Consider the following 68458-nt stretch of genomic DNA (forward strand, 5'->3'; position numbering starts at 1 on the left):
GATCTGGTACGGCCTGTGAAGGCAGGGAAGGGTGTCAAGGATGATCCCAGAAGCCCTGGGCCCAGGGCCAGAGGGCGAGCTTTTGGCTCATGTCCACCACAGGAAACACCCAGCAGGGCCCTCAGGCCCCACAGCCAGTTACCTTCTGGGTCTGGAGGGGAGGCTGTCGGGGAGGCTGCCGGGGCTCGCTGAGGAGGTGGCAGCGGGGTGCGGATAGCCCAGGGAGGCCAGAGGGAACTCCGTCACATTTATTAGAGAAAGAACTACACAACATAATGTAACAACAACAACGACAACACAAACAGCACGGCTGTGGGAGCCTGGGCTCAGTAGGTCACATACTGGGACAATTCAATGACATCGTCCAAGAAACTGCGGTAGAATCTGCGGCTCGTGGAGTCCCGGTCCTGCTTGAGCAACTCGAAGTCTGCAGCAGAGACCCAGAGGGAGTGATTGCAGGCCACTCCAGGCCAGGCCAGGCCAGGCCAGGGCCAGACAGGGGCGGGGCGGGGCGGGGCGGGTCAGGGGTGGGGTGAAGCAGGGGCGGGGCGAGGCGAGTGGGGCGGGGCAGGGGCAGGGCAGGCAGCGGGGCGGGGCTGGGTGGGGCTCAGGGCCAGGCCCAGCTGCCTGTTCTGGGTGCTGAGCAATGTCCAGATGGAGGAGACCAGACCCTGCCTCAGGGAGCCCTGGTCTGGGGAGACACGGCCCTTCCCGGGACTTCCATGTGAGGAGTGCACTTAGGGGCAGGGGTCACGGCCCTGTCCCAGGAGCCCATGTGGGGGGGGGGGGGGTGTGTGGGGGGGGTCACAAGCCTGTTGTGGAACCGAGTCTCAAGGAGAAGAGGGGAGTCCCCCAGGCCAGAGGGACGCTGTCAGGTGTCAGGGGAGAGAGACCCCGTCCCTGGTGGCCTGGCGGGGGCTGAGGGCAGAGGCCCCGCTCACGTGTCAGGAGGGTCTGCACGTCGTTCTTTGTCAAGCAGACGCAGAGGTCGGCAAAGTAGTCCTGTAGTAGTCCTCCTGGGGCAGTGAGGGAAGTGGAGGGCGCGTGTGTCCCTGCGGCCACTGAGGGTGGCCGGCGAGTCGGCGTGGACAGGAGACCAGAGCCTGGCTGATGGGGCCCGTCCTGTCCGCCCTGTGGGGCCAGCGCCACTGCCCCTTCTGGAGTGGCCCCCGGGTCGTGGAGCTGAGCTGTCTAAGGTGGCAGCTCGGGGCGAGGGTTAGTTAGGCTGGTGGGCGCCGGGGATGGGAGCGCAAGGCCACGGGGCCGACGCTTACCGATGAACCTCATGGCCGCCAGCTTCATGCTGTGGTGGGGGCTGCTCAGGTGCATGAGGGCCTGCATGAGGAAGTGGTGGTAGCTGCCAAAGTTGCTCTCTACCTGGTGGGGGGAAGAGACAGCAGCCCATGGCCGGGCTGCAGCCCAGGTGGCTCCCTGGCCTCTGTGACCCGGCTCTGCCAGCCCAGCAGTTCCGAGGCCTGAAGGGAGGAGGCCCAGGACCCCCGTCTGGGTCCAGGGCCAGGAGGCTGGGCCCCAGCAGGGGTGAGGCAGGGAGGGGCTGGCAGAGCCGAGGCTCCACAAGGTCAACCCCTTTTTTCGACCCCATCTCAGGTGGGAGCCTGTGTCACGGGATCCAGGACCTTCCGTGTGTGCCACCCTCCCTCACTGTCCTGAATGTCCTCCAGGACGTCGCCTCTGCCCCTCCCACCCGTGCCTGGTTCCCATCCCATCCCCAGCTTCAGCAATGCACGCAGGGCCCGTCAGAGCCAACGGTGTGCGGGGAAGGGCCAGTGGGCCCCTCTGCACCGGGATCGGGGCCTCCTCGGCTGCGTGTTCTCCAGGGTGTGTGCTGCGAGCAGGAGGGGCCTGCAGCTGCCACTTCTCAGAGGGGAAGACAGGGAAAGCCTCAGGACCCGAGGATAAAGCCAAACTAAGGAGGCGGGACAGGGGACACATCAGGTGGCTTCATTCCAACTGCTGGGTCAAGCTTTCCTGGGGCTGCGTCCTCTGAGCCTCTTCAGGCTTATAAACCAGCTCATTTGACTCCCGAAGCCCGCTTGAATTGGTTCTTCTGTCACCTGCACTAGAATGCTGACGAGTGCCATGCCACTCCCCACACTTCACAGAGAGACCCTTGGGCTCGCTGCGTGTTTACACCCAGGCCACGGTCTACCGGGATGGGGGTGCTTCCACAGTGGGGGCACTGTTGCCAGGCCACCCCTGCCCAGCGTGGGGTCCTCCCATGGGCCGTCCTCCCTCTGGCTCCCCACTCGCCGGGCTGACCCTCAGAGCCGCCTTTCCACCCACCTGCCTTCTTCCCTCTTTCCTCCCGCAGTTCCAGCCACGGCAGCTTGGCAGCCACGGAAGTCCTCCCTCCAGACCCTCGATCGGAGTCACCTTCTTGTCACAAACACACAGGCTAGGAATTTGGTCATCAACTTGTGACCTTAAACAGACAACCCCTCTCTGCTCTGTGCCCGCGCTGGGTGGCTGACCAGAGACACTGGCCACCGCCAGTCCTCTGAGCCCTCCCAGAGCCGACCCCAGGGCTTGCAGCCGGTTTCCACTCAGACACCAGGCCTCCCAGGAGGCTGGCCGATCCCACGTCTTGGAGAAGGAAACAACTAGGAAGGGTCTGGAACATTCTAACATGGCCAGAAGGAAGGACGTTTAAAGAAGAAAAGCAGAGGGACAGCGCTCACAGGAAAGACACTGCAAGCGGAGGGCAGCCACGGGGCGGGCTGGAGCACCCTGCCCTGCGCATAACGGCGAGGGTGGCCGTGGAAGTAACAGCTCTGTGCAGCAAGCGGACTCCATCGCAGGCCAGTGACGGACTGAGATGTGTCCCCCGAAAATGATCCATTGGAGTCCTGACCCCCAGGACCTCAGAACGGGGCCTTATCTGGAGACAGAGCCTTTCCAGAGGTGACCCAGGTGAGTGATGTCATGTGGGTGGGCCCTGATCCACTCTGACTGGTGTCCTCGTCCAGAGGGGAAGTGTGGGCCCAGAGACAGACACGCACGGGGAGAGCGCGGCGTGCAGGTCCGGGTGACGCTGCCACAGCCGGGGGACCCCCCGGCAGCTGGAATGGATGAACGCGACAGGTCCTCCCTAGCGCCTTGGGAGGCAGCATGGCCCTGCCGACACCTTGATCCTGGACTTCTAGGTCCCAGAACTGAGACAAGGAGCGCCTGCGGTTCAGGTCCCTGGGCTTGCGGCGCTCCGTTAGGGCTGCCCCGGAAACCAACACAGGCCGGGAGTTAATTCCTAACGCTGCTCAAAAGAGAGGCGTGGACAGAAACAAAACAGAAAGGAGGTTGTGACACAAAAGAAGGGACACTGTAACCCAGAGTATTTGATATCTTACTGGCGTTTAAAAGTGGGAATGTGTTTAAATATGGACATTTTGTTTCTTGTATTCATGATTTTTGAAAATAAGGTATTGACGTGAACCTGCTCCCATCTGCGGGGCTGGGAAGAGGGGACCGTGCAATGCAGGCAGCAGGGAGAAGCCAGCCGTTCGCAGGTCAGCCCTGCGGCCCCCTGCGGCCCCCAGGCCGGGACAGGGTCCGACAGTGCCCCACAGGGGGCCGGCGGCCTGCGAGTGGAGAGCTGTGAATGACCTATTTTCAAATACTAGTGAAAAATACATAGTCCACGTCTCGATTATGATAAAACACCAGATGAAAGGCGCTTTTAATAAGGCTTGCAGGTTGGGTCCACGTGTCAGACGGGAGTGCGGCAGGAGCGCTGGCTCCTGAAGAGGGAGGGGTCTGGGAAAGACGCTGGCCTGGTGGCGGGAGCTGCTTCATGGTGGCAGCTGTGCAAGTGACATATCCCCGCGGACAGGGCCCCACTGTCAGCAACACCTGGCCGAGTCCTGGCCACAGGCGTCAGTGGAGAACCAGGCCCTGAAACCGGGGCCAGCCCGAGACAGCAACTATTTTCTTTTGAGTAAAACTACAGAAATCCTGGGAAGGTGCAAAATGGGAAAATCTCTGCAAACCCAGGGAAGTCTAGACGGGGAGGAGGGGAGCCTAAGAACAAGAGGGTGAAGCGAGGACGGGGCAGGGAAGACATGCGGCCCGGCCTCCAGCTCCAGCCCTCGCCGTCTGCATCTTGTCTGCCGCACTCAAAACAGTCAGGAGAAGCTGATGGCTAAACTCAGGCCTTGAGTTAAGCGATCAGCGGCATTTCAGTAAGTTTGTAAGCAATATGTAAACAGATGTTCAGGGAAATGCACTCTGTGAAATGCACGAGTTGCCTTAGTAATGGGCAAATGTAACGTCGTAATGTTGACTGTTTGGTGTTTTCACAGGTGCACTGTTTAGATATAAATTAATAAGATTGATAAGTTGGGTACTAAATAAAATACAAATGACAGTGCATACACCTTCCCATGCCCAGAAATAGTTCCGAGATGAATCTATTAACAATCTGTTAACATTCTAACATAAATTTCTTTCAGAGTCCTTAGCTGGACTAGCTAAGGGAAACCCCAAGGGCAGAAGTGGCGGGACGAACCCAGAACCATGGGCGAGTGAGCTGGGGCCCTGCCGGCTCCCCGGTTGAGGTGGCATCGACTCGGGCTGCCTGAGGCACCCCTGTGGGCAGACCCATCAGGGCACACGTGGACTCTGGCATAAACGAGCCACCTCCAGAATCCAGAATGGACAGACTCCAAGGGTAGGCAGAGAGCCCAAAAGGAAGTCGTCTCCATCTTGGCCTGGTTTAGGAGCAAGAGATAAGAAACGCTTCTTGAGGACGGTAACCGCGGCCAGGAGCCACGTGAGGATCTGGAGCTGGGTTTACACCGCCTGCATCCTCTGGGACCTCGGCGACGAGAAGTCAGTTAGATGCCGGCAGTGGGACGCCCGGCGGGAGCAGACACGAGACTCTGCAATGGGTCCTCTCGTCCCAGTGCTGTGGGACACACACAGAGCAAGGCCCGTGATTCAAAATGCCAAGATAGATGAGGAGAAAACCCAGCACGAGCGAGAGCCAGAAAATACCACCAGTGGCAAGACTGGACCCTCAGGTGTGTCAGATAAGGATTTGTAATGACTACATTTGGGGAAAACGGGAGCTCATGAGAAGAGCACGCAAGGCTGTGCAGGAAGAACCGGCAGGCTTGTCAGAGACACAGAAGAGAAACCGAATAAAAACTACAGCCATCGATAGGAAAAAGTCAGCAACCGTTTTAAGAGAAAGTCACACATGGATGAAGACAGAATTAGTGAGCTGGGAGATAAATCTGAAAAACTAACCCAAAATGCAGCATCCAGAGGTAAAAGATGGAAAGTAGGAAGGTGAGGTTAAGACACATGGATGATAGAATGAGAAGTTCAGACACACATGGAATGTGGAAGATTTCCGTGCCCATCACTGATTTTTTTTGGCCTCTCAGCTCCAAATTCCCCCATGTTGCCTGCTCTGGGAGAGTGGATCTGGGCCCTGTGAACAACTTCCTCTGCCCATGGCCCACGGTGCCGCCGGTGGACAGCCACAGAGGGCTACCGCAGGAGGCAGGGGCTCTCCTCCCGCGCCGACGCTCGCTTTGCAGGCTTGTGCCGCATCAGGCCCCTGCGGCACGGGGCGGCTTCCTTAGCGCCGGGGCCCTGCACGCATCCGGCTGCTCCAGCACTCAGCCCCGCAGGGCACAGCGACCAGCACCATGAAGTGGGAGCGGCTCTTCCCCGGCCTCCCCTGGGGCAGTTTTGCAGCAGGGTCTCCTGTGCCATCTCCCTATGGGTGTCACTTGTCCTGGCATCTCAGAGAGCTTATTTCCAGCAATTTCTCCTCCACACAGACTTCTCTGCTCCTGAGCGAGTCGCGGCTCAGCTCTAAGGAGGCCTGGCCCTCACCTGGGCAAGAGGGGCCCTCACCCGGACACTTAGCTCAGCTGAGTAGGCGTGGCTATTCCATGTCACGTCACAGTACACTGTGTCACTTGTGCTACCGCCCTGTGCCCACCTGTTGTTCCTGCTCTTGCTACATCCTCTAGAGTTCTTTCTACTATCGGCCAACCCCTTCTAGCTCCAATCTTCTGCTGAGGTTAATAATCCTTTATACTGACCCTTCCCTGCTCACATGACCCTGGGCTGTCTGTCCCCTGCATGGATCCTGATGGATACAGGACAGTGACAGTCACCACCACGGCCATGAGGGGTTGAGTGCAGCAGCCCCTTGGGCCCCCAGGGTCTGTGCTTCGGCTGGCACATCACCGTAATCCACCACGGGGGACAGCTTGAGTACATGTGGTGCCACTATGTGCGCTGGGTCACCAGCGTCCCATTTCCCATGGGCAAGGAGCTCGGCTCTGCACCAGAGTCGAAAGGCACAGCCAAACTCACCCCCAATCAGTCTTTGCAGGCCGGTCTCGGGGACCACTCCCGGCAAGAGTGCGATTGCACCGAGCGGGGGCGAATTTCCTATCAGACCCAAAAGCACGAACCGCGGAGAAGCCGTTCATTTGGCTACTTTAAAGTCTGAACGTTCTGCACACCAGAGCGACCATCAGCAAAGTAAAAGGACAAGTCACAAACTGGACAAAAACAGCTGCAGGACAAATAACTGGCCAAGGACCCAGACCCGGGTCGCAGGGAGATTTCACGGCTCATACACGTTTCTAAGCAAAAGACAAAGAACCCAACACAGAGCGGCTGAAGGACCGAAACAGGCGACTCAGAGCCGAGGCACCCCGGCTGTCTCCCAACCCCACCCAGGAAGGCGGCGCCCATGTGGGACGCTGTGCTCACAACTGCCCTGAGAGGGCTGCCCTCTCCCCTGGGACCTTCACTCCAACAGAAGGCAGCCCTCCCCCACCTTTGGGCAGCACCCCCAGGAAACGTTCGCCATCTCCCAGCCTGGGCAAGGAGCCCCCCGCCCTCGAACCTCGACAAGACCCGGTGGGGCCCAGGGGTGCTGGGCCCGCCCACGCCCTCGGTCAAGCTGAGGGAGAATCTGGGACTTGGGTCGCAGTCGCTGGAGGCATCCTAGCTCGGGGACCGCAGGCCTGCTCCACTCTTTGGCAGAGTGAGCGACGGGAGTCAGAAATAAATTGGCTGCTAGAAAACAGAGCTGTGGGGTTTCTTGCTCACACCACCCCGTTCCACACCCACCTCCGTCCACATCTCCTTGGTGGGGGACATGGGCCCAGGGGTGTCTGCGGGTTGAAGTTTGGCCCATTCCTGGTTCTGGTAACTAAAGGACCGTCCCCCTGTCTGCACCGGGACATGCATGGGTGCAGGCACACGGTAGGGGTGGTCTCCCGCATGGCCCACCTTGGAGGCCCTGCGCTCCATTGCTGAGGGAGGATGCCTCCCTCCCAGAGGCTGAAGTCGCCAGCCCCGCGCAGAGCGGGCACTTAAACACCCGCAGGACCAAGTCAGATACCACTTAGGGGGTTCCAGCGTCTCCCCCTCCCCATCCAGGGGCGCCTGAGAGGGTGCTGGGGGGAGCCAGCATCTCACCATGTAGATAAAGATGTCGTTCTCAGCGCCCAGGCCGCTGCCCCAGGCCAACCTGCCAAACAGCTCCTTCCGAAACTCCCACTTCAGCAAGATGGCGCAGCGCAGGAAGGTGAACTTGGTCTTCTGCGAGGCCAAGAGGCATGGGTCACCACCCTCCCTGTCATCAGGCCCTCCTGGGCAGACCCCCGGGAACAGTGGCTCCTGCAGCCTGCTGTCCCAGGGCCATCGAGCGGCCCAGCCCAGCAAGGACCCCACTCCCAGCTGTGTCCGGGCCGTGCAGCCAGCATGTGCCCTGGAGGGGAGCTGTACCCCCAAACAGCGACTTCACCCTCAAGCCTGTGGCTGTCCTGCTCCAACTCACACAAAGGCTCCAGAGAGGCCAGTGTCACCAGGGCCTCCCTCCCAACCCCAAGGCACTAGTCCCTCGCTCACAGCACCCCCATGCCCCTGGTCTGGGACACCTTTAGAGAGGCTCTGTGTCCCCGTGACGGGCAGCACTGCGTCTCTCCAGGATGCGTGTGCTGAGTCCTAACCCCCAGCACCTCAGGACGTGACTCTGTGGAGGCAGGGTCTTCACAGAGGTGATGAAAGTAAGTGAGGTCACAGGGCGGCCCTGACCCAGGCTGACTGGTGTCCTTATAAGAGGAGGAGATCAGGACCCAGACACACACAGAGGGACGATCATGTGAGGAGACGCCGTCTACACACCAGGGAGAGAGGCCCCACCGGGACCCAGCCTTGCCCGCCACCTTGGCCTCTGTGACCGTGTCTGCGGCATGTTGCTGCAGCGGCCGAGCTGATAAAGACAGCCCCATCCCAAGCCTGGCCTCTCCCTCCCTTGCTGAATCAGAACTGGCCCGCTCGGTTTTCACTCTCCCAAACGTCAGCCTCCTGAGTCCGCCCTTCCAGGGTGCTCTGGGCTCAAGCCTCTGTCCCCTGGGAGACTGTGCTCCTTCTCTCCAGCACCTATGACAAGGCTTGATCAGGAGGACCTTCTGTCCCCCCGCCCCCCGCCGCCTCAAGCCATGCCCACCCTCACCTTCCTGCCCATCCCTCAGCTCAGAGGACACCCCACCCTCCCTCGCTAGGAGGCCCTTGGCCTCTGGGCAGCTTACCCCAAGACTGCAGCTTCTGAGGCCTGGTTAGAGGCCCGCCTCCCCCAGACAGCCTCCCCTTATTACCTCAGCCCTCTTTTCCTTCTGAATTTATTGGCCGTATCTGTCAGTCTCCCTCCTGGAGGCACCCCTGCCTCATCCTGGTCTCCCATCCACCCTTCCATCTATCCGTTCATTCAGCCACACATTCACTCAGCAGCTGCCTCATGGCAGGCTCGGGGCTAAGGGCTGGCCTTGCAGACCTGGCCCTGAGGCAGACCCCCTCCCTGGCATGGGGGTTCCCAGCCAAGTGGGGCCACCAGAGATGGGTCAGCAGGCTCTTGGGTCTGATGAATCTGGGGCACAAGCAGAAAGGAGGCAGGGGACCAGAGGACAGTGGGGAGGGGACAGGCCCTTGAGGCCATGGAGGAGGAGCAGTCTGAACAGAGAGTGGGTGCCCAGGACCAACGGGACATCACGCTGGCCTGTGGGTGGGGGTGGAAGCCTGGAAGGCTTCCCTGAGGAGGAGGCACCTGCAGGGGATCTCAAGTGAGAAGCAGGTGCTCCCTGTGCAGAGATGAGAAGGGGCACTCCAGGAGATGGGAGGTGTGACCTAGGAAACCCAGGCCTGGGAAACGGCTGGTAGTACAGGGCTGCCCCTGGGAATCCCTGGTGGGAATTAACCTGTGCCTCTCCCGGGTGGTGGGGGCCCTTCAGCAGGGCGTGGTCTGCACCACCGCTGGGAAAGGGGGAGCAGGAAGGGCCTGAGCGCCAGGCTCCAGAGGCTGACTCTGTGTGTGTGTGTGTGTGTGTGTGTGTGTGTGCACGTGCTGGGGGAGGCCTCTGAACCCAGGGTCCTGGACAGCGGGAGAGCCTGGGGCGGTGTGGCCTCTCCTGGGCTCTGTCTGCAGCCTACCTGCAAGGCCAGGTCTGGCCCTCCCCACGTGGCCACCTGGCGCTGGTCTCCTCACTGGGCTGGGTGCTCCAGAGCCGCCTCCGCCCGGCCACCTGCCCCCCGGCTGTGCCCACCGTCCAGACTGCTGCACACTCACCGTGACCACCTGGGGGCAGGAGTCGCCCAGGTGCAGCAGCAGGGGCACCAGGGCGTGCCAGGCGTGGGTCCGGAGCGCCGGCCGGAGCTTCCTGCCACCGCTGTAGATGACACTTCCATACAGGAAGATGGCCCCCGCACGCACGTCCCCCTGGGCCTGTGGACGGACGTGCCGGCCACCCCTCAGCTGGGCGACACTTGCCCATTGGAGCTGCCTCCCGCGCTGCCCACCACCACCGCATCTGGCCCCTTCCTCCTGCCCACTTGGCCTCACATCCGCCCCTTTCAGCTCAGAGCCGGCCACCTCACCCACCACTCCACTGACCCTGCTGCCCGGGTCGCCCCCAGCACCTGCCGCATCAGCCTCTCACACGGGCCACTGCCTTCTCTCCTGGTTGTCCCTGCCCCTCTGCCACCCCCTCCGCATGTGCAGGCTTCTCCTGGGCCGACCGCTTCTCCCCGGTCTCCTCCCCTCTGCCACTCCCAGCAGACTCTGTGCCAGATCTGTCACTTCCCAGCTCTGCAGCCCTGGGCAGTCTCCTTTAGTGCGTGACTCAGTTTCACCTTTTGTGAAAAGGGTCAACAAGTGTGCCTATGTCCCTGGGCTGTCCTTCTACTCCTCCGGCCCCAAGTAGCCTTTCCCTGACAGCTCTGGCAGGCCGCACCGCAGGTCTGGGACACCCGGGCAAACGGAAGCTGTCTGCTTCCCCGAGGGCCTCACCCTCTGCTCTCCCTCACCTCCAGGGGTGCAGCCTCCCTCTCCCACCTCCAACACCCCAACTACAGCTCAGCCCGCCCCCCGCCAGTGGCCCAGCCACCCCCGAGGTCCACCCCAGCCTGTCTGCCCCACCACCCTCACCTCGCCTGGTTTACCCACAGCCCCTCAAGCCGTTTACCCGGCCCCAGGCTTGCCTTCCATTTTCCACATGGCTGCTGACATGGCAGGACCACCTGCATCTTTCTAAACATAAACTGTCCCCCTGCCCTCTCCCCAACCCTAGCCGCCACCCCCGACCCCAGGCCCTCTGAGTGTCCCCATGTGGCTTGGGGATGCTTATTTCTGAGGCAGCCCATGGGCCTCACGCAACCTTCCTTCCTAGGGCACGGTTCCCCCTGGGCGCCACCTGTGGACTTGTCCCACAAACCCCCAGGTGGTGGTGATGGGGGGGGGCAGGTTGCAGCTTTAGCTGCTCTGATTGCCAGGCTTGGGCGGGGAGCTGTGCAGGCGTGGGGCCTGGGGCGCCCTGTGGCTCACGTGCTCGAACAGTGACAGCAGGCGCTGGGCGATCTTGAGGCTGAGTGTGCCAACACCCTGCCCGCCCAGGCAGTGCACGATGTCGCCCAGGATCTCCATTAGGCCAATGAGGTCCCTGGGCTCAGGCTTCAGGAAGCTGTCCAGCAGCCCGACCAGCCAGTTCTGAAGCAGGACCACCTGTGGGGAGACGCCGCGGCCCCCTGCTTGCCCTGCGCCCTCGGAAATGCTCTCCCCGGTTCTCCACCAGCACCACCTCCTCCGCTGAGCCCGACTGAGGCTGCCTCTCCTTCCCTTTCCTGCCTCCCTCTGATGCTCAGCAGGGGTCTCAGACCCAGCCCTTGGGGCGCCATGGAGCACAGATGTGTTCTAGGAGACCCAAAGGGCAGGAGGAGGAAGGACGGCCCTGTCCAGCCCAGTGTGAGTCCTCCGATGCCAGGTGGAGCACGAACAGGACCACCTGGCAGGCACGCTGTTGGGTAAGGGAGTCCTACCTGGAAAGGAGGCCAAAGTGGCTGACCTCAGAGCTTCCTCCAGCTCAGAAATTGTAGGACCCTCAGTCATATGCAAGGAGCAGGGTCTCCCAAACACTCCTTCCCTCACCTGCCCCGGGCCTGACTTGCCTTCTCTGTCCAATTCAACCCGCTGTGGAGGCTCTTTTCAAATGCCGCCTCCTCCCTGAAGTCTTCCTGGGATAGGAGTGGGCATCTCCTCCTCTCACCTTCTTAGGGTGCATCAGGATACTGCTCAGGCCCTTCAGGCTCATGGCCCGCACCAGCTGGTTGGGGTTGTTCAGGCCCAGGTTCAGGAAATTGTCCATGGTTTTCCGAGACGTGTACTGGGTGAGCTCTTGGCTATTGAGAAACTGAACAGGGTCAGCACAGTCAGCCCACCAGTTAATGACGGCTGCCAGGGAGAATTGGCCTACAGCACAGCGTGAGATGGTGAGGTTAGACGTAAGAAAGCACTTTCAGACGGTGAGTGGGTCCGGTGTGGAAGGCAGAAGCTAGGATGCTTTTATATGGGAGGGGGGGCAATGGAGGTCCAGTTCTCTGACCTCCTTCCTAAGTGCCAGAGGGCACTGGTGAGGGGCAGGGGTGGGGTCGAGGAGGGGCTGACCTCTGTGATGATGAGGATGGCCACGATATTGTCCCGTTCCTCAGAGCTCTTCAGGGAGATGACCGCCTGCCCCAAGACAGCCTTGACCTCACAGTCGTAGTGGGCCATGGCCCTGTCAGATGGAAGAGGCAGGCGTGGGGGCCCTGAGGGCTCTGTCTTGGCCAGGGTAACCCCCTCCCCCTACAGGCCTTGCTTACTCAGGGCCATGGTCCAGGCAACTGAATCTGGAGTGCAGGGTCCCAGTGTGGGGTGCAGGAAAGGTCCCATCAGGGCTGCAGTTTGGCGCTTGGTGCTTACCTGGCCAAGAGGGTCACCCCCTCTGTGTAGGTTTCCAGGTGCTCAAAGAGCTCCCAGCCCCTCAGCAGCTTGAGCTCGGCGAACACCTCCCAGTAGTTGGTGGTCCAGAAGAGACCCTTCAGGGCCTCCAGGCAAGTCCTGGGACAAGTGGGGGTGTTTAGAGGAGGTGAGTTGGGGTAAGGGGCCCAGTTCCCCATCTGCAGCACGAGGTCGGTGTCTGCACGCCAACCTGCTCTCTACCACGTGGGCCGGGTGAGCGGAGCCTTCTGGCTTCCTTCTCTCTCAGGGTCCACTCCCGGAAACTCTTGGCTGCTCCTCCCCCTGTGCTGCACTCTGGACTGCAAGCCCCCCGGATGGGCCAGAGTTCAGTCCTTTCTGGGTCCCCAGCTCTCAGCCCACCAGGGGTTCCATGGATATGTGGGAAGAACCAGAAAGAGGGGGAGTTGGGGTCCCCTGAGGGGGCTGGGCCCCCAGGCCTGGTCACGCGTCTCACCTGCAGGGGCTGAGGGTCCTCGCCTCCAGGATGTCCTCCTGGTAGTCGGAGAGGCCCTCCACCGCGTCCAGCTCAAACAGATAGTGGAGCTGTGTGAGCAGGCCCAGGAGGATGCCGGCAAAGGCCCAGCGTACTGTGGCCTTGTACTCCCGGACGTAGAGGAGTTCGTAAATGGTGCCCAGGGCCTGCAGCAGGTGCCAGAGCAGGGCCAGACGGGGCACCATGTTGGTCCCTGCACAGGGCCTGGCTCTACTGAGCAGAGGAGCTGAGAGCAGCAGCTGCAGGGCTGCCCTGCCCCCAGGCTCCACTGCCTGTCACCTGGCTGGGGCCAGGAGAATCCCAGTGGCTCTGGCCCCACCCTGGGGCTCAGCACCCGGAGCCCTTGGCTTTTGCTGAGAACCTCCACCATGTCACCCTGGCACCCCATGGGACCCTTGAATGACGACGCCATTGCCGAGGGGGACCTGGGTGGGGACACAGGGGTGTGGGGCTGCTCACCAGCTGGGAAATGAGCTGTGCCTGCTCGGGGAGCCTGACAAGCTCTTTAGGGGGTCGCAGCTTCAGCTTCATGTAGAGCAGGGTGATGACCTTGCGGGCCAGCCGGTTGTTGGTGGCCAGGGCTGTCCACAGGGGTATGACCTTCCTGGGAGGCAGGGAGTCCGGTCCCACCAGCTGGCTGACCACAAGGGGTGGAGGGGCCAGCAGGACATGACCCCCAGGACAGCAGGATGGCCTGCCACACACGTTAAAGTAGAAGTGGCCAGGCCCCCTAGGAATGTGAACCCCTCCATCTGGGGGGGTCCAGGAGGCTGTATCCTGATGACCAGCAGGGCTGAGGACTCTGCTCCAAGCTCTGCGAGTGGGCTGGCTTTCCCTGACCTTGGCACTCGCTCCCTCTTCACACCTCCTCGCCATGTGACCCCGAGCAAACCCTGTCCTTCCCTAGCCTGTCTCTTCACTCATAAAGTGGGGCTCCAACCCCAGCAGAGCTCACTCCTCCGCGACCCAAGGACCGAATGAGCCCCGCAGAGCCAGAAGTGTGGAGGGTGTGTCTCCCTGGGGTAGGAGGGGTGCTTGTGGATCTGTGTCCCTGAGAAGTCCCTGCTCCCTGTCAAAGGCCTGGGGCCCCGTGCTGGGCCGATGCTCCCTGAGATGCTCCGGGAGACGCCGTGGTCCTCCAGCCCCACTGACTTCAGAGCCCACGCTCACCGCTTGGGCCTGGTGAGAACGCGGCTTCGGACTCAGCCACCGGGAGCTGAGACTGCATTATAAGGAGCTCCCGGGAGACACTGCTGGTCCTCAGTTTGCAGTCCACAAAACACAGCTGGGAAACCCCACCCAGAGGGGCAGCTGGGACTGTGCGTGCCTGGGACCCTGGGGTGCTGGTCGGAGCTGTTTTGGGGCAGTGTAGTATTGTCAGGTCACCCAGTTGCCCTCTGGCCCCCTGCAGGTTGGCCTCCAGGGGCTCTCTGAGTCTGAGGGCCCTTCCATGCTGAAAGCTCCTCCTTCCTGCTGGAACTGCTGGACCCTCCACTAACCCCCTCAGCCTGGGACGTCCTTGGGGACGCCACTGGCCCTGGCTTTGGAGTCTAGCAAGGAGGAGGGAGTTAGGCCGAAGCTCAAGCACACTTCTGCCCTTCCAGGAACGGAGTCCATCCAGGAAGTGTCTGTGGCCTGGGAGGACTGACCACGGATGATGGACAGGTGTTCACGTTTGGGTCATGGATGACCTACCTCTCTGAAGGGTGGCACAGGGACAGCAGCACCTCGACTGTCTCCTGGGTGTGCTGGGTGCCCAGCATGGTCACGGCCTTCATCATGGTCTGCAGGATGTTCTTGAAGATGATACACGGCAGCTTCAGGAACAGGCCCTGCAGGATCTCGGCCACCTGTGCAGGGATGGGTGGGCGGGAGAGGGCCTCAGGGCAGCCCCTCCAGCTCCTGCTCGCATCCCCTGCTGGGGTGGCCATCCACCTCCTCCGTGAGGGCATCTGGTCTCCTCTGCCCACAGCCTGACCCCTGTGTGATCCCTGCGGCAAGACGAGGTATCTGGACACATGTAGGACACATTGGGGACAGCGCGGGGGAGAGGCCTCTCGGCTCAGGCTGGTGCTGCCCCTGCCATTGCCACGGCCTCGCTCCACCTCTCTTTGTCCATGTGAACATGGGAATCAACCCCGTGGGGCCAGGGCAGTTGACCAGGCCTGGCAGCCCCTGTGGAACGTGAGTGTCCATGTGGGTCGTGGACTGGGTTGTTCGAGCCAGACTGAGGGCAGTCAGATCCTGGACGAGGGGAGCGATTTCTCTCTCTCCCGCTGAACCCAGCTGTGAATGAGGCAGAGTGTCACCCCGATTGCCCACGGCAGGGCCCTGGGACCTCGAGGGGAGCCAGTCGGACAGGAGGGGTGAACCAGGGACGCTGGGGCACCGCCGAGGCTCATCCTTGCTGACAGGGCGGTGCTGTTTCGGGCAGCTGGAGGCAGGGCTGTCCAGGGCTGAAGGCCAGGAGCATCCTCAGGACCCACTGCCTCCGGGCGGGCTCCGTAAAGAGGTGTGGCGCACACGCACACGGGCAGCTTTTGACGCGTGGCCATCCTGCTTCCCCTCAACCCCCTCCCTGCCCAGCAGGTCCTCCCAGTGCCTGCAGGGAGGCACTCGGCACACCGAGGAGAGGGCTGCACCCGCAGGCCTCAGGCGCAGGGCCCACCTGCTCCGGCTTGATGCTGTGGTCCTCGAAGATGAGGAGGAGCAGCTGTGCGGCCAGGTCGCAGCGCAGGCGGTTGCGGCTGCAGAGCTCGTGCAGGAGCGTGAGGATGAGCTGCGTGTGCTGGGCCACCGTCAGGTTCTCGTCCAAGGCCTGTGCCAACGGGGCTGGACTGAGGGGCCGAGGGGACCTCCCTGGTCAGCAGCCTTCCAGGCTTTCCCCAGTGCGGGCTTGGGGGGCTGAGAGGCACTGCTCTGACCCAGAGACAGAACAAATACCAGGTGCACAGACGTACAGGAACCCCAGAAGGGCCAGCTTGATCCCCCTGCCCCCAACAGGCTGTTGGTGCCCTGCAGAGCTTGCCTCCACAGGCCATGGGTCATGGCCCAGTGGCTGAAAGTGTGGCCGCCGTAGGCTCACAGCTGCCCCTTCTCTGGAGAATTGCTCTGGGGACAATGGGAGCAAGCAGCCTTGCCCAGGAGGTCAGGCGCCCCCCACCCGTAGCCTGCAGCCAGTGCCTGCCTCGAGGGACAGGAGCCCTGCCCCGCCCCAAGGGGGGAGCAGCTCCGCGCTGCAGGCCTCGTGGTGGGTCAGGCTGAGCGCACACTCCCCGCCTCTTGCTTCCCTACGCCCTCCTCCTGGAACAGGTCCCCGGCCTCAGCAAACTGCACAGGAATTCCCGTCCCAGGCTCTGTTTCTGGGGGACCTGGGGCCCCCTGGAGGGATTCCCAGGGGAAGACCATCTGTGCAGAGGTGTCTCTGCTTTTATCACAGCCTGTCCCCAGAGCAGGCTGGACATCAGGCTCAGCGACTTTCACTTGGCAGGGGGGGAAACTGAGGCACAGAAAAGTTGAATGGCCTACCCAAGCCACCCAGCCAGTTAGGGGCAGAGCTTGGAGTCAAACCCAAACCCTTGACTCCCAGTCCTGCACGAGGGGAGGGCTGAACCTGAGAAGACCACGTGCGAGGGAGGGTGGGCGGAGGACAAGGGAGACAGCCGGCCTGCTTGCCTGGGACTGAGGCGAAGTCCCAGCAAACCTAGGTTGTCACCCTAGTGAGGAGTCACAAAGGAGAGGCCAGAAGGAGTGAGGGGGCTGAGAAAGGAGGTTCTGAAGATGTCAGCATGAACCCTAGACTCGCCGTTCCAGGGGGGCCCAGGCACCCTCCGAATCAGAGGTGGCAGGGTGCGGGGTGGGACTTGAAGGGGAAGAGAGACAGGGCGCTTTCCCAGGGAAGAACTTCGGGGTCCTGGCTCTACCTGGTCTGCCCCCGCCCTGCAGGTCCCATGGGGTCTCGGTCAGCCCCATCCGTAGAGTGGGCAGAGGAGCGGGTGGACCAGCTGGGTCCCATGATCTTGGGCACTTTGGGGCTCTGTGCGCCTGTCGACCCCCCCGGCCCAGCTCGCATGGGCCCCACCTTCACCAGATTGAAGAACCTCGTCTCCGACTCTCTGTGGGCCCTGACTTCAAAGCTCCTCATTTTGTTCAGATACGTGAACTCCGCTGTGCTCCCTGTTGCGGGACACTCGGTCGGGGGCCTGCCGCAGCCTCGGGCGCGACCCCTCCTCTCCAGACCTCCAGGGAGGCCCAGAGAAGCCGCGGGGCCGGGCCAGTCCCCAGGGAAGAGTGGGCCCACCCTGCGCCTCCGCCCTGCCCACAGCTCACCCTTCTGCTGGATCAGGAGCTGGAGGAGGAGGCAGACACACTGGCGGGAGCGGCTCTGGGTGGCCTTGTCCTTGTCCCGCCACAGCAATGTCAGCAGGCCTATCTGGTGGCCCAGCATGGAGGGCATGGCCTCTTCCTGGGGAGAGCGGGCAGTGAGCAGGCCCGGCCTGGCTCCCTCCCACCACGTCCAGGCCTCCTCCCAACTCGCTAACTCTCTGTCTGTTCCCCGGGGGGGGGGCGAGGCGGCTTGTGGGCGAGGCGCCAGGTCGGCGTCTGCACAGGGCCCTGGCCCTGGCTCTAGGAAAGCCCTCTGCCTCGGACCCCGGCTGTGTCGTCTGTGGAAGGTGGCGTGGTATCGCCTCTGAGGAGGAGGCGGTGGTGTTCCTGCGGGTGTTTCCCTGGGTCACGTGTACACGCGTGTGTACGTACGTGTTTATTTCTTCTGGCTGCTTTAAGCTTTTCCTGTCTCTCCTTGTTCTTCAGCAGTTTTTGCTGTGAGATGCCTTGATGTGGTTCTCTTTGCGTCTGTCCTGCTTGGGGTTCACTGATATTCTTGGAGCGATGGGTTTATATTTTTCATCAAACTGGAAAATTTCCAGCTGTTGTGTCTTCAGCTCTCTCTCCCTGGCCCTCTCCTCTCACCACTTTCTCTGGGACTCCAGGTGTATTTGATTGTGCCCCAGAAGTCACTGAGGTTTTGATTATTCCGCCCCTAGTCTTACTTTTTCCTCTCTATGCTTCACTTTCTATCATCCTGTTTCCAGGTTCACTGATATTTTCTTCTGCAATGTTTGGTCTTCTGTTAAACCAACGCATTGAATTTTTCATTTCAGATATTGTATTTTACAATTTTTAGAATTTCCGTTGGTCTCTTTTTTCCAGTTACCATTAATCTATTGGTATTTCATATCTATTTTTTATTGTGTTCATATTTTCCTTTAAATTCTGGACATGTTTATAATAGCTGTCTTAAAGTTTTGTCTCCTCATTGCATCACCTCTGGCATTTCTGTGTCTACTTCTGTTGGCTGGTTTTTCTCCTAATCAAAGGTGAATGTTGCTCCTTCTTCACTACGTCGAATAATCTTTTATTGGACACTGAACACTGTCAGTGTTCTATGGCATTTGTTCTGGTGGGCAGCTAACTGATGCTTTGGAGGTTTGGGTGTAGGGTTTTCGTTAGGGCACATTGAAAGCAGCCTTGACACTGGGCCTGGAGGAACCCTGCTCCTGAGGGATGGCTCTTATGGGATGTTTGTGGGGTGGGGACATTTGATTCTGGAATAGTCGGAAATCTAGCATCTCCTGGCTTTCTGTGAACTCCAGTTGTCCTTTGACAGCTTCACAAAGTCTCGCCCTGCATATGTGCTACTCAGTCTTCAGTTGAAGACCCAGGAGTACCCTGTGCAGGTTCTGGAGCTCCTCCTCTCTACTGCCGCCCCCTCTCCAGGACTCGCCCCCCAGACCCCAGCTGCCGCTGTGTTCCTGGATTCCCGTCTCTGCCTCCTCAGCTCAGCAGCCTTGGAGCCTCCTCCCAGGGCTTTAGCCCAGAAAACGCCTTCAGGCAGAGAGCTGGCACAATCGTGGGCCCCCGTCCGTTCTCCATATTCCAGGGCTCGCAGTCCTGCGCTGCGTCTTGGCACCATCCGAAGTCAGGTGTTTTGTGTGTTCTGCCCCCGTTAGAGCTGTTTATAGTGGGAGAGTAAGACTGATGCCAGTTATTGGCTGCACGGGAGGCGGTGGGTAGTGACATGAGAGAGGCACAAACAAGGGAATTTTCTGAGATGCTGGAAATGTAAATCTCGATACATTTATTTTTAAAAAGTCACTGGTCTGTCCACGGAAGATTTTTGCACTTTATCATATGCCAATTTTACTTCAATAAAGCAGTGTAAAAAACTTGTACGTCCCCTTGCAATCTTCACAACCCAAGGGTTGGGGGGAGTTGGGGGGGCTTCTGCAGTGTTTCCTCTGAGCGTCTGGCCTCAGAGGCCCAGGGAGTGTGTGAGACGGGCTGGACTTAGGCAGGAACTGCTGCATGTGGAGGTCAGATTGGGACCTCTGCAGCAAGCGGCCCTGAGGCTGGGCCCACGCAGGCTGAAATGAGTGTCATGGGACTGGGCTTAGTCTCGTGAGGGCCACAGGGGAGTGGGGACAGAGGAGGGCCCTGCTCCGGGGAGGGAGGGCGCAACCTTCCCGCCTGGCCTGTGTGCACCTGGGATCGGTCTCCCCACGAGGGAGGGAGTGCGGCAGGCCTGTCCTTGCCACTGTGTGGGTCCTGCTCCCTCCAGCTTCCGGGAACAAAGCTAAAGCCCCAGGACACCTCATCCAGTTAGGGGTGCCTTCAAGTCTTTCACTTCACTCGTGAATTCTTTCATTCGATAAATACATTATTGGGTGCCTTTTTGAAAAGTTAAACTAGGCTCACAGGCAAAGTCATATCTCCAACCTGAACCTCTCCGCTCACCTCCAGACTGGCGTATCCACCCGCCTGCTCAGCACCCCCACTTGCGTGCCTGTCAGACATCTCATCCCAGCAAGCCCAACAGTGAACTGGTCTGCACCCCGGCCCCCATTAAGGACGTGTCCCAGTGGCAGATATCACCCTAACAGCTGGTGGCAGCTCCATGTTTCCAGTTACTTAGGGTGAAATCCTTGGGGTTATCCTTTTCCAACATTTCATATCCACCCATCGGAATTTCCTGTTGGCTCTACCGTCAAACTATACGGAGAATCTGACCACCAACGCCACGAGCACTGATGGCGTCCCGTCGGCGTCTCCTCGCCTGACTCCCTCAGCAGCCTCCTGCCCGGGGTCTCCTGGCTTCTGCTCTCACCCCCCTCAGTCCGTTCTTGACTCAGCAGCCAGAGGGAGCCTCTGGAAGTGTTGCAGTGGCTCCCCATTTCTCTCTGTCCAAAAAGCTGAGGTCTTTAGGAGAGCCTGCAAGGTGCGACGGGAGGGCTGGCAGTGCCGACCTCTGGGCCGGCCTCTCCCGTCCAGCCCCACGGGCGCCGCCTTGCAGCCTTGGCTGCCGACCTCGTCTCTGCTCAGACACCACCTTCTCAACGCGGACTGTCCCAGTCCGCTATCTCTACTTTTAGATTTTTTATTTTATTATAATTTCAAACTTCCAGAAAGTTGCAAGAACAGCTCAGAGAATTCCCTGTGCCCCTTCTGTGGGTTTTCCCATTGCTTACACTTTGCCTCACTTGCGTTTTCCTTCTGCGCCCTCCCTCCCTCCCTCCCTGTCTCTCCCGGACAGGAGACATCGGGGAGTTTTACCCCAAATACTTCAGCGTGCATTTACTTACATAATCACAGTGCAGTTATCCAAATCAGAAAAGTTAACGCCGATCATTGACACGGTACCAGTGTCAACGCTTAGTCCACATGTAAATGTCATCAGCTGCCCCAGTACGATCCTACACACACCCGCACGTGTCTTTTTTTTCTTGGTTCTGGATCCTGCATCGCTCTTAGTTGTCTTAGCTCTTTAATCTCCTTTAATCTGAAATAGTTCAGCTTTTCTTTGTCTTTCTCGACACTGACATTTTGGAAAAGTACAGACAGGTCATTTGGGTTTGTCCGCCGTTTCCTCCCGACAAGATTCGGGCCGTCTCTGGCGGGAGCGCCACGGACGTGGCGCTGTGTCTGTGCTCCCCAGAGCACCGGGTCAGGGGGCACGAGGCGTCCCAGCACTGATGGCGGCGGCCTCGATCGCTTGGTCACAACAGTGTCTTCCGAGGGTCTCCGCTGTGAAGTTACTGTTTCCCCCTTTGTAATTAAATCGAGGTTTGTGGGGAGATTCTCCGAGTCAACTAGTATCTTGTTTCTCCTCAAACTGTCACCTGCTGGTTTTAGCACCACTGCCGACCTTGTATGTCCACACTCCCGTACTGTAAGCGAGCGTCCGGCTGTGCGGCAGAGGTGTCCCCGCCCTGCGTGTGTAGTTGTTTGTTCGCGCCTTTCTCGGTGGCGGCAGGAGGGACCGGTGGATTTGTGTTTTGTCCAGTTGGTTGTGTCTATTAACAGCACGGTTTCTCTGATGCCCTACCTGTCTTAGGTTTGACCAGCCGGGGCCCCTTCAGCCCGGCTCTTGTGTCCTCTCTCTGTGTCCTCGTCATTCTTGGGGAGCCTCCTTGCTTTCTGGAATAATAAGGTGCCCTGGGCTCGTCTTGTGCTTTCCCTGACCCACCTCTAGAATGAGCTTTTTCCCCAAATAGCCCTCATTACTTTTAGTGGGGAACGGTGTTTAGAACCAGAATCTAAGCACTAGGTTCTCATTGTTCCTGTCATGTATGATTCTAAGTCTTCTCCAGGGATGCACACGCCCGCTGACACACACACACACACACACACACAGAGCCATAGCTGTCCTTACATCTGTAGGTATATATCTGCATCTACCTATATTTTAAGAGTTATGAGTTCAAACTTATGCCTCAGACTCCCCTCCAAAACCACAGCTACTTCCAAATCCTAACTCATTTCTGCATTTGCAACGGGAAGACACCTGGCTCCCATTATCCTTGGCGTAGTTCCTCATTTTTGCAGTTTAGAATACAAATTTCAGAATTTCAAACCAATATCACTGTGAAACCTAAACTACTGAATTTGTTTAAAATGTGCTTACAGTTTTTGTTATTTAAGGTAAAATTTACCTGCAATGGAGCAATCAGATGTCAGGCGTGCAGTGGGTTTGCACACGACCACGCCGTCCCCACCTCCACGGGTCTGCAGTTGTTCCATCGCCCCAGGAGGCTCGAGTGAGTTCTCTTGTGACTGGACCTCATGTGGCTGGACGCACGCCGTGGGGCCTCCCGCCTCTGCTTCCGTGCTCTGCGCCTCTGCACCGTCAGGTGGTTCCTTCCTTTGGTGCTGACTGGTAGTTCACTGTGTGGCTATCCGTTCTCCTGTTGGGACCTTCGGGTTGCTTCCAGTGGCGCTATTATGAATGAAACCACCATCAATATCCCTGTGTAAGTTTTGTATGGATTTATGTGTTCATTTCTTTTGAGTAAGTACTAGGAGCGGAACTGCACGGGCACAGGGTGGGCCGGGCTAACTTGATAAGAACGGCTGGAAGTTTGCACCATGCGACATTTCTGGTGGCTCCACATCCCTGTCAACACTTGGTATAGTCAGTACTTTTCCTCTTAGCCTTCCAGTGGGTGAGCAGTGATGTCCCGCCGTGTTTTGTTTTGTTGTGTTTTTTTGAGGAAGATTAGCCCTGAGCTAACATCTACCTCCAATCCTCCTCTTTTTGCTCAGGAAGACTGGCCCTGAGGTAACATCCATGCCCATCTTCCTCCACTTTATATGTGGGATGCCTGCCACAGCATGGCTTGCCAAGTGGTGCCATGTCCGCACCCGGGATCTGAACCGGTGAACCCTGGGCCGCCCAAGCAGAATGTGCCCACTTGTGAACTTAACCACTGTGCCACCGGGCCGGCCCCCCACCGTGGTTTTAATTTGCATTTCCTTAGGACACATTATGTTGAGCACATTTGCTGTCATGTGTTTTGTAAGAGGCCTGTTTAACTTTTGCCTGTCTTGAAAGCTGAGTTATTTTGCATTGCATGGTGGAAATTCATTCGTCTTCTGGACACACATCTTTTGTTAGATGCGTGCACTGCACATACTCTCTCCAGCCTGTGTCTTGACTCGATTCCCTCGATAGTGTCTGTTGATGGACGGAGATTCTAATGTTGCTGAAGTCCAATTACCAGTATTTTATTGACAGTTCCTGCCTTCCACATTCTGTCTAGGAAATTTTTGCCTATCCCAAATTTGTAGAGGGATTCTATGTTTCCTTCTGGAAGCTTTGTGGTTTTGGCTTTTGCATTTGGTCCTGTGGTCCATCTTGGACGGTTCTTGTTTGCAGTGTGAGGCAGGGCGAGGGTCATTCTCTCCCCGCTCAGGCCTACTTGATCTGGCACGTCTGTGGGAAGCACTTCCCTTTCCCCAGCCAAGAGCTGCGGTGCCTTTGTGGAAAGTCGATTGACTGTGCAAGTGGGGTCCTGTTTCTTGACACCCCCCCCCCCACGATTCTTTCCTGTTGATCTGTTTGTCTGTCTTTACTCCACTCTCACATGCCCAGCAGTGGCAGTCCCCAAGCTGGCTCCTTTTCCGGGCCGGCCTGGCTGATCTGGGGCCTCTGCACGCAGCCCTCACCTCGAGCTGCTCCCTCAGCCTGAGTACTTTTCTTCCCTCTAGCCGCCTGGCTTCCTGCCCTTTCTTCCTTCAGTCTTTGCTTTCTGGCCTCCTTGCCCTTGAGATCTCACAGACCACCCTATTTGATTGTGACCCCTGCCCCAGGACTTAGCGTGCTCCCAGGGCGGGGCCTTTGCTCAGTGAATACTGACTGCAAGAATCAAGGGGGAGGCTGGGAGGAGAGTCCAGCGCAGAGGCGGGAGCGTCCTGGGGATGGGGGGCCTGCTTCTCCCTTCCCTAGAGGCCCCGCCCGCCTGGCTGCCCTTCCAAGGGTGGCGGGGTGGCAGACAACTCACGGTGAGCTTCACGTGGTCCACCACATACTTCAGGAGCAGGAAGACGGACTGCACCACCCGCTTGCGCTCATGGATCTTGTCTGACTTCAGCCAGGGCTCTGTGTGCTGGGACAGAGAGAGGAGATCCCAAGGCACCGCTCAGCCAGGGGGACCCACCCTCGCCTCCTGGCTCAGACCAGGCCCTGGGCACAGCCGCTTGGTCATGGGTGATGAGAAGTGTGGCTGTAGCCGCTCTTGCCCCACCAGAAGCTGCACCTCTCTCTGTCCGTCCATGAGCCAGCAACCTCGAGTGAGGCTGGGTCTGGGGCCACGTGACAGCCTCAAGTGATCGAGAAAGCCCTGGGCTCACGGGAGCTCTGGAGGCAGAACAGTGCCCCACAGAGCCCTGAGTTTGCCTCAGTGGCCTCGGGCTGTGATGGCTGGGGGGCAGGTGGGGCATTTGAAGGAGGGCATGTGGAGAGCCCGCAGGCCACTCCTGAGACTGCTCCTCCTTGACAAGACGGTGCCGGAAGGTAAGGTCAGTGGGTCACCCTGCTCCTGGCAGGGTCCTTAGCTCTTCTGAAACACCCAGCACAGCCCTCACAAGAGGAGAAGGCCCCTGGGGCACTTGGGGCAGTGGTATAGGGCGAACCTCCCAGGCGGGCCCTCTTGGCAGCTCCTTTATGTGAGGGTCCTACCCTGAGTGGACCCTGGAGAGTCCAAGGCCAGGATTGGAGTGGGCACTGGGAGCCCCTGACTCCGCGCCCCACGCCATCCGCCAGCCTCACCTGCAGAAGGAAGCAGATCTCGTCCATGCTCTTGTTCTCAGAGACGAAGTTCTGGAGGAGTAGGTCGAGTGCCTGCACGGACTTCTGGTACAGCATCTAACGGGACAGATGGCCGCCTTCTGTCACACGGCCTGGGGGTCCTGCCAGCCCCGTGGCCCTCCCTGGCCAACGCCCTTGTTCATCCCTTACAAGGCACCTCGGGGAACTGCCATGGGTGAGAGTTCAGCTCCTGTCCCTGTGGGGAACCTGTGGGGATGGTGATCACGTCCGCCCACCTGGTGGTGAGGACACACAGCGCCCGTGTGGCTGCCGGACTCTTCAGACCATGACTGCTGGGGCTGTTGTATCCGTCTCTAAGACCCCAGAAGGGAGCGGAGCACGGGGAGCTCCAGCGTCACTGGTGCACACACCCTCCCTGGGGGCTCCTGGGCCGGCACCCCTTGGTGTTCCTCCCGCCGCTCCAGCATCCCACAGGTCTCTGCTGCTGCTCATCTGCTTTGTTTGCTTTAAACACCGCTGTCTCTCAAGGGCTAGTCCTGCTCTCTTTCCTTCACCCCTGCCCTCTTGGTTCTCCCTGGGAACATTTTTCAGTGGATGTCCCCAGATGTTCAGATTGCAGGCAGCCCATACTGTGCACAGACCAGCTCTCCCCAACAACGGAAGGCAGACCACCCAGCACTTGGCTCTAGGAGTCGCTCAATTGTTAGATGAATAAGTAAATACATGAATATTATATGGCGCTGCATAAATGTTTGCCGAGTGTGGAAGTGACTATAGCGTACACTCCGTAAGAACCGGTTAAGTGAATGAGTCTGGGTTGTTCCTCTGCATAATAGTGTTAGAACCTGCCCCTTGGGCCAGCCCAAGGATCAGAGATTTCTCGAGCTCGGGGGAGGCAGTATATGCTGTAAATGCAAATAAGAACCATAAATACAATGGGCATCCTTTATAAGGACGATTCTCTAGCCACAGATTCCTTCCACGGGTATTTGTAGAGCACACGCTGTACGCACCCCACCGGGGGGAGGGGCGAAATAGTTGGAACCAGGCCTGGCTCCTGACCATGAGAATCTCCCAGTCCAGTTGGAGAGAGGCAAGAAGAACAAGTTGTAAAAATCTAAGAAGAACAACAATAAACATCTAAACCAGTTGGAGGTTGTGCGTTGCCATTTAAGTGCTATGGAGAATGAGAGTCATCAAAGAGACGGTGGAGAGCCACTTCTCTCAGAGGCAAAGGTGACCCGGGCTCATCACTGGCACGTGGACCTCGCCCCCTCCCCTCGCTCCTTCCCGTTTGTGGAATGGTGTTGAAGGCCACGGCAGCTCGAGTCTGCAGGACAGAGGAGGGGAGAGGAGAGAGACACAGAGGGAGAGCTCTGAGACCCACACAGGGGCCCCTGAGTGTTCAGCCGAGTGCTGGTCGGTACACGTGCGTGGAAGCCACTCAAGGCTGGAGGAAGAGCCACCCAGAGGACTAGAGGGAAGAAGCCCCAGGAGTCAGCGCGGGACTAGTTCCTATTCACACCAGTCCTTGCAGAAGACCTCCGAATTCAGGGGGCATGGAGTACTCAGGAGGCTCTTGCCCCAGTAGGGGGCAAATTTAGCTCCAGAATCCATCCCACTTACAAATTCTAAAAGCAAAGTCTGAAAAGGATCAAAGTGTTTACAAGCAACTTAACCGTGTACCAGAACAAAGCCCAAGAGTAATATAATATAATTATACAGAAATAGCCAGCACCTGAAAAATTCTCATGTACAGTGCTTGGCATTCATTCACAAGATATGCAAAGAAACAGGAAAATGTGACCCCTATTGAAAGAGAGATATCGATCAATCTAAAGCCAGAAATGACACAGATAATACAGTTAGTAGACAAAGACGTTGAAACAGGTATTATAACCGTATTCTATGTGTTAATAAGCTGAGAGGAAGATTGCATATGTAAGACAGACAAGGAAGGTACAGAAAAATGATCTAAATAGAACTTTCAGAGATGAAACCACAATGTGTGAGATAAAAAAATACATGAAGGCACAAATGGCCGATTAGACGTCTACGAAGAAAGATTTGTAAGGTTGAAGACACGCAAAAAGAAAAAATACATATATATACATCTCTCCGAAATGAAACCCAGAAAGAAAAAGGAATGAAAAAAATGAACAGAACGTTAGTGATCTGTGGAACAACTTTAAGCGGCCTAATAATGCATACTTGGAGCGACAAAAATACGTAAAGAAATTATGGCCAAATTATTTTGAAGTTTGATGAGAAGTACAGACCCACAGTTCCAAGAAGGTCAACAAACCCGAAACACAAGGCATATGAAGAAAATCACGCCCAGGCGTATCATAATTGAATTGCTTAAAACCGGTCTCAAAGAGAAAATGTGAAAAATCGGCCAAAAAGGGCTGTTCCTAGAGGAACGAGGATGAGGACGACAGCAGCGCTTGGATGGAACTCTGCAGACGAGGAGGTGGGGAGCACGTGTTCAAAGTATGAAAACAAAGAAGAGAATGTTGATTTAGAATTCTATACCCAGTGAAAATACCTTTTATAAACAACAGCTAAACAAAGCCTTTTTCAGACCCGTGAGCTCCAGAGTGCCAGAACCAGAGTCAGAGCCATTCCAGGACGCCCTCTCTGCAAAGGACAGCCATGAGGGCTGGAAACACACATCCACACAGAGGAAGGAAGAGCCCCGGGGATGGTAACTGGGCTGGAGAACATCGTATACTTTTTTCCATATTATTTAAATGTTATCAAAAGCTAACTGGCTGTTTAAAGCAAAACTAATAACACTGTGTTGGTACCATCTGTAGAAATCGAGTGATGACAGCAGCCCAGCGTCAGGGAGAAATGTGGGTGTGCCATCAGAAAGTTCTAGTAGCACTTGACAGTGGACTGTGATGGTTAAGGTGTCCACTATCAGCCCTCAAGCAGCCAGTAAAATAATGTAACAAAGAGTTATAGCTAATAAGCAAAAAAAGCAGATAAAATGGAACCATAAAATCATTCAGTGAATTCAAAAGAAGGCAGAAAGAGAGGAAAAGAGGAACAAAGAACAGATGGCACACGTGGGAAACAGTCAGCCGGTGGTCTGGACCCAACTACCTGTGTGAGGCCTGAATTCCCTTCCCTGGGGTAAGGTGGAGATTGTTAGATAGGATACGAAAGCAAGACCCAGTTACATGCTCCCTACAGAAAACCCGCTTCCAGCGTAAGGACGCAAATAGGCCAAAAGTCAAAGGATGGAAAAGGTCCCATGCTGACACTCACCCGAAGACGGTTGAACTAGACACACTAATGTCAGACAAAGCAGCTTCAGAGCAAAGGACGGGACCAGCAATACAGACAGTCATTTCATAGGGATGATGGAGTGAGCGCTAAGAGCCCTAAGTGTTTAGGGACCTAATAACAGAGCTTCTAAGTAAAGGGAGCAGTGCCTGACAGAGCCGCAGGAGAAACAGACAGACCCACAGCTGTAGTCAGGGGTCCCCACGCCAGACAGATAGTCAGGAAGTATACGGGAGATGGGAACAGCACTGCCCACCAGCTCTACTGGACTCCGTCTGGGAAGAGCAGAATGCGCATTCTTGGTGAGCGCACACAGTATGTTCACCGACACAGGCCATATTCTGGTCCAATGAGTTTAAAAAGATTCATGCTGTGTAAAGTGCTTTCTCTGGAAAAAATGGAATTAAATTAGAAACGAATTAGCATACTTCTGAACAATCTGTAGATCAAAGAAAAAATCAAAACTGAAATTAGAAAGTATTTTGAACCGAGTGAAAATGAAAACACAACATATCAGAATTGATCATCTCTGTAGATACAGCAAAAGCATTTGACAAAATCCAGCATCCATCCCGATAAACACTCTCAGCAAAGCAGGAACAGAAGGAAACTTTCTCAGCCTAACAAAGAGCGTCTAACCAGCCACAGCGAGCAGCATCCTTGATGGTGAAGACAGGGGCGCCTCCATCAGATCAGGAACAAGATGAGGACGTCTGCCCCCACCACTGCCAGTCGACGTCGCGCTGAGGCTCCAGCAAGTACAGCGAGGTGAGGTCGGGGGAGAAGAGGCGTCCCAATTGGAAAGGAAGAAGGAAGCTGTTTTTATTCACAGAAATCATGTGGAAAGTCGTCTGGAATCTACAAAAAGCCAATGAGTGAGTTTTGCAAGGTTGCAGGAAGGTGCAAGATCAGTATGTAAAAAAGAATTGTGTTCGTAAATGCCAGCAGTGAACAAGTGGAAATTAAAAATTTTAAATATCATAAAAAATATGAAATACGTCAGAAAGAATCTGAGAAAAGATGTGCAAGACATGGAGACAGAAGACCAAGAAGCATTGTTGACAGGAATCAAGGCCCGATGGAGGGGACGGGCAGGCTGAGCTCATAGATCACAAGACCAAACAGGGTTAAGATGTTGATTACCCCCAAACGGTCTGTGGATTCAGCGGAATCCCAGTGGAATCCCAGTGTGCTGTGTCGTTGTCATTGACCAGCTGATTCTATGATTCATATGGAAATGCAATGAATAGCAGAGACAACTCTGAAAAAGGTGAACAAAGTTGGAAGATTTATACCACTTGACTTCAAGACTTATTGTAAAGCGACCATAAGCGAGACAATGTGGCGGTGGCATAAAGACAGAGAAATAGCTCATGGAACAGAATAAAGACACCAGATATGCAGCCAGATATATGGTCAACTGATTTTTGGCAAAGGGGCCAGGCAATTCAATGGAGAAAGGATAGTCTTTTCAACAAGTGGTTCTGGAAAAGCTAGATATCCATGTGCAAAAACTTAAACCTTGGTCCATATACCATATAAAAATTAATTCAAAACGGATCATAGAAAGTTAAAAATAGAAAGAAAAAAAAAACAGATCATAGACCCAAGTGTAAAACCTAAAACTACAAAAATTCTAGAAGAAAACGTAGGAGAAAATCTTTGTGACCTTGGGTTAAGCAAAGAGTTCCTTCATACAATACCAAAAATATGATCCATAAAAGAGAAAATAGATAAATTGAATTTCCTCAAAATTAAGAGCTTCTGTTCTTCAGAAGACACTACTAAGAGAATAAAAAGGCAAACTGTTAACTGGGAAAAAATATTTTCAAATCACATATCTAATAAAGGGCTCACATTGAGACTATAAAAGGAAGTCTAAACACTACTCAATAACCAAACAAATAATACAATTTAAAAATTAGGCATAAGATTTGAACAGACACCTCACCAAAGAAGACATAAGGACGGCAAAAAGCACATGAAAAGATGCTCAACACCTTAGTAAGGAAATGAAAATTTAAACCACAACAAGATACTGCTACACAACCATTACAGCGGCTAAAACTTAAAAGACCAACTAAGCCACGTGTGGACGAGCGTGTGGAGCAGCTGGAACTGTCGTACACTGTCGGTGGGAGTGCAAAATGGTACAGCTGGTTTGGAAGATCGTTTGGCAATTTGTTAAAAAATTAAAATATGCACCTACCTGATGGCCCAGCCCTTCCACTGCTGGGTATTTACCCAACAAAAACTGCTGCAGGTCCGTACAAAGAGCTGTCTGTGCACGAATGCTCAGGGCAGCCGTATTTGTAATAGCCCCGAACTGCAAACGGCCCAAATGCCCATGGCCCAGTGGGGAGAACAACAGATGGCGGTAAGCCCATAAGACCCAGCACTGCTCAGCAACAAAAAGGAAAGAACTGTTGATACCAGCTACCATGTAAGTGAACCTCAAAATCGTTAGGCTGAGTAAAAAGAATCCAGACAAGGGTAAGTATAGACCGTGTGACTCCATCTATATGAAATTCTTGAAGTCGCAAACTATACCGGCAGCCATCAGAGGGCGGTTTCAGTGGAGAGAGTGTATAGTGGCACAAGGAAGCTTTGGGGAGGAATGGATCTGCTCATTATCTTGATTTTGATGACAGTTTCACAGTTACAGGTCAAAAAGTATAAAATTGTGCGCTTCTAATACACACAGTTTTTTGAATGCCAATTATACCTCAATTATTAAATCTGTTATAAAATCAAAAACTGCCTCCTGCCCAGCGTCGTGTCCCATGGCCCCACCTCTGCTGCCCGAGGGCCTGGGCTCCTGGGACAGGGCTCCAGTGAGCTGGACGTGTTGGTGGACAAGGGTGCCGGCCCAAGCCATCTCTTCAGGGTCCAGGCACCCACTCCCAGATGCTGACAACTCAGGACCTGCCCTCCAAGGTTACACCCCTTACAGAGGGTGGTCTTCGGCTGGTGATTGGCCTGTGCAGTGGCTAGATGATGTCCCAACTGAGCGTCCCCAGCGTCAGAGCTCCCTGTAGGATGGGCTGAGCCCTCCTTTGCGACTGCACAGCGGGCCACTTCTCTGTGACCTCAGCCTGCCTTTTAACCTTCACACAAGGCCTCTCCCGAGAGTGCACCCCGATCAACCGTCTGCACGTGATTCCTAGCTCGCAGTCGGCTGCCCAGGAGCCCAGCCTAAGACGCACAGCACAGGTCCCTGCCATGGTTTGTCTCTGAGCCACTTCCTACTGACCGGGGCTCCTGGGAGCGGGAGGCAGGTCAGAGCAGGGTTCATAGCCTGCTCTGCTTTGCGTGGAACTGGACCTAAGACCTCAAAGGAGGATGATGCCAGTGCTCTTGGAAGGCTCCTTGCAGCCTGCCTGTCAGGGTGGGCAGGAGGCAGGTGCCAAGACTCTCTCCTGCTTCCCCGCAGACAGAGGGTGCGCTGGCCCACCACTCTGGGCAGGGCTTTGGGACTCGCTTGGCTGATGGAAGGCGGGTGGGTTTGTGTAGCTGAGCCCGAGTGGGTGCATTTGGAGGCACAGGTCTCGGCCAGCTCCTGGGAGGAGAGCACATGCTCAGGTAAGGGAGGTTTCCAGGTTGGGAGGAGACACCATGTGGCGCAGACCCACGGCCTGGGGTCAGGGAACACCTGGGCCCAAGCCTGGCGAGGATTGGAGTTGCCTTGCCTGTGCCCCAAGGACAAGAACGCGCGCTTGCCGCTGCAGGCCCGCGGGTTACCGCCGCGGGAGCTGACGGTGGGCAGTGGTGAGCACCGCACACCTTGGGAAGCGCCTCCACTCCATTATCCTGTCCGAACCTCACCAAATACTAGCAAGCAGCACAGAGGCCAGAGCCCCACTTGAGGGGACAGAACCCAAACACCCAGGATTTTTCCAAGGTCAAAGCAAATCTGTGGTGAAGACTCGGTGCCACCCAAGCTGGCCCAGAGCTCTCTCCTCTTCTCCCCTCACTCGCACACGTGGCAAGGGCCTGACGCACTGGCCCAGCACCCAGAAGCCATCCCCCAGAAAGACACGAGATGGCCCGAGGAACAGGGCAGTCACCATGACGTCCGGGGCCGCCTCCAGCGGAGGTAGCTTTCTCTTCAACGTCTCCGTTGGGGGGAGTGAGTACAGGCTCTGCAGGCAGGTCTGCAGGATCTTGGACTTGACCGTGGGTTTGAGACTGGGCCGCAGGTTGCTAGAAGAAACAGAGAAGATTCTGGACTTCTTTGCACAGCCAATGGTCCTAGGAATGAAAGACCTGGCTGAAACGGGTTCCCAGCAAAGAGAAGCATACACAACTTAAAATGTGGAAATGGGTGGGGATGACAAATGGGCCTTAGACTCTGGTTTGTGGTGGGGTTGGGGGTGCCGCTGGGGCAAGACAGAGCTCACTCGGACTAGGAGGGGCCATCCCAACTCCCTCCCTCACTTCTCTTGGGTTCATTGACATTTATTTGTGAGAAAGCTTAGAGATTGTTCTGGGGTCAGTGTCAATGCTGTGAAGGAGATCAGGGGTCAACCTGTGAAAAAGGTCAGGGCTTAGCCTGTGACCAGGGTCAGAGCTTAGCATGTGACCAGGATTAACACTCAGAATTTGACCAGGATCAGGGCTCAGTGTGTGACCAAGATCAGGGCTCAGAGTGTGACAGAGTCAGGGCTTAACCTAGGACTGAGGCCAGGATTCAGTGTGTGACCAAGATCAGGGCTCAATGTATGACCAGAGTTAGGACTTAACCTAGGACTGAGGCCAGGATTCAGTGTCTGACCAGGATCAGGGCTCAGTGTGCGACCAAGATCAGGGCTCACCTATGACCAGGATCGTGGCTTAGTCTGTGCCAGTGTTAACAACTTATCTTGGATGAGAAACAAAGCAAATCTTACTGTCCCTGATAGAATGTGGCCCCTGGCCTCAGCTCGCCCAGCACTGTCTCAGTCCTGGTGCCAGCCCCATCCCCTCTGCCCTTATTCACACTCTCTTATCTCCTCACACACTGACCCTCACCCTACCCTCAAAGGACCTGGCCTGTATTGGTTCCTAGACCTCAAGGGGGAGTTACCTCAGTGCCGCGATGACCAATATGATCTTCTGCCGGAAGAGGGTGGCCAGGAAGTTGGGCTCCTTCTGGAGGACGCACTGGGAGGGCAGAGAAGGAGCCGGCATGGCGGTGGAACCTCCTCGCCCCCCGCGGTCCCTGCGAGCACCTGCTGGGCAGGGCCCTGGGGTCACTCACCAGGAGACATGAGATGAGCTCTGATATCTGAGTGAATTTGTAGTTCTGGGTGCCATCTTCCCGCTGGAGAGCTTTCATGAGCATGATGGCCGCCGAAAGGAAGCTGGTTTTTAGGACATTGTCCTGTCCAAGCACCAATGGCCATGGGGGCAAAGTCAGGGGAGAGTAATGGATCGTCCAGATATCCCGCCACACAGCCTGAGTGCCCACCTGATCAGGGTACAGGCAGCACATACACACACACACACAGCACAGCACATCCACATCTACACAACACATACACACAACGTCCACACATGCAACACATACATGACATACTCTCATAGAAAACATCCAAATGCACAACATTCTTGAACAAAACATACCCACATACAAACATAATACACACAACACATGCAACATGGACTACTTGCATGGCATACAGCACACAGCAAGCATTTACATACATACAAACATCATACATATAGCACACACAACATATAGAAAACATACACAGCATACACATACAACATACATACAATACACACCCTTGCACACACACTGGCTGGCTTAAAAGGCCAGAGGTCCTCAGTGGGGCAGTCTGCACTGACCCATCCTTTCACACTCACTCAGCCCTGTTGGGTCCAGTGACATTTGTGTGAGAAAGAAGTTATGGTCTTAGAGATTATTCTGAGGTCAGGATCAGGGCTCAGAGTGTGAGCAGGGTCAGGGCTCAGTGTGTGACCAGGTTCAGGGCTCAGAGTGTGAGCAGGGTCAGGGCTCAGTGTGTGACCAGGTTCAGGGCTCAGAGTGTGACCAGTGTCAAGGTTCAGTGTGTGACCAGGGTCAGGGCTCAGAACGTGACAAGGGTCAGGGCTCAGTATGTGACTGGAGTCAGAGATCAGTCTCTCATCAGGATTAGGACACAAAAGCATGCAAATGGAAGCCTCTCTCCCCACCATGTCCCGCCCTCGGCCCCACTACCCCTCATTTTCATAACTGATCCCCCCATCAGGCCCTGCTTTCCAGGTGCCGTCTGTAAAATCCATCTGACAGGTGTGAGGAGGCGGGACTCGCTGATGCTCCCCAGCACCCGGGGCGGGGCTCACATAGGGGCTACACGAGAAGTAGTACACCATCCTGGAGGCAATGTTGTCCACCCAGGGCAGGATCTGCTCCCTGGCGTGCATGGCGATCTGCCCGAGGCAGAGCAGAGAAGTGCTGCCGACCCATTTCCAGTGAGTGTTGCGGTCCAGTTGCTGCGGGCAGGGACGGCAGTCAGGAGCCGGGCCTGTGGGGGAGTGGACTCCCCAGGAGAGTGTCAGCCCTGTGCACGGGCTCAGCACTCTGTTCCTGGGCCAGTGCCAGCCCCTCCTCCCCATCCATGCCTCTCTAGCTGGACCCACTGCTTCTCTTTAAGCGTCCCTGTTGTTCATCTGCTCTTCCCAGCCAGGTACCCGGGACAGAGGACAGCTGGCAAAATGGAGCTGCTCAACATATCCCCCCACGTCAGGTGCACGGGTCAGGAAGCTGGGGCCCGGGCCACACATTCCACTTGAGCTCAGGGCAGACCCCACATCCCCTGACCACCAGCCCTGAAGGAGCTGGAGCCTCTGGACCCCACATGCGAGGCCCTGGGGACAAGGCTCAGGTTTGCCAGGCCGTGACAAGAGCAGAGAAGGTCTGAGTCCCACACTCTGGCCCCTCAGGGAGGTGGGCTGGGCAGGGTTCTCCTCCATGTTTCCAAAGGACAAACTAAGGCTCCGAGCACGAAAGTGACGCTCTCCAGGCCAGCGCTCCCCCCACACCCTGCCGCTGCCCTCTCTACCTGGCTCTCTGGGGACATGAAGGTAGACTGCAGGAACCTGGTGCGGCCCAGGTGCTCCAGCATGGCCCACACCTCCTCCATGTGCGAGGCGGACGTTATGCCGATGGCCAGCGCAATGCCCTGTAGGCCAGAGTGCCCCATGAGCCTGTCCCTGAGCCACAGCGCCGGACGTGACCTGCTCTCTCCCACCCACCCCTCTGGAGGGCCCTACAAAGGCAGGCAGGTGAGCCCTGCCCCTGCCTGAGGGGCACATACATCAGTGGGGCCACCAGGCCAAGAGGGAGGCAGGACACGGCCCCAGGCAGGTCCCCAAGGTCCCTGCCAGTCAGTGCCTGCACCTGTGGCCCTATGTTCATTGTCAAAGTGCTGGGCTGCTGTGAGAGTCTCATGTGACGTGGAGGGTGGGAGAGTCATCAGCCAGGGAGAAGCAAGGTCTGCTGGAGGTGGGCTGGGGGCTCCCTGAGGGGCCGTGCAAGCCCCAGGCGCTGGAGTGGCCCGAGGCCCGCTGACCCACCTCTCGCTGGCTGGATGACTGGTGGCACAGCTCGAGGAGGCTGGCCAGGTGCCTCTTCACCAGGTCGACGCTGGCACACTCTCTGAGGATCAGCCCGTAGAAGTGGAAAGGGAAGGTCTGTGAGGAAGATGGGGACAGAGCAGCTGCGGGGGGCAGGGCCAAGGGATGGGGGCAGCCGCCACCACTGGGCCTGGAGGTGAGTGGAGCCGGGGAGCCTGTCCTGAGGCCTGCTCCCCAACTGCGCAGCACCCCGCCCCCCAGGCCGTCTGCTGGCAGCTGCACCTGCTGTCTGTGCGGCAGGAGGAGGCCTGCGGGGGACAGGGTAGCCCTGGGCCGCCCTGTGTGGCTTCCTGGCTGGTCCTGGGGCTGCAGCCAGAGAGAGGGCTCCAAGCTCCGGCTCCTGCAGGGAGGCGCGCAGACCCTGCGTCTAGTCTGGTGCCTGAGTCCAGGGCCTCGGTCCCCTGCGCTGGGCCCCACCTTGCTCCTGTGGGCCCCCAGGAACACCCGCATGACCTGAGGGCTGCCCTGCCCAGCTGCCTGTGCAGAACCCTCTGGCAACACTGGGCTTCCGCCTGCTCACCTCAGGCGCTCCGGGCAGAGCCACGCCCCCTGCACCCCAACCACACTTCACGTGGGTACAGGAGACCACATCGGCATCTTCTAGAACGCCCCTTTATTTTTCTCTTGATGAAAATGAGTAGCTCCTACATCGGGCAACACGACGTGCACGGGGCGCGTTTCCCGATTTTTCCTGCTGACGTCACCGTCACGTTAGGGGTAAGGCCCAGGCAGGCAGGCGCTGCTGTCCCGGCCACTGGCCACCGCCACGTCCCTGGGGCCCAGAGCAGGGCCTGGCCGGCCAGCAGCCACAACTCAGTGAACATGTGCTGAGTGAGTGAGCAGGGAGCTGGTGCCCCGAGGCCACCATTCCGGCAGCCTGGTCCCTCCTTGCCTGGCACACCCCGCCGGGCTGAGTGTCCTGGAACAGCCAGGGCATGAGCAGAGCCTCCTTGTGGCCACAGCACTCCTCATGCCCTTCCGGCACTTTCATTGAACACTGAGCTTCGGCTCATGTCAGTCACCGAGGAGGGGGCTGAGCGGTCACATGCTCTGCCTGGTCACAGCCTCCTCGGGGTCTCCAAGCCGGCACGTGTTGCACACCCCGGCAGCCCTGCCCAGCACTGACCTTCTCCAAAGGCTGCTTGAGGTCCAGCTTCAAGGAGGCCAGGAGCTCCTGGATGCTGGTGTAGGACACCTCCTTCCTGACGAGCTGTGGGCAGAGCACTGCGCTCGGGCCGCACGCCCCACCAGGCTGGCAGGACAAGGCCCAGTGGGCATAGGACAGGCACGGCCTTCTTGGGACCGGGATGGGGAGCTGGAGGCCCAAGTCCATTGGGAATCCCCAGGGACAGTGGTCACCCCAGGGCGCGTAGAGACCACAGCAACCCACTCACCAGAAGGGCAAGGAGAGGGTCGGGGAGGGCCCATTTCCGGCAGGAACCAGGTGCTTCCCTCCAAGTGTGACTGTGGCCATGCCCACCTCTGCTTGGCCCCAGGCAGCCCCTTACCCAAAGGACAAAGACTGAATTCCTTAAACTGGCTAGCAAGCCTGTGACGACGGCCTGGCCCTGCCACCATCTCCTGAGAGTACCTCTCACCCCTCCTTGATGCCATCTTGCTGGCCTCAGGGCCTCTGCACAGGCTGTTCCCACTGGCTGCACGGCTCTCTCTCCCCACCCCTGAGTCAGGATCTCCTGTGCATGGATCAGCCGTTGGCCAGGCTCCTGGGTCCCTGAAGCCGGGCCGTGTGTGTGCCAGCTTGGAGCCTGTCTCCCTCTGTAAGCTCACGTGCCCTGCTGTGATTCCTCCCCTTCGGTCCTGTCAGCCCCAGACCTCCAAAGAATCTGGAGCAGGTATGTGGGGGAGAGGGGCCAGGATAGCTCCCTCCCCCCTGGGGACCCTCACCACCTCCAGTGGCAACTCAGGGATTCACACTGGACAGAGGGCCGGAGCACATAGGGCACCAGGGAAGAGCTCGGGCCGGGCCACAGGCTGCTGTGAGAACGTCACAGGAGGCCTGAGCTGGGGCGCCTCCTGCAGCCCGCGGGTTTGGGTGCCCCGGGCACAGAGATGGCCCTGGGGCGGGGGCAGGCTGTATTTGGCTCCGTGTGGTGCCCGGGCCCACACCTGGCTGATGGGCACTGGCAGGGGCATCTGAGCATCACCCTGTGTGCCCCACTGCCCCTCCGCTTGTGCCCCGACTCCCTCCTACCTTCTGGCACCTTCCAGCCATGCGTGCTGGAAGGTCAGGGGCTTCAGGGACTGCAGAGGCTGATAGGAGCCAAGGAGCGGCATAGGCCCCAGGGCCCAGGGAGGCCCCTCACCCCCTAGCGAGCCCTGGAGCGGCAGAGGGTGGTGGGGGGAGCCTCTCCTCCGTGGACATGAGAGTCTGTCGGCCCACCTGGCTGTGCCTCTGGATGCAGTGGCTGATGGCCTCCAAGGCCAGCGTCTTCTCCAAGGCCGACATGGCCCTGATTTTGCTGACGAGCTCTTCCTCCCAGGGCGGGCTGTCGCTTGGGTGCTCGCCTGTGATCTCCCTGCCTGGGTGGGGTACAGAGAACAGAGACCAGTGCTGGGCCTCTTCAGCCCCAGGCTGGGCACCAAGGAGAAGCCCCAGGCCTCCCAGTTCCCACTCTGGCCGGGCCCCTGGACCACAGGGGCCCAAGGGGTTTTCTTCACAAAGCCTCTGCAGGAAAAGAGGCGTGAACTGAGCCAGGAGACCCTGGAAATGCAGGCAGTCAAGGGCGGACACCTCCCCAGCTGTCAATTCCGGGCGGAGAAGGGCTTTCCAAACAGGGCGCCGGCAGACAGCGGGGGGGAAGACACCTTCAGAGCGAGCGACGTGAATGCGGGCCGGAGCAATAGCTGCCACGCACTCGGCAGTGAGCACTGGGAACCTGTGCATGGCGTCTCTGACGAAGGGTTAACATGAATACACCCAAGGCTCCGGGAAAGACCTGCACCAGCATTTCAGACAGGCAGGGCAGCTGGAGGGGCAGCTCCAGAACAAATCCTACTGGCCAGTAATGACTCAAAAGGCGGTCCACTGCACCGTGATAGAAGAAACGCAGATTCAGACAACCAGATGTGACTTTTCACATCAGGGAGGAAGGAGGAGCTAGAACACGGAGAGGATGGCCTCGCGCCACGTGGTGGGGGAGGGCAGTAACCCGTCCTCTGAAAGGTAACTTCACAGCAGGTCTCACGTGGGAATAAAATGCATGTTCCAAAGCCCTCAGACACGGGGCCCGTCTCTCACAAACAGAGCCAAGCCCAGGAGCTTGACGATGACCGGGGTACCGGTTTCCAAACCAGAAAAGGAAAACAAGGCTTCGACAGCAGCATCCCGTGGGGAATGCAAACAGCCAGGTCTCGAAGCAGAGGGCGCAGGCTGCCCCCACCCCTCACCGCCCACACCCCCATGCAGCCCCGTAGTGGCATAGCCCGGCCTGTGCTGCCCCTAGGAGGGGCTCCATGTGTCCCAAGGGGGTCCCATGCCGGAGCAATGCCCCCAGGTGAGGTCCACTCTGTGAACTCCCCAGCTGACATCCATGTCAGACCGCGAGCACCAGGCCCAGACTTGTTAGGCAGCCTCACTGCCGGCACTGACCCACTGCGGGCTGGAGTCATTCATTCATTCATTCATTCATTCATTCAACAAATGCTCATCGAGAATCTACCACGTGCCAGGCACTGGAACGACAGAGAAACACAAAATGCTTGTGTTTATAACGCTCCCAAGGGGTCTGTGCCCTCAGAGCAGGGTGGTTGGTGGGTGGCTCTACCCTATCCCGCCCTCTTGGGGATGGAGGCTGCAGGGGAGGCACAGAGGGAGGGCAGCTGTGGAGCCCCCCTCCCTTCTTGGGTCTGGGGAGGGCTGCAGTCCCTCACACTGAAAGCGGGTGGGAAGAGAGTGGGACCTCCAAAGCAAACCTCCTTTGCTTCATAACGATCACTGAAGCCCTTCCAGAAGTTTCTGTCTACCCCCTCCCGTGTGCAGTGTCAGGAGAGAATCCCAGAGTGGGAGGATGTGACTGGAGCTGGGCAGACAGACCACACGCCCTCCCTGCCACACCCTGCCCAGGACACTTAGAAACCCTGTGGGAGACAGAGGGGTCAGCTCAGAGCCCGAGGCCAGGGCAGTGCCACCCAGGGACAGCTCGATGGGCCTGGCCCTGCTCACCAGTGTCCATCTCTTGCTGCACGGGGCGTGACAGGCGCTTGGACCCCCAGCGCAGACGGCGGAAGCCATCGCTGGGCGAGGCTGCCATGGACAGCTGTGCCTCCTGGGAGAGCGGGTCCTGGGCTGGATGGAGGGCAATGTCAATCATAGCTGCCAGAGCAGGGGCCACACTGCACCTGGCCCCACTTCAGGCAGTCATCTCAACCTCGCCAGCTGCCCCCACCTCAGGCAGTCACCCCAGCTTCAGCAGGCCCCCACGGTCTGCTAGAGAGCTCCCTATGGGGCCTGGGGAAGGAGGAACAGAAGAACTCCCTAACTTCTGCTGACATTTGAGGGCTCCCAGGCGTTTCCCATCCCCCAAGGCCCCTCTGCCGCAGCCTGTTCCCAGGGACCCCGCCCCAGAGGCTCTGCAATTCCATGTCCTGAGTTCACGTGGCAGTGACCACGCAGGCTTTCCCCTGTCCTTACATCCTCCACTCAGGCACAGGCCACCTTGGGATCAGCCAGGCACATGGGGCAGTGCAGACAGGACAAAGGAGCTTTGCCAAAGCCTTTAAGGGACACGCTGGGCCAGGCCCCGGCTCTCTGAGCCCAGGTGGATGGGTCAGGCTTCCGCCAAGCTTCCCAGTGTGAGGGGATGGCAGGGGCCTGCGTCCAGTGCACCTTCTGGTTGGCAGGTCTGGGACAGACCAGTATCTGTACTTCTAACAGGCCTCCAGGTGACAGTGCTGCCAGTCTGGGCTCGGGGGCCACCTGGAGGCCCCCCAGGCCGCTCTCTAGGCTGGACCCACGTAGTGGCTGCAGACTCACACGGATGTACCTCCCTCAGGGCCCTGACTACCACTTCCCCCCAGTGATCACACCCCCTTGACCATCAGCCTCACCAGGGCCCTGACATTACTTGGATCCTTGCCACTCCCTGCCCTAATTCCTAATGCCTCCCCAAAGCTGTCCCCTCGTCCATCTGCCTCACACCCTGCTCTCTCCCCGGCCTGCAGAAGACCCTGCTGCAGCTCCTGAGTTCCTGGCCCTGACCTTGTGCCCCAGTGCCCTGGCCTCTCTCCTCGCGGCCTCTCTCTGCTGCTGTCTAAAGCTCCCCACTGCCCCAGCTCCAGCTCCCTCCCCTCCAGAGCCCCGTGCTCACCCTCCCCTTTGCCTGGCCAGTTCCTCAGAGGCCCAGTGCCCGCAGAATGGCCCCGGCGAGCGCCCAGTGGCCTCTGCGGGGACACAAGCGAACCCGTGCGCGTGTGCATGAACCAACGCGACGGGGAACGGGCGAAGGAAGAGAGGGAACAAAGGGCCCAGTGAGGGGAAGCATCAGCTCCCCTCTGGGCGCTGAGGGCGGAGCCCTGTCCCAAGGCCTCTTTGTGCCCTGCCCGCCCAGTGCCTGAAAGTGGTGGGTGCCACCGTGGTCCTCGGGGCCCCCAGTTTGATGAGCCAAACCTGTTTCTCGGGGCCTCGTGGGTCCTGCTCCCACGTCTCTTCCCAGCCTGCTACCTCGGGGGGCAGTGACTACAGCAGCCCCGCTGTGCCCTCCATCCTGCCTTCATGCACAGCCTGTCTCTTCCAAAGGCCCACATCTGACCCACCTCCTCCTCTCTCCTGCCACACCCTCCCCATCTCCGCCTGAGCTGGCCACTCCCTCACTTTGGCCGCTCTTGTGTGCCTCTTGGTGGCACACCCTGAGAGCGCCTCAGCTCCACATAGAGGCACTCACCCCCACACACGCCTCGCGCCCTGCACTCTGGCCATTGGCTTCAACTGGGGGGGCTGTAGATGCGTTTGGAGGAGACGGTTTTCTCTGGAAGTTGAACTCACTTCTGTAAACCGGTCCCCAAAACCCTTTTCATAGAGGAGGCAAAGGCCAATGTCATCTGTTCCAAGCCTGGTGTGGGGCCAGGCTGTTGGAAGTGACAGTGGGAACAAGCCTGGGGGGCTTCTTGGAGGAGGTGAGGTGAAACCCCAGGGAATCCAACATCAGAGAAGGGGACAGTGAACCCAAGGAGGTAATGTTAGGGTGGCCTCGGGTAACCGAATCCCAAAAAGGTTAATTTGGCTGAAAACAGCCAAGGCCAGCTGGGAAAGCAGCTGGGGGAGTGGGGAGCACGGGCCCCTCATGTTCCCCCACGGCTCAATGCCCTCCCCACCCTCACCAGTGCCCCCTCTCCGGCCACCACTGCCAGGTGCAGTGACCACCCTCCCAGCTTCCCTCGGCTCTCAAGGGAAGGAACTGCCCCAGCCAGGAGGACCTGCAGCCTCATCCACTGCCGTCCACTGCCGGTCCCCGCCCCTGGGGGGCCACAGGCTTTCTTTTCATTTGCTTCACCCCACCTCTGCCACCACCGCCCCTGCCAGGGAGGCTTTGCACAAGCTGCCCTATTGTCTGGGGCATTCCTTCCCTGAGGCCCTGCCCACCCCTCCTCTCCCTCACCCCTCCCCTGCCTCACCACTCCCCTGCCTCACCCCTCCTCTGCCTCACCCCTCCTCTGCCTCACCCCTCCTCTCCCTCACCCCTGCTCTGCCTCACCCCTAACCTGCTGGTCCTCCACTCTGCCCTCCCCATCCACCCCAGGCCTGGGGTTCCCTTTGTCCCCCACTTAGGGTGTGTGCCTTCGGTCCTGTCCCCGTGCTAAGCTTCCAGCAGGGAAAAGGCCCTCCCCACACAGGGGGTCCAGGGCCTGGAGAATGACTCTGAGAAGCTAAAAGACCACTCAGAAATGAGCTCCAGTCTAATCAAAGAAGTCTTGTAAAAGGATGTTATTCATATGTAAAGGTTGTTTTTAAACAAAGAAGCTTTTCAGGTTATAAAAGATAGCAGCTCCCAAGAAGGGAAAGTTGGCGAAGGCATAACTGGTTGGCAAGAGTCCCACTTCCGGGAATTTAATGTATGGAAAAAATGAGAAATGCATGAAAAATTCACTACTTGAAGGTTCTTCGCAGGTTTAAAATAGCTATACATGCGCAAAAATAGAGGAAGAACGGGCGGCATTAAAAACCACGTTTCTGAAGACTGTTTAGTGACGTCGGAAATTGCTCAGGATCCCACATGGGATGAAAAGCTGTATGATTCTAATTTAAAATTAAGAGTTATCTCGGGGCATTGGGATTCCAGGGGATTTTTTTTTCCTGTATCCTTTTCAAAAATCTCCAACTGTCTGCAATGAGCATGGATTACCCTTTTCAGAAAAAGAAAATGCTTATTTAAAACCAAAAATGATTTGAGGTTTAAGACAGAAAGTTAAGGAAAAGACAAGTGAGCGAAAGCTACCTTAGGCCCCCCGGAGCAGTTGGGCCGACTGGCCGGAGGGGGAGCTGGCGTGAGGGGTCTCTGCCCAGTTCAAGTCCAGAGGGCCTGGTGGCCTTGGGGAGCCTGAGGAGAAGACGGGGCAGGTCAGGCCTGCAGGCAGGTCTGGGCAGGCCGAGGAGGGGCCGGTGTGGGAGGACCCCAGCCCCTCTCTGCTTGTGGGCACATCTGGGGCCAGAGGAGGCAGTGTGGGCCAGAGGTCACCCCCAGCGACTGCCCAGGGCGGCCTGGGTCCCACCAGGACGGCAAGGAGGTCCCTCAGAGAAAGCCCCGTCCACGAACGGCCAGAACTGGGAGATTCTGAGGACATTTGTCAGTTCCCAGGGCTGGAGCAGAGCCAGGCCAAGATGCCCCAAAATGGGCGCCCTCCCCCGGCCCTGACTGAGCAGCCGGCGGGAGCTGTCGTATGCCCGGCTGTTAATGTCGTTCAGGGGTCAGGCGAGGCTTGTGAGCTACGGGGAGGCTGAGGAGGAGGTAAAGGGGACAGTGGCCACTGTTGAAATCACTGCGATGCCAGCGGGGCTGGCCAGGGGCGTCATTCTCTGGGCAGAGCCGTCCAGAAGGAGCCGCGGGCAGATCGCAAGCGGTGGTGATGCTGGGGGCGTCTTGAAGGGCCTGTGGGAGTGGAAACCACTGGGCCTCCCCCGGGGAGCCCAGCTGTCTGGATACCTCCTGGGAGGCCACTCTGCCAGTCGCAAGTCCCTGTCCCGAATGCTCACTGGGACAATGTCTCCTGAGAAGCTGAGTCCAGAAGCCACAGTTTCCTGGCTGGCCCTGTCCCCAACAGCCACCCCAACCTAAGAATTCCATCCCCCAACCGACAACCGGGGCAGTTGAAGGAGGGCAGGCACGGGCCCCGGAGTCGGTTCTTGGGGGCTGCAAAGGCCACCATCTGGATGCTGCGAGAAAGCCCCGCAGCCGCCTCGCTGCCTGCCTGGACCTGGATGGCAGCACCACCCTGGCACCCTCAGGGGCCCTGAAGCAGGACCTGTCGCCCTGGGCAGCTCCCTCGGGACATGGCCAGGCCCTGGTTGGGGGGCTCCTCTCTCGAGAGGCCTGTACCCACTCCTGATCACTGCCAGGAAGCCCCTTGGGTACATGTCCCCAACACCAGTGCCGCAGTGTGGCCTGCTTGAGTTCATTCCATGGGTTTGGGCTCGCTGGGTCGTTCTGGACCACGTGGTCCCCCCATGTCCCTGCCTGGGGCCAGCTGCTCTCAGCCCCCACCGCTGCCTGCCGAGGTCGTGCCCCCAGAGCCGGGAGAACAAAGCGGGGTGCTGACTGTGGGGATGCGGTGCCCCACACACTAGCCACTGCCCCCAGGTGCGTCCACTGGATTCTCCGTCACAGGGAGAAATGCGACCTGAGGGCAGTTGGGGGTGTGGTCAAACCAACTGCCACCCTCAGCTGGGCTCTGGGGACACGGAGCCCTGCCCTGGGGCTGCTCCCTGAGGAGCTGAGGGGCCTGAAAAGTCAGCAGCCAATCCTCCTCCTGCCCCACCGCCCCCACGGGGCTCTGTGACCGAAAGCTGCCTCCACAACTGGCCCCGGGCTCAGTGCTCCAGCCCCGTGGCCTCCGGGGTTCTCCTTAGAACAGGCCGAGGGGTCACCCCTGAGGAGCCTCTGCCCTCTCACAGTCATTATTTTTGGGTTTCTTCAGCATTTTCTCCCCTGGGAGGAGCTCGGTGCAGCACCCGCCCCCCCCAACCACGGGGCAGCAGGAGGAGCCCGGCAGAGAGCGGGCTCCTGGCTCCTGATGGGTGGAGCCGCTCCTGGTGGGATCTGAGGGTGGCTCTCCAAAACCTCAGAGCTGCGAACTGTTGCGACAACACAGGGTCCCTTCCTGTGGACATGGTGGGTGGGGGGTGTCCGGCAGAGCAGAGCGAGGAGAGGAGCCACGCAGGTGGTGGGGGCTGACAAGCAGAGGGGAGAGAAGGGAGGAGAGAAGATGGTGAAAGACCCTCGGGCCACCGCGGCCACGAGCCAGTAGGCTGAGGAGGGATCTGCTCCGAGGAGCCTGGGGGTGGCCCCACAGGAGGGCCTTTCTGGAGCCTTCTGCCATAAGTGCCCCCCATGCCGACAGTGCCCAAGGACAGGTGGCCCCGGGCTCCCAGAGAATAGGGAGGTGGGGCCTGCGGGCGGCGGGCCAGTCTGGAGGACGACGGAAAGCAGGGTGCAGACAGAAAGCTCCCCAATGAGGCTTCCCCTGGGCGCTGGCAGGCTGCAGCCCCATGGGGCCTTCCGCTTTGGGGGTGCGTGTTTCTCTATCCATGCTCTCCACGTGCCCTGAGGACGGGCTTGCTGTCCCTCTGCTCTCTGACCTCTGGAGGATACGCGGGGACAAGACAGGTGACCGGGATGCAGCGATGCAGCCCGGCCCAGGCTCTGGGGCTTTGTAGGTCACACTGGGTTTCCTCAACCCCTACAAGCCCCATGGATGCGGCGGCACGGCCATCTGCCCCTGGGAGAGGGGCCAGAGTTGGCCCTGGGGATGTGTCATGGGGGAGCTTGCTAAAGACCCTCAACACCCACCAGATCCCAGTCAGGTGCAGCTGGACGCCCCAGCCACACTGAGGTGACGTGCCTCCAGAGGACACGTGGCCCTCAAAGGTCCCGAATCTGAATCAGTGCTTCAATCCCTGGGGATCCTGGAGGCAGGCAGTTTCCATGGTGACAGAGGGCGGCCTGGGGGAGGAGGGGTGAGCCGTGAGCTCTGGCGATACGTGGGGACCAGGGACACGTCGGTGACCTCTGCTTTGGAGTTCTGAGCACAGTGGCAGGCTGCGGGTGGGAGCCAGGGATGGGCCGGACCTGGGCAGGTGGCCGCCTCCAGGGCACGGCAGGCTGCCCGGTGGCTGGTTCCGAGCAGAAGTGGGGGTCTGCATCAAGGGGTGCAGCCCGAATGCTGAGCGGAGGGGGTGCTGGGGCACTGGGGCAGACACTCTGGCCCCTGCCTGGAGGAGCGGTGAGGAAGTCCCAAGGCCGGTCCCCAGCCCCTGCTCGGCGGCCTTCCCCTCCCAAGGCTGGGAGGCTGGGAGGAGGGCCGGCCTGGAAGAAGGGGTCCCTGGAGGAGGAAGGGGGGCCTAGGGGAAACTGAGACCTGGGGGTGTTGGGGACCACACGGGCTGCAGGGCGGGCAGGACCCCGCTTCCCCAGGAGCCAGAAGAGGGCCCCATGGGAGACAAAGGCTCAGGGACCCTGGGGATGGAGCTGACTGGGTCTGTTACGGTTGGGGTCAAACATTAGGCGGTGACCAGGGCTTAAAGAGCGTTTCTTAGGAGGCTTCAGGCACCTGTGGTGTGGCCGTCGCACTCTGGTGTGGGGACCAGGGACAAGTGATCCAGAGGCCTGAGGAAGCTGGGGGACGACCCTCGCCGTGGGGTGGGCACAGAGCCAGGCACAGCCGGGAAGTCTTCCCGGAGGAAGCAGCAGAGGGACAGAGGACCCTGGGTTCTCTCGGGGGAATGCTGTGAGACAAGGGGGCGAGGTGACCGGGGGTGGGCAGGGGGTGGGAATTGGGGGTGTGTGGCATTAACACTGAGGGGCAGGGAAGAGAGGAGAGGGGCGGAGTGCCAACGTCGTGCCCAGCTGTAAGGCTCTGGAGACGGGGGCCTGGCTGGGAGGTGGGCACTCGAGGGGGCAGGAGGCTGCACTCGTGGAGCCCAGAGGCCCGAGTGCGGGGAGGGGCAGGTGAACACGGCAGCCTGAGTGGGCCGAGGTGTGGGGACCAGCCACTGAGATCCCAGTCTTGTGAGTGCCTGGGGGAGGGCAGCCGGCCCGGGCAGAGGGATGCCAAGTGGGAGGCACTGGCATCCCCGAGGGGGAAGCTGGGGGAGACCGAGTGCCCCGGGAAGAGGCTCCGGGCAGCTGGGGCAAGAGCTGGAGGCAAAGACAAACCAGGGAGTAGAGAGGGGCCTGAGAGGGCCCCCTCCCCCAGGCATCCACCCAAGGCCCCCCAGAGGCCCCTGCTAGCTGCACCTTCCAGGGTCCCCAGCACTTCCCAGTTCTTCACTCCCCAGAGTGCCCTGTCCCACTAGGGTCAGAAAACCCAGGATTGGGCATGTAGAAATCCGGACTGCCTACCAGAGAGAACAGCGAGGGGGCGCGGCCACCCCCACCCTGGAGGCCCCTTGGCCAAGGAAGGCCTTGAGAGGTGCAAGCCTGGGCTGACGCTGGAGGCCTGGGCATCCAACTTGCTCACGTCACCAGTGCTGGCTGTGCCCAGGGCCGCACACTGTGATTGTGGCTGGTTAATTTGAAAGTTTTACCGTGACTATTGCGCTCCTTGTCGCCCCAGGTCCACATGGGGTAGAGCTGGGAGGGCAGGACAGCGGAGGCCGCACAGAACTCAAGTTTCAGATGGATCCCGTCAAGAAGTGGAGAGACAGAGGGGAGAGACACAGGGTCTCTGAGTCCTGCGGCAGCCCACAGCTCCCCGTGCAGCTGTCACCATCTGACTCCTTCATTTATTCGACATGGGATACTTGAGCACCCAGAATGTACTGTTCTCCAGCAGCTTGGGAAAAGGAGACAAAGACGTGACCAAGGCAATCTGTGCTCCTAGGGGCTCCAGGTCTGGGAGGGAGACACATTCATAGACGGACAGCCATTCAAAAAGGCATGTGCCCAGTAGAAACAGTCAATTTCTGCCTGGAAGAATCAGGGCAGGCCTCCTGGAGGAAGGGGCATTTGAGCTAGGGCTTGAAGCACAGATAGGAGTTTACCAGATGGTAAGGAAAGAAAGGGTCTCGCAGCAGGGGGAATGGCATACAAGATCACGGAGCTGGGAAAGATTCCGCAAGTCCCAGGGTGGGAAGGTGGTGCCCAAGGGCCTGGCCTGGGCAGTGGGTCTGTGTTTGCAAGGGGGGCCGTAGGGGGTCCGCGTGGGCCCAGTGGCAGGGGGATGTGAGCGGTATCCTTGTAAAATGCAGGGCTCCGGATGTAGGTTTTGTCTTTCGGAGCGTTCTGCGGTGTCAAAGCGGCAGAAGCAAAGGGGCTTTGAGCTCAGGAAGGCCATGTGGGGGCCGAGGGGGCGCCCAGCGAGCAGGCCTGTGCCGGGGAGACTGTGTGGAGGCTGCGCCAGGCTGAAGCTTTGGGGCCACCTCGCTTCCTTCCGCTCTCCTTGGCTGTCACTCCGAGGTCACCTGTGGCATCCATGTGGCCCAGCCTCTGAGCGGGTGTCGGTCACAGGAAGACGGCACATGGTGTGGTGTCGAGGGCCCGTCAGACCCCAGGATGGCCGCTTGCTCTGCCAGGCCCTGGGCAAATCTTCTACGGGGCTGCCTCCGTCCGGCTCCGGCCCCCGCAGGCCCCACCTGCGCCCCGTTTGTCTCCCCAGAGCCCCCAGGAGCCTCCCCTGCCTCTCGCCCCACACACTTCCTGCTGTCTCCCTCCCACCACCTTTATTCCTGATTCTCCATCCAAGGGCCGGCCAGGCAGGGCAGGGGTGGGGCCAGATGGGGCCGGGGAGGGAGAGCTGAGGAGGGAGACTCCAGTGGGCATGGGGGCCGCCGGGGGGAGGCCAGCAAGGGATGTGGGGAGATGGGGTCAGGGACACCAAGGCGCCTGCAGCGAGGCGACCCGGGCCAGGGCTCGCACCTCCTGCAGTCAGCCTGACGGCAGCCAAATCCCACAGGGTCCCTCAGAGCTGCTCCTCCACCATGGGCTGTGTGGCCTTCAATAGATTACCGAGCTTCTCTGTGCCTCAGTTTCCCCACCTGTAAAATAGCCCCTGCTGCATTTGGTTGTGGTGAAGATTAACCGAGCATTTTTCTGTAAAGCACTTGGACACGTAATAGAAATACAATAGAAATACAACATCGCAAGAAGAGCCGAATTCACACTCAGCGGACGCATGGTAGTGGTTAGGGCGTGAGGGAGGGCCTGTGGGATGGCTCAGGCCACTGTCCTCAGATTGGGTAACTGGGGAGATGGTGTCTGAGTTGGTGATGTTTCAGCAGAAACGGGAAGAAGCAGGGCGTGCACAGGTTGGTGGGGCCCCGGCAGGGAGGAGTTCCAGGAGGAAAGAAGAGCCCAAGGCAGAGCTCGGGGGTGCACAGGGCTGTGGCCTTGCAGGGCCAGGTGGCCCACAGGCCGGGAGGCGGGGAGGGGCTCAGGACCAGGGAGGAACAGCGTGGGGTCTACGCAGGGGAGCCACACGGCCGGTGTCTTCTCATGTCTCCATCCTTTCCTCCTGGCTTCACTTGACAAATATGACACAAGCACTGCATGGGCCAGGTGCTGGTTGGTCACCCAGAGTGCAGATGGCAAAGGGACAGCTGCCCCTGGTAACCCTGGTTTGGCTACAGGATGGCCAGGATGCTCACGGAGCCTGCAGTCACCGCCTGGCTCCTGGTGGCATGGCTGGAAGCTTAGTCGCTATGGGCTTGGAGCCCGCCTACCTGCAGTCACCTCTGGCCAGTCTAGGACGTCCGCTCTGAGCGTGGACCACGCGCCGCCCTGTTCTCGCCAGCCCCTTCCACCGTGGGCTCCTAGTTCGTGGTCCCAGCGCATCCCCACCACGGGCCAGCCAACAGGACCTGACTGGAGCCTGGCAGGGAAGGAGGGGACCCGGGCCGCAGGCAGGGAGGGAGAAGCGAAGGAGCGAGTGGGCGGCAGTGGGGAGAGCCCGGGCTGCTGGCCAGGAGCGCGGGGCCCCAGGCGGCTGGCAGCCAAGCAGAGGCAGGGAACAGGACAGGTGCAGGTGACCAGCTCCTGTGCCTAATCTGACAGGGCTGTGAAGATGCCTGAGGGGCACTTGGACAGGGCCTGGCACCCTGCAGGTGCTCAGTGAGGGCAGCAGCCCCACTCAGGCGGCCTGGGAAGGGCCCCCCAGATACCTCCCAGCCCAGGATGGGTGCCTAGGGGGTGAGGGGAGGAAGGAGGCCAGAGACTGGACGGGTGGGAGCAGAGCTCCAGGGGCTGACCCTGGGAGGGAGGGAGAGTCTGGGAGAGGGGTGGCTCTGTCTCTTGGGGCCATGGGGCCCTGGCCAGCCCTCCCCTCCGAAGTTATGACTTCATCTGCCACCCGGTCGTCCTGGGAATTAAATGGGGTCCAATGAGGTGCAGCCCCGGCCCAGCCACCCTCCAGACAGGTCTTCCCGGCTCCTCCCGGCTGCACAGCTGACAGATGGTGGGTTCTGTGTCCTTCAGCCACGCCGCGGCTGAGCCCATGTTCACCGCCAGTGGGTGCTCAGCATCTGTCGAATGACTGACGTGCGGACAGCACGTGGACCAGCGGACAAAAGAGTGGATGATGAACGAAGGAGGACTCAACAGAAAACTCAACGAACGGCCCACCTCCCTGAAGCGGCCCGTGAACAGGAGCCTCACTGTCCTCTCTCTGCCCATGCAGCCATGGCGTCTGCTCCCTGCACACTCTCCCCTCCTTTGTCAGTCTCTCTCGCACGGGAGATTTGAAGAAGCCTGGAGTAAATGTCTTTGTCTCACCTTTCTGGCACACAGTAATGCTCAATAAGCGTTTGTTGAATGAATGAGCAAGTGAGTGGATGGGTGGCTGAGCAGAAGGAACGGTCAGAGCTGGTTTGTGCAAGGCCGGCTGTGGGACGGGCCTGACACCTAGGAGGCTCCTCAGGGACTGGAGCAAGTTTGGCTCAGGGGGAGAGGACACAGGTGGGCAGGCCCCACTCTGGCCAGGCCAGGAGCCCTTGGCAGAGAGCCAGAAAGCCCCAGGGCACACACCCAGGGCCAGGCCTCCCCACGGCCTCTCAGAGCCCGCGGACCTGGGTGGGCAGGGGAGACCTCCACCAACACCCCCGACTCTGGTGCAGGAGCAGCCATGGCCTGCATGTCGGGGGGGTCACCGGGTCAGCCCCCCTGCAGAGATGGAGGGATGCAGCTCATCGAGGGGGCAGAGACCCCACTCCCAGGAGGAGTCATGGAGGGGCTGGGCCCCACCCAGCTCCCCGACTCCGGTCCCACACCACCCGCTCTGCCGCAGGGCCCACAGCCGAGGGGCCAGTAGCTGTGTCTGTTGGCAAACTTGGTCCCCTTTCTCCAGGGTGGGCGGGCGGGGGCCTGGAAGCGATTAAACTAGCAGATCCAGACCCTTTTTCTGAAAGGACAGAGTGGGACAGAATGGTCTGTAAGGACCCCTTCTGCTCTGGCAGTGTGGGGAGGGTGTGTGAGTTCATGTGTGTGTGTGCGAGTGCTCATGTATGTGCGTGCATGTGAGAGTGTGTGTGTGTGTCTGTGATTGAGTGTGTGTGTGTGAGATTGCGTGTGTGTGTGTGCACGAGCGCTCATGTGCTCCAGGGCACGTCCAGCCTGGAGTGACGGCTCTCTGGGAATTACCCTCTTGCCTCTTTCAGGGGAAGTCCTAGCCCAGATCCCTCTCCCCAGGAGGCCGAGCAGGGCACAGGCCCCCTAAGCCCCCTCAGCTGAGTGGGCTGAGCCTTCTTGTTCCCAGACCTGGCCTCTGCCTCAGAAGATGCGTGCATCGCAGCCTGGACCAGTCAAAAGGGCCAGCTTGCACGTCGGCTCACCCAGGCCCCATTGCCCTTGCTAGAGCAGCCTCGCCGAGACCTACCCCGCATCCCCCTCGGAGTCTCCCACCCCGTGGAAGCCCAAGTGTGTCAAGTGGCCCTGGCAGCCCCATCCTGCCCCTTGGCCCCTACCCTGAGCCTCCAGGTGCCCATGGCCCACACATTGGAGCAGGCGATGGGGCTGCCTGCCTTCCAGCCACAGGCCAGCCCCAGCCACCTGCTAGGGCAGGAGCCTGAGCCTCCTTAAGCTGGCTCCTCCACAGCTAAGGAGAAAGAGCCCCGCGAGGGACTGGAGCTGGTCCCCCTGGGCAGCGGGGCACCCTGAAGGACGTGGCCCATCTGTCTACCCGCTGCGCCCTGAGCTGTGGGCTGCCCTGGGGCCGAGACTCCTCCGCAGGTCCAGCCACACCAGCAGGTCCAGCCCGCTCTTTGGAGGGAGCCTCGAGCCGGCCAGAGGGGGAGGCTGGACTGGAAAGCTGGGGTGTGCAGGGAGCTGCTGGTCCTGCAGTGGAGGGACCCAGAGGACGGCCGCTGCCCAGTGGGGTCTGCTCCACCTGGGGTTCCCGTCACGGGGAGCAGCTCCGACTGGAGACACGGGCTCCAAGAGATGGATATTCTTACATAATCCCAGGTGGGGAGCAGGCAGCCCAGGGCGGTTAGGAAACTCCGGCCCCACCGAGGAGCCTGTTGGACTCTGATGCAGAAACCTCCACATCACCGCTCCAGGCTGTGGAAGGGGGGCAGGGTCTGTGTCCGCGGAAAAGGAGCTTTCCTGTAAACCCTGCCCAGAGGACATCGTCCTCCTCATGGCTGGAGAGGGGCAGGGCAGGAGGGGGACACGGCAGGAGGGGGACATGCAGGAGAGGGACACTGCAGGAGGGGGACACCGCAGGAGGGAGACACCACAGGAGGGGGACACCAGAGGAGGGGACACCGCAGGAAGGGGACACTGTAGCAAAAGGGGACACTGCAGGAGGGGACACTGCAGCAAGAGGGGACACCACAGGAGGGGGACACCACAGGAGGGGACACTGCAGGAGGGGGACACCGCATGAGGGGACACTGCAGGATGGGGGACACCGCAGGAGGGGGATACCACAGGATGGGGGACACCGCAGGAAGGGGACACCACAGGATGGGGGACACCACAGGAGGGGGACACCACAGGAGGGGGGACACCGCAGGAGGGGGACACCGCAGGAGGGGGACACCGCAGGAGGGGGACACTGCAGGAGGGGGACACCGCAGGAGGACAGCACCACAGGATGGGGGACACCACAGGAGGGGGGACACCGCAGGAGTGGGACACCACAGAATGGGGGACACCACAGGATGGGGGACACCGCAGGAGGGGGACATGCAGGAGGGGGACACCGCAGGAGGGGGACATGCAGGAGGGGGACACCGCATGAGGGGACACTGCAGGATGGGGGACACGGCAGGAGGGCGACACCGCAGGAGGGGGACATGCAGGAGGGGGACATGCAGGAGGGGACACCGCAGGAGGGGAACACCGCAGGAGGGGGACACCGCAGGAGGGGGACACGGCAGGAGGGGGACATGCAGGAGGGGGACATGCAGGAGGGGGACATGCAGGAGGGCGACACCGCAGGAGGGGGACACGGCAGGAGGGGGACACGGCAGGAGGGGGACACGGCAGGAGGGGGACATGCAGGAGGGGGACACCGCAGGAGGGGGACATGCAGGAGGGGGACACCGCAGGAGGGGGACATGCAGGAGGGGGACATGCAGGAGGAGGACATGCAGGAGGGGGACACGGCAGGAGGGGGACACCGCAGGAGGGGGACAAGCAGGAGGGGGACATGCAGGAGGGGACACCGCAGGAGGGGAACACCGCAGGAGGGGGACATGCAGGAGGGGGACATGCAGGAGGGGGACACGGCAGGAGGGGGACATGCAGGAGGGCGACACCACAGGAGGGGGACATGCAGGAGGGGGACATGCAGGAGGGGGACATGCAGGAGGGGGACATGCAGGAGGGCGACACCGCAGGAGGGGGACACGGCAGGAGGGGGACACGGCAGGAGGGGGACACGGCAGGAGGGGGACATGCAGGAGGGGGACACCGCAGGAGGGGGACATGCAGGAGGGGGACACCGCAGGAGGGGGACATGCAGGAGGGGGACATGCAGGAGGAGGACATGCAGGAGGGGGACACGGCAGGAGGGGGACACCGCAGGAGGGGGACAAGCAGGAGGGGGACATGCAGGAGGGGGACACGGCAGGAGGGGGACACCGCAGGAGGGGGACACGGCAGGAGGGGGACACGGCAGGAGGGTAACATACAGGAGGGGGACACCGCAGGAGGGGGACATGCAGGAGGGGGACGTGCAGGAGGGGGACATGCAGGAGGAGGACATGCAGGAGGGGGACACCACAGGAGGGGGACATGCAGGAGGGGGACATGCAGGAGGGGGACATGCAGGAGGGGCTGCGGGAACAGGCTGGGAAGAGCTCCTGCAGGACCAGAGCAGGAGCCCTGGGCTGCTGGTGTCCCCTGCCTGGCCCCGAGGGTGAGGACCAGGAGCTGAGGTGGGATTGGGGTCGTCTGGCACAGCCACACCCCCACCTGCCGGGGACCCCGTCACAGAGCTGTGAGGGCCACGGCAAACAGGGCCGAGGCAGGGGCTGCCGGCACCCGGGGCTGAGCCACTCCTGGTCCTTTGGGCCTAACTCTGGAGCAAGAGGGGGGTCTCAGGGGAGCCAAAGGCCACGCCCCCCCAGGGGAAAGGATCCTGGGCCATTTCCCAGAGACCACCCCACACTGTCCACCAGGGGGCCCAGGCCAAAGGCCTCCTACGTGGGGGGGGACAGGACAGGTCCCCCCAAGGTCTTGGCTCCCATCGGCTCCACCTCAACGACCTCTGGGGGGCCTGTTAGAAATTCGGATTCCACTCTCCTGCCCTGAAAAGAATCAGGTTGGGCAGGCCTCAGGTGTAGCCTGGGAATCTGCATTTTTAACCCAAGCTCCCGGGGCTGAGGTGGCCGTGTCGGGCGTCCCCGGACGTTTAGGGCAGGAGATACCCCCCACGGTGGCTGGGAGCCCCTGAGCAGGGGTCTCTGCTAGGAAGACTGACCCAGGGGGGAGCTGAGGCCTGGGCAGGGAGGGGACGCCCCAAGAGGCCTTTCAGAGGCCGGGAGGCACACAGGCCGGGGAGGGCGAGCAGGGAGGACAGGATGGGCCCGCGGGGCTGGGGCTCCTCTGCAGTGGGAGAGGCGGCAGCGGCCACCGCACCAGGCTGCCAGCCTCCCCCAGCCCCACGCCTCAGTCACGATTTTGGAAGGACACCTCTGCGGATGAGCGTGGAACTGGCCTCCAGCGCTGGAACCACCGTTGCCAGGAGAGGGGGTGGCCTGTGCTGCAGGCTGGCTCCCCCGCGGTGGCCTCAATCGCTCATTTGCAATCGCTCACTCTCAGTAACTGCTTGGGGCCTCGGAGCTCTGGCGCAACACCTCCGCAGTGCGCTGGCCATCTCAGAGACCGGGCAGCGCCTTTTCCAGAGCACCAAGCCCTCTGGGGTCCCCGGGCCTCCCTGGTTGACAGGTGGGGATGCCAGAGTTCCGGGGCCTCCCAGGACTGGCCCCACCCCCAGGGCGGTCAGGATCCACAAACTGGCCCCTGCCAGCTGCAGGTGTCCCCTGGACTGGCCCCACTCCCACCCCATCCCCATCTTTGGAAGGAAGCTCAGCTCTGGGAGGTCCCGAGTCCTCCCTCCCCCCGCATGGCCACAGCACGTGAAAAAGAGTGAGCTGCAATGTGACTTAAAATTTTCTAGTAGCCACAATAAAAAGGAAGAGATGAAATTAATTTTCATCATTTATTCTATTTGACCGAATATATCCAAAGTACTAGCCAGTGCAGGAAGTATTCCAGCCTTGGGGCAGGTGCCATCAGGATGGCCCCTTGTCAGGTGTGCAGAGCTGGGGAAGAGAACAGGACTCCTGGCCCACGACAGGGAGGCACCCCCGCTGGTCTGAGCGGGGAGGCACGGCCGCCTCATCTGGAGGGAGGCAGGGCCCCGCCCTGGGAGCCTGGTCTGGGGGCGCCCAGCGCTCTGCCTGTGATGAGACGCCCCTCTCCTTTCTGCCTCTTCAGAGCCCCCAGCCCCCACAGCCTGCATGCCATCCCCAAGCACCTCACTGCCGGCTGGGCTGAGGGGGGGTGCGGTGGGGAGGCTGGAGAAGGGAAGAGGGCGGCGTTGGCGGTGGAGGCTTCAGGAAGCCCAGCCCCCCACGGCTCTCCTCTCCCGCCCCCGCAGCTCATCGGGACTCCAGGCACGGAGCTCCCAGGTGGGCGGGAGGCTGGATGACAGGCAGGGGCTGCTGTCAACGCTGTGGGCACCCAGCCCGGTGCCACTGAGCCTCCACAGCCCCCTCTGCCCTGGGGGCCCCTCGTCCCCGGCTCTCTCTGTCCCTGGTCTGCGTCCAGGGAGCGCTCTGGCAATTTGACAAAAGCCCAAGTGCTGCCGAGGTGAGGCAGGAGGAGGGGCAGCCAAGGGGTCGGCAAGGATTTGTCCCTAGTGAGTCGGTGGGGAGCCGGGCCGGTGTCACAGCCCTGAGTCTGATCACCACCGTGGCCTGCAGCTACAGTCACTGCATTTCCACTGGGGAAACTGAGGCCCGCACAGCCACACCAGGGAGATTCAGCTAGGAGGACCCAACGCCTCCAGAGGTCAAAGGGGAGGTGGGAGGGGAGGGGCCACAGTGAGGCAGCAGGGACAGCAATGACCAAGCTGATGTCAAGCCGGGCCAGGATGGGGACAGCTGGGAGGGGGCAACTGTGAGGAAGGGGAGGTGGCAGTGACAGCATTGTGCCCCTGGAGGGGCTGCTGGAATATCACAAGATGTGGGCTCCACCACCTCCCTCCCGCACCTCCTGGTGAACCCAGGGGCCCTCCTCAAGTTCCCGGCCACCCTACTGCACACACCCCATACCACACACACACACACCAACACACACACATACACACTCTACAACACACACACACCCTACCACACACACACACATCCTACCACACACACATGCCCTACCATGCACACACGCCCCCACTACACACACACACCTTACCACGTATAAGACACAAACACCCTACAACACACACACCCCCTACCACACACACACACCCCCTACCACACACACACCCCCTACCACACACACATACACCCTACCACACACACACCCCCTACCACACACACATACACCCTACCACACACACACATGCCCTACCATGCACACACATACACTACCATGCACACACACAGCCTACCACATACACACAGACACACACAGCACACATACACACAGACACACATACACCCACCACACACACAGAGGTGTGCACACGTACCCACACAGACACACACACATATAAGTACCCCTGAAACGTGTCCATCAAGGATGCTGTGGGTACCACAGCCTGGTTCCCATAGCAACGCCTGGATGGAGGGGGAGGGGAGGAGAGTGGAAATGCAGAGAGACACCAAATAAAGAACAACAAGTTCAAAAATTGAGCATCTAGGGAGAAATAAGCACGGAGGGATGGACAGAGGGAGCCCTGTCCGTTGTCACATGAACACACATTGGCCAGCACCGACTGCAGAGTGGCCCTGCAGGCAGAGGACAGGCCCGTAGAGTGACTGAGGTGGCCAGGCCGGGTGGGTAGAAGGAGTGTCCTGAGGGGCGGGAGGTACTAGCTGGTCCTGGGGCCTCGAGAGCCCGCCTGGGACGCCCCCTCCTATCCTGCGCTGGGGAGACCTGCGGGGTCAGAGCCGGGCTGTGATGAGGGTCATTGGTTCCGGGCTGACCTGTTTGCTAGGACTCACCTGGATGAGAGCAAGTATCAGGGGGGCCTCTTGAAGGAGGCAGCCTGTGCATCGCCTGCAGAAGATGGGAGGACGGGGGCCGCCGTGGAAGAGGTTGGCAGGGGAAGGTGTGCCCAAGAAAAGCCACTGGGGAGTGTGGCAGAGTCCCAGATGTGGGCTGCTGCAGTGGAAGGGGTCTTGAACGCTGGGCCGAGGGAGCAGAAGGAGGCTTGGGAGCAAGGGTACCAGACAACCTCACAAGTCAGACTGGAGGCGAGGCATTGTGGTCCAGGGGCCAGAAACTTGAGTCCTGGGTGGGTCGGCCCCAGGCCATCGGATGTGTCACCTCCCACCAGCTAAGCCTCATTGCCTGTCCCCTCTTCCCACGGGTGCCCACCTCCCGCCCAAGGAAGAACTGAGAATCCCAGCCCCGGCCTGGGGGAAGGCCCCACACCCTGCCTGTTCTCCACGGGGAGCTGGGCACAGCCACAGTTTACCCACACGAGCCGAAAGGAGCCACCCCCGTCGGGGTCTCCTCACGGGCTTCAGGGAGCAGCAGGAATACACAGAGTTCCTCCTAACCAGACAGGGCTCCAGGAGATGCAGGGGTCTGAGTGGACCACAAGCTCTTGCCGCATCTAGGCATCAGCAGAGAGCCGCGTTCCTGCTCCCCAGGCCAGGTTCTCCTCATTGATGAGAATTCATTGCACAAACAGCTCCACGCTCCTCCTCCAGACCAGGCCCCCTTCCGAGGGCTGTGGGAGCACAAGGGAGGCCCACAGTCTGGACCCCCGGCCTCCCTCCCACCCCAGGGCCCCTCTGGCTGAGGTGTCAGAATGCTTAAGTGAGGCCAACACCTCCTGCAGTGGACAGAACAGAGACCCCAGGGAGCTGTGCTCTGAGGAGGTTGTCCGACCGCTGTGGCTGATGCCTTCCCCTCCAGAGCACCAGTCCCCTCGTCCCCATTTCCCCTGAGTGTGGACAGACAGACTGTTTCCCACGGAACTGTGCCAAGTACCAGGGCAAAACAGAGACATTTACGAGGATAACAGACTAAAAATAGCCTCCTTCACGGCCCAGACTCCAGCACGGAGATGCCAGACAAGCCAGCAGGAGAGCGGAGCACATGGTCCCTGAGGAGGGGTGGCCCCTAGCACACACCAAGGTGAGGGGTGAGCCACAGGGTGGCCTGGGGATCTCTGCCAGCAGGGAGCACCAGGCAGGACAGGACGGGGAGGGGTGGGGAGGGCCATAGGGGGGCCCTCAGGGTGGCTGCAGGGAGGTCTCCATGGAGGAGGGGACAAGAGGGGCTTTGGAGGGTGAATAAGAGTTTGGCAGGTAGTGGCCATTCCCTGTGGAAGGGGTGGAGGTGGCAGCTTGGTGGCTCCCAATGGAACACTCGGAGAGGCAGGCAGGGTGGTGTCAGAGAGGGCCTCGGAGGTCCCCGGTCTGACCCTTGCTCCAGAGCCTTTGGTTACCCTGAGAGTGAGGGGCTCACTGTCTCCTCAAGGAGCTGCTGTCTTTGGGAAGCAGCCTCTAAGCAAGACTCCCTCCCTCGGGAGCCCCGAGCCACAGCTGGGCACGCTCTGAACCGGGCTACAGCTCCGAGACGGGACGGGGCCTATGCCCAACCTGCCCTTCCAGCTGAGCCCCCAGCAACCTCCACAGCTCCTCCCTTGGGTCAGAGCCAAGCTTGGGGCCCAGTCATGGACGTGGGAAGGGACTCAAAGAGCGAGACCTGGCAGCCCCGGCCCTTTCCTGGGCCGAGCTGAGGCGGCTGTGCTCAGAGGTCAGCGAGGTGGGGCCTGTGCCCGAGGTCCGGGGCTCCTGCAAGGAGGGCAGGTGGGAGAGAGGAGGCATCTGGAGCAGGGCGGGGTGGACAGGAAACAGCTGGGGCTGGCAGGGCCCTTGGGAGAGAGGGTGATGGAGGAGGTGTGCTCCTAGGGGACTCTAGAAGGACAGCCTGGTAGGAGGGGGCGGGGCCCTGCAAAGCTGGCGTGGAATCTGGGCTTTACCCAGAGTGGGGGTTGGGGAGATCCTCGGAGAGCTGGGCCCTGGAGCGCCCCTCTCAGAGATTTTATGTTTTAAAGATCTTTTTATTCCGGAAGGGGGTCTCCAGGAAACAAAGGAACACAAAGCAAACACAAAAGCAGACCCAGTGCGGTGTCCCCCATGACGGCCTCATCGGGGGAACGCGTGTGCAGGATGGTGACCGGCACAAGAGAAGGAGCAATTTGAAATTCCAGGAAAAAACAACGGTGGCCTAGGGAAGGAAAGACAACCACAGGCCTGCACCCTGGAGGGTACTCAGGCCGTGACAACTGAACGCTGCAGATGAAACAAAGGGAGATGGCGACCTGGCCCCCTGGGGAGGGAGGGAGGGAGGACTGCCCATTCAGGGAGCACATCAGTGATGCCTGAGGCCGGCGAGAGGAGAAACAGCAGCATCTAAGCAGCCTTCTGCTAGTTACAGAAGAAACGGGGAGCCTTTCGCCAGCTGGCCCTGGGGGAGCGGGGCTGAGTGGGGGCTAGCAGGGCCTGGGGGGCGGTGTGAGGAGAGGTCAGGCCTTTCCTGGGCTCCCAACTGGGACTGGGGGCCATGGTGCGACAGGAGGCCCGGGCTGGGGGCCGAGAATGCAGCTCAGCTGGACGTGTCGGGACAGAGAGAAGAGCAGGACTGGGCAGCCAGGGGTGGGGGCCTGGTGAGAACAAACCTCACCCTGTGACCAACCACCGTCCTGCTTCTGGAAAGGCCGCCCCCACCCCGCCACTCCGCAGCCCTGCAGTCTGGCTTCAGCTCCTGCCCTCAGGCCACTCTGCTCTCGGGTGGCCTGGAGGCAGCACTGGGGTTACCTGGTGGTCTGAGTAGGGGTCAGTTGGGAGTTGCTAAGAGAAGGGAGCTCATTTGGAAGCGCAAAGTGACTCCCGTTTGGGGCTACAGAGAGCAGGAGAGACCAGAGAGGCATGGGGGACCTCAGAGGATGCGCCAAGGAAGGCAGGCTTGCTGCCTCGTCCCGCCGTCCCCCTCAGCCCACAGGCTCAGCCTGAGGCCGACAGAGAGGTGATGGAGGGGTTTGGTTGTCCTGGTGACTCCCTGCCCCTCTTGGGCCTCAGTTTCCCCATCTGTAGGAGCGGCCCTTCAGCTCTGAGGCTCCGTCACAGACAGGAGTGGTGGCTGAGGACCAGAGGAGTCCCCTGCAGCTGAAGCCCCCACAGCTGGGCCCTCCAGAGCCGAGGGCTGGGGGCCTGGGGCTGCCAGGCCTCCCTCCTGGAGGAAACAGGCTAATGTATGCCGCCCCGGCTGCCACAGAAGTAGGGCACAAGCTGGGGCTCCGGCAGCGTGGGAGAGCCCCTTGGGGGGCTGGGCGAGTTTGCGGGAGCTCCTGGGGGGCAGGGGACCGGGAGAGAGGAAAAAGCACAGGGGGAACCTCAAGATTCAGGCCTCGTCTGGAATCTGGGGTCAGTGGGCAGCCAGGGTCAGGGGTCAGCAGGTGACAAGGGCCAGGGCTCATGAGTGGCCTAGGGTCAAGGGTCGGTGGAGATAGGGTCAGTGGGGGGAAGCAGACGCCCTTGCTGGCCAGTCCTCTGACCTCAGTAGAAGCAGTGCAAACTCAGGGCCCCCTTTTCCCCTGCCCCACAAAGGGAAGAAAAGCAGGTTTTAAAGCCAGCAGCCCCAAACGGAAGAATAAGCCTGTGTCTCAGAGTCGGGCAGGTGTGAGGTCAACAGCATCTGTTCATTAAAGTTGTTATTTCTAGCACCTTCCAGGCGGCAGGCATGGAGAACAGTAGGCTGGCTGGTTCGCTGCCATCCTGGGCAGGTCCCTGCACCTCCCTGAGCCTCCGTTTCCACACTGGGAAGATGGGGCTGTGGAAGGGAGCCCATTGTGAGGGAGCCTGGGGGACCGGCTAGGGGGCCATCATATGGGGCTGTCATATGGGGCCGTTATATGGGGCCATCATAGGGGTCCGTCGTAGGGGTCTGTCATAAGGGGCCATCATGGGGTGCTGTCATAGGGGGCCATCATGGGGGGCTGTCACGGGGAGCCGTCATAGGGCACTGTCATGGGGGACCATCATAGGGGGCCGTCATATGGGGCCGTCATGGCGGGTGGTGGTGGGAAGCTCATCCTGGCTCCCTCTGTTGGGGGAGGTGGCGGTGTAGTCCTGCTTTTGCAGTGGCTGTAAATGCCTGGCCTGGAGGAGGGTGACTTCCTGGAGGGAGGGGAAGCCACCTTTTTATCACCAGAGAAGGCAGAAAGGAAGCCCACCCAGGAGAGAAAGCCGAGCACTGATGTCCTGGCCAGACCTGCCCCCGCGTCCTGGCTGGCACACTTGGGGCCCCTGGGGACTCACGGTGGGGAGTGGCCCTCGGCTTGTGCGTTTGGTGTCCCTGCCTCCTGTCTTAGGAATCAGAGCCCCAGACAGGCTGGGCGTGGGGCCCACCGAGGCAGAAGGCGGGCGGGGGCGGGATCGGGGTCAGCTGGGAGCACACCTCACACCTAGGACCTGGATTCGTCCCCCCAGGCAAGTGGGCCTTTTGAACTGTGCGGCCACAGTCTGCCCGTGCCTCCTCCAGGTCCTTCCCTGGCCCGTCTCACTGTAAGGACCTCTACCAGGTGACTGTGGACACCTGCTCCACTCACCCCTCCCCCAAAAGCCAGCGCTCCGGAGAGCCGTGCGCCCCAGGACTCAGGGTGTCCTCGGGGGAGGGACGCTGGGAGCGGGCGCTGGACCATTGGAGCAGATTCTGGGAGCACGGTCTGTACTCTGCAGCAGGGGGGCAGGGCCTGTCCCCTGACCCCACCGACTGCTTGTGCCGTGAGGAAGGCCAGGGGAGCAGGGCTGGGGTGGGGAGCAGCCACACTGAGCAGAGCCCGGCCCTCCGACGCCTCCTGACGGCCCTCTGGGCCCAGGGCGGGAAGGGAGGCGCCCTCCCAGCTCGGTGCCCACCACTGCTCTCCTCTGTCCTTCCTTCTCCCCTTACTGCTGCATATCCGCCCTCCCCACTCCCTTGGCCAACACCTGCAGGAGTCTCACCTACTCTGACCCGAGGCCCTTCCCCGGCTCTGCAGGGAGAGGGGTAGGAGGAAAGAGACAGAGGGATGGAGGCCGAGAGACACACACGGAGAAACAGACAGACAGAGAGAGGCAGAGAGACGGGGTCCAAGTGGGGGATGAGATGGAGAGAGAGAGAGGGACAGGGTCAGAGAGACGCAGGGACAGAAGAGAGAGAGCGGAGGGGTGGACCTGTAGCCACACAGACCGAAAGCTGGCCCCAAACAGGCAAAATGGAAAGACAGAGCAAAGGGGAACCGGATAAAGAGCCGCTGTGGTGAGCAGAAGAGGGGAGAACGAGCCACAGAGCCGGGGCCTCGGGGCAGGGGCAGGGGAAGGGGTCATAGGGCAGGGGTCCTGGGGCAGGGAGCAGAGGGCAGGGGGCAGGGGCAGGAGGCAGGGGGCAGGCGAAGCCGGCAGGACAGAGAGGGCAGGCAGCGGCTCAGGGACTCGCCCACGGGGTAGCTCAGCCACAGAGGCAGACCGTCCGGGAGCCCGAGCATAGGGACAGCGAGCCTAGGCACGCCCGGCCACCTCTGCCTCCTTGGCAGGAGACTGCCCGCGTCCTCAGGGTGGTGAGGACCGTCTGCTTAGAAGCCACTTCAGGTGTTTAAATTAGTGCCGTCAAAATGACAAACCCCCAAACTATGCTTTTCCTCAAGATTCTAAGTAACGCTCACGATCTTGTACTTTCACCATCGTTTCGAAGGATGAGGAACGTGTTGTCCCATACAGGTCTTCAAACCTTTTTAAGCTATGTCTATAAAATTAATAGTCTAAATTAAATCCACACTTTGACTTTTCTAAATACTTAAAAAATGATTATAAACTTATTAAATTAAGCTACAAAACACAGTGATCCTTAAGCTCTTTCTAACGTTCCGGTACTGTTATAAACTTGCATATGGTTTCTGCCTAAAACCCGAAGTCCACGCCTCGGCCCAGGCGCCCAGTTGACAGCGGTGTTGGAAAGTTGCAGCCAAATTCTCTTCAATGTTAAAATACTCAAAATCTGAAGCATATACAAATTGTTGACAAAATAACATTTGGGGTTTAGTTCTCTTTTAAATCTCTGTGCTAATCTCAAGTCCTCTTGGAGTTAAAAGTCGCTTACAGACCAGAAAGAATCGTGTCACCTGTGGAGTTACGTCACCTGGGAACAATCCACACGACCACCCTCACTTCTGACTCCAGCTGCAGAGTCCGGGGGTCCAACCTCAGGAGAGGCGCACAGGGCGGGACCTGGCGGGGTGCAGACAAGGAGCTCCCGATGGTCCTCTCCCTGTGGACTCCTAGGTGGCCTTAGCTCCCCTGGCAGCGATGTGACAGCATGCACGGAGTGTGGCCAACCAGGGAAGCCCCCAGCCTGTGTCCAGTGTCTTTATCGGGCCTCCGTGGCGTAGACCTGGTTGGTCGCCCCCGTGGCTGACCTCAGTCTCTGGTCCCCTTGATCAGCAGAACCTCCTTGGGCAAAGTGAAGTTCATGTCACCCCCAAAAATTTTCAGTGTGGCTTCTGTCCTCTGGCTGTCCACCGAAGTCCCCTCTCCCTCCGGCGCTGCAGGCCCTCTGCAGTTCGGTGTGGACGTGTGACTGCGCTCCCTGCTGTGGGGGTCAGTGGCAGTGACGGCCACTCTCCTGGGCTGGCCCTTCCTGTCTCTTCACCCTGCCTGCGGGCAGCCGCCCAGCAGCAGCCAAGCCCTGGCTTCAGCCGGGAGACAGATGGTGGCCGGGGGGTGACAGAGCACTTGGAGGGTCCTGAACAAACAGGTGGAGCCCAGCCACTGGCCACATGCTCATGTGACAGAAAATAAGTGATTTTGTTGCCTGGGCCTCTTTGTTACAGTAGCCTGGCCTCGCACGGACGGACGCACTCTCCTGGGCCTGTTTCTGTGCAGCCTATTTGGCATGCTGCCGTTCTTAACCACAGGCGGTACTGGCTGGCACTTGGCAGCCACACGAATGGGACACACGAGACATGTCTCGGCTGAGCCTGGGGGCAACAGTGAGGAACATACTGAGGGACTTACAGAAAAGGCGGCCCTGGGACTTGTGCCCACGCCCACCTGGCGCAGACGCCCCCACCAACCTGGGTCTACAAGGTAAGCCGTCAGGGCTACCTGGCAGCCCCCGCTGCCAGTCCCAGCCCTGTTCCCCAGCATGAGGCAAGCCTAGCCCCTCTCTGTGCCTCAGTTTCCCTGCCAGCGAGTGAGAAGATAAGACCGGGTGGCCTGTGACGTCTGGTTGGGCAGGACGGGGAGAGGAGGAGAGAGGCCCGTATCAGGAGCACCCTGAGGCTTGGGCTGCGGGATTCATGATGTCTGCGGGAGGGTCCGGCCCCTCCACCCCAGGCCACACCACCACGCTCTGCCCTGCAGCCTCCTTTCTTGCGGCACAAAGGCAGCGCTGCATCTCAAATTGCCAAGGTGTTCCGACAGCCTGTTCCACAATCATCCAACTACAGGGAGTAACTTTTTATTAAAAGGAAAAAACATCCACCGCTTCCGGCTTTGATGTCAGCAGTAGGATGTCTCCGGGAGAAATTACTGCCTCTCAGGCATTACCATGGTGCCCAGCCTCCTGTGCCTGTCAACTTCCTCTCCCCGTTCTTGTCAGCACTTTCGTTATTTAAAAGAAATAAAAAGGAAGACTGGGGGGAGACAGCCCCTTCCTCAGGGAGCCCTCCCCGGGCCCCGCCCTCGTGTGGACGGTGACAGCATTTCCTGGTGGCAGGAGGTCTTTTGCCTGCTGGGCTCCCTTCCTGCCTCCCCAGGTCTTTCCTGTCCCAGTGGCGGCTCTCACCAGGCAGCCCTACCAAGCCTGGCTGGGCTGGCTCCATCCACGGCCGCCCTTGCCCCCAGCCCAGCGCCAGAACCTTCTGAGGGGCAGGACCTGCGCTGGGTAGGTGACAATCACCTGCCAATGACCGTGGCGGTTGTGAAGTTCAGTGTAACGTGTCAGCCTGGCTTGGGCGCTGTTCCCAGGCATTCCATCCAAACCCCACTCAGCGTTGCTCAGAAAGCCTCTGTACATGTGACTGAATCTCATAATCAGTTGACTCTAAGTGAGGAAGACCCTCTGAGAGAATCTGGGGGCCTGGTTCAATCCGTTGAAAGGCCTTAAGAGCAGAGCCGAGCCTTCACCTGGGAGGAAACCCCGCTGCAGACAGCAGCTCAGCCTGGGCCGAGCCTTCCCGCCCGCCCTGGAGGCCTGGACCATCCCCGCCCGCGCGCCGCACAGCCAGTGACCTGACTTCCTGGGACGACCCTCACTGTCCATCTCCCACCTGTGCTGCTTCTCAGTAAACACTGGCTGGTACAGGAGTCCGAGCCCCCTTTAGGCCTTCTCTCCCTCCCCCCCGGGGACCTGGGATCCCCCCCGAGAACAGGAGAGACTACCCACAGGACATGAGACATTGGATGGCCCCCATTTCTAAGTTCTTGAGCCCCGCTGTGCATGGTTTGCCTGCTTGCAGATGAGGAAACTGAGGGTCAGAGATACCTTGCCGGGGGCCCCTGGCCACACAGGCCTCTCTGTGGCTGAGCCCTGGTAGCGGAAGAGCTCCCAGGACCCCCACCCCGCAGGCAGCGGTGGGAGCATTTACAGGGGCAGTCCTCAGCTCAATGTGAACAAGGGCCCCTCAGTCAGTCCCCCACAGGCTGCCTCAGGCTTGGGGGCTGCTGGGGGCTGGCTTCCATGAGGGGAGCCCCTAAGGCCCTTCCACCCTGAGCCTCCAGGACCCTGACCTGCTGCCCTGTGGGGTGACAGGGCTGTGCTCTCCCAGATTCCCGGGAACCCCTCAGGCTGTACTCCCGGGGGTCCCAAGCCCTCCGCGCTGGGCTGCCTCCCCCTGCATCTCCACTCCAGCCAGCCCAAGCCAGCAGAGAAACAGCACACACGCTCCAGGAAGTTTCAGTGTTTTATTAACAAAATATTACAAAAAAGTCTGTCTTCAGGTATGGTGGCAGGGGTGTACACAGCCTGGCCTGACCTTCATGGCTTGGGGGTGGGGCGACTGGCCAAATCCAATTGAGGACCCTAGGACCTCCCTGCAGCCTGTGCCAGCCTGTGAGTGTGGCTTATGGCTTATGTGCAATAATAAAATCTGGGGGGCCTGGCAGAGATGGGGGGCCAGCAGTCACCTGCAGACATCGTTAGTGACCCGAATCTCTAGTGGACTGGCAGAAGAGGAACCCCCAACCAGGGCCTGCTTGGGCTGCAGACATGAGCGGCTGGCCAGCACCGGGGTGTTGGTGCTGGGGGAGGCGGGGGTCCGGGCCTGGGCAACGGCAGGGCTGGCAGAGAGCCCACGTGAGCCCCAGGAGCAAAAGCTTCTGGATCTCCTGGGGCTGGGCCTGGGGCCTCGGGGCAGAGGCAGGGGCTGTGGCCTCAGCCCCAGGCTCGCAGAAAGCTCTGGCAGTAGAGGATGGCCACGTGGTAGGCGGGGGTTCTCAGGCTGGAGCAAGACAAGGTGGCTCCAGCCACAGTGGCCCTAGGGGTGGACAGGCTGGTGGCCAGCGGGGCAGGCAAAGTGGCAGGCCCTGGCCCTCACACTGGCCCATCTTCACCGGCAGCTCTGTCAGGGTCCCCTTCTCTCTGCAGCCCCCCTCCCTCACGGGCCTGTACTTCTCCTCCTGTGCAGGCAGCTTGCGGAGGAGACGGGAGGGGGTGGTGCCAGGCACAGCAGCAAAGGCTTGGCGGGAGCCTTGAGACCTGAAAGAAAGGACGACACGGACCGTCAGGGACAGGGCAGGAGGCTGGGGGGTCTCCACAGGAAGGACTTGGTGGGGGGGATAATGGGGCTGCTCTCCCAGAGGGGAAGCCCCGGGGATCCTGGTGGGCTGCCTCTCAGCTTGCCCAGAGGCCTGGGGGCGGGGCCTGGGGAGAACAGCTGAGGGACGGGGTCTCGTCTGGGAGGGATGGGGCTCTGTTACCTGTTGTCATTCTCCTGGCTCCGAGGACACCGGCTGCCGCCTCAGCCGGGTTTGAAGACTCAGGCCCTGTGGGACCTTCCGCCTGCCAAGGGTGAGTCATCGAGCCGAGCTCAAGCCTTCTCCAGGCTGGCGTGAATCACTGATGCTGGGGCGAGAGAGAGAACCAGGGTCCATGTGAGAGCTAGCTCAGGAAACTCCCCCTGCCCCGCTCCCAGCCCGGCGCACCCCCCCATCCCGGGGTCTCTGCTCCTCCCGCCTCTCCATGCCCACCCCATCCCTGCGCTAACTTGCGGGATGCCTCTGAGCCTTGCTGGGCTCACCGGGAAAACAGACTTGACCCGGGCCCTCTGGGCTCTACGGTGCCCCCTGATGGCAGTGCCCTCTGGCGGGGGCTCACCTGAGGGGCCAGGAGGCACCAGGAGTTTGCTCAGGTCTGTTGCTGCTGCGGCTGCCGCTGCCGTGTTTTCGGCTTCAGCTCTCTTCTGGGGGAGGGAGCCACACTGCCCGAGGCTGGCCCGCCGCCCTGGGCGGCGGCAAGGGTGCCAGCCGGCTATGTGGTGACAGCCAGGAGAGGGCGGCGCCCCTGAAGCCGAGGTTCTCATAGCACTGGTTCTGCTTTAGCTTTTGCTCTGGGGTGTTTTTTGAGGTCGGTGCCTGCCGGTCCGTGCCATCTGGACATTTGGTTTCTGAGTACCCAGAGAGCCCGGGTTTTGAGCAGAATAAGGAAGCTGAGATGGCCTGCCATGGCTGGGGGGAGGGGGGTGCGGTGGAGGAGGGTCACTGGCCCAGGCAGGTACAGGGGTGGGGAAGACAGACGGAGGGAGGGTGATGGGGCAGGGGCCCTACAGGGGAGAAGGGCTCCTTTGCTGTTTGGGGGGTGCTGTCCACATCTGGATGACGTGTGCCTGTGTGAGTCAGGCTGGGAGGCTGAGGTGGGGGCCCGGCTGGATGAGGATGAGGGCCCCCCCTGCAGGAGTCAGCCCAGCTCGAAAGTCCTGGTTTGCAAAGGCCACAGGCGCGGTGTGGTGGGCAGGTGGGGGCCCTGACTGCCCTCTATTCGGGCTGGGTCCGGTCACTGGCTACGGACTCGTTGGTGAGGGCCGGCGTGACGGACTCTGCCTCACCCTCGTCCTCGGTGGGGAGGCGGGGCCCGGCTGGCTCAGCCGCCTGCTCCAGGCCATCCTGCACCTCCATGCCCCTCTGGATGAGCTGCTCGAGGGTCTTGGGCAGCGGGTGGCGCAGGAAGCGCTTGAGCTTGGGCTGCAGGGTGCCCACCACGTACTGGATGATCTCCTCCTCATCGGCATCCACGTACAGCGTCTG

At 59.8% G+C, this 68458-nt stretch overlaps 2 protein-coding genes and 1 long non-coding RNA gene across 19 annotated transcripts in view; 1 reads left to right on the forward strand and 2 right to left on the reverse strand.

Moving 5' to 3' along the window:
• Positions 1 to 225: 225 nt before the first annotated feature.
• LOC102148307 (maestro heat-like repeat family member 5) lies at positions 226 to 44331 on the reverse strand. 17 transcript variants are annotated; one of them, XM_070221957.1, is made up of 29 exons: positions 43491 to 44161; positions 42786 to 42887; positions 39518 to 39640; positions 37736 to 37875; positions 36461 to 36544; positions 35275 to 35391; positions 34761 to 34880; positions 34042 to 34191; positions 32954 to 33076; positions 32780 to 32856; positions 31782 to 31917; positions 24421 to 24516; positions 23654 to 23758; positions 17145 to 17280; positions 16897 to 16991; positions 15484 to 15633; positions 14511 to 14665; positions 13275 to 13419; positions 12777 to 12961; positions 12284 to 12421; positions 11987 to 12098; positions 11589 to 11732; positions 10871 to 11047; positions 9617 to 9772; positions 7471 to 7593; positions 2305 to 2397; positions 1275 to 1377; positions 942 to 1016; positions 226 to 427 (listed from the first exon to the last, which is right to left on the reverse strand). In XM_070221957.1, the coding sequence occupies exons 3-29, from the start codon at positions 39603 to 39605 to the stop codon at positions 327 to 329; spliced, it is 3324 nt and encodes a 1107-aa protein (XP_070078058.1). In that variant the 5' UTR covers positions 39606 to 39640; positions 42786 to 42887; positions 43491 to 44161; the 3' UTR covers positions 226 to 326. The 17 variants fall into 17 exon arrangements, with proteins under 17 accessions (XP_070078058.1, XP_070078057.1, XP_070078056.1 ...); XM_070221956.1 differs by having other exon boundaries at positions 13275 to 13452; positions 43491 to 44033; XM_070221955.1 differs by having other exon boundaries at positions 31782 to 31965; positions 43491 to 44033.
• On the forward strand, positions 43648 to 50271 carry LOC111775046 (uncharacterized). The gene is made up of 2 exons (XR_002810533.2): positions 43648 to 44144; positions 49974 to 50271. It is a non-coding gene; the product is annotated as an uncharacterized lncRNA (long non-coding RNA).
• A 15836-nt stretch (positions 50272 to 66107) lies between these two features.
• The window catches only part of ARC (activity regulated cytoskeleton associated protein), a 3502-nt gene continuing 1151 nt past the window's right edge, over positions 66108 to 68458 (reverse strand). The window contains exons 1-3 of the mRNA XM_014728117.3: positions 67533 to 68458; positions 67136 to 67280; positions 66108 to 66914 (exon numbers count right to left, since the gene is read on the reverse strand). The exon at positions 67533 to 68458 is cut by the window's right edge and continues 1151 nt beyond it. Of these exons, the coding sequence (XP_014583603.2) occupies positions 68189 to 68458 (270 nt within the window). The 3' untranslated portion in view covers positions 66108 to 66914; positions 67136 to 67280; positions 67533 to 68188. The remainder of the gene's footprint in view (positions 66915 to 67135; positions 67281 to 67532) is intronic.

Source organism: Equus caballus, chromosome 9 (genome assembly GCF_041296265.1).
Source record: "Equus caballus isolate H_3958 breed thoroughbred chromosome 9, TB-T2T, whole genome shotgun sequence".
NCBI classification, from domain to species: domain Eukaryota; kingdom Metazoa; phylum Chordata; class Mammalia; order Perissodactyla; family Equidae; genus Equus; species Equus caballus.

Coding starts and splice junctions, on each gene's coding strand:
- LOC102148307 (XM_070221955.1), bottom strand. CDS start 39,605: ATGGCAGCCTCGCCCAGCGATGGCTTCCGCCGTCTGCGCTGGGGGTCC. Junction 7,594..9,616: donor CCTGCCCCCAGGTGGTCACG/GTGAGTGTGCAG, acceptor TTGGCCTCGCAG/AAGACCAAGTTCACCTTCCT. Junction 428..941: donor CGTGCAGACCCTCCTGACAC/GTGAGCGGGGCC, acceptor TCTCTGCTGCAG/ACTTCGAGTTGCTCAAGCAG.